This window comes from Pseudorca crassidens, chromosome 2 (assembly GCF_039906515.1).
Source record: "Pseudorca crassidens isolate mPseCra1 chromosome 2, mPseCra1.hap1, whole genome shotgun sequence".
In the NCBI taxonomy this organism is placed as follows: Eukaryota; Metazoa; Chordata; class Mammalia; order Artiodactyla; family Delphinidae; genus Pseudorca; species Pseudorca crassidens.
This window is the reverse complement of record NC_090297.1, coordinates 152,918,292-152,990,380: the sequence shown is the minus strand read 5'-3', so window position 1 is coordinate 152,990,380 and position 72,089 is coordinate 152,918,292. Positions and strand designations below refer to the sequence as shown.

General features: G+C 43.9%; 1 pseudogene; it reads right to left on the bottom strand.

Annotated features, from left to right (window-relative positions):
* Positions 1–46,053: 46,053 nt before the first annotated feature.
* LOC137219983 (high affinity cAMP-specific and IBMX-insensitive 3',5'-cyclic phosphodiesterase 8A pseudogene) lies at positions 46,054–47,076 on the bottom strand (annotated as a pseudogene).
* Positions 47,077–72,089: the final 25,013 nt, after the last annotated feature.

Here is a 72,089-nt window from a genome sequence, read left to right as displayed (position 1 = left end):
GTATGGTCATTAATTGTTTTTTTTTTGTTTTTGTGGTACACAGGCCTCTCACTGTTGTGGCCTCTCCCGTAGCGGAGCACAGGCTCCGGACGCTCAGTCTCAGCAGCCATGGCTCACGGGCCCAGCAGCTGCGCGGCATGTGTGATCTTCCCGGACCGGGGCACAAACTTACGTCCCCTGCATCGGCAGGCTGACTCTCAACAACTGCACCACCAGGGAAGCCCCCCATTCATTGTTTTTAATTGCAAACAGATAATAAGCAAAGTGAAAGGAACTTCTTCCAACAAAGTAAAGGCCAAAGTTCAAAAAGTCAAATTAATATGGGGTTTGTTACTATTCTAAATAGTAAAGAACAATGGCAAGAAATGTCACAGTGTTGGTTGCTATTAACATCTTTTCGTTTTCCATTACAGTTGTTTATATTATCTTCATGGGATATCACTGAAGTTATCAAGTTATCTTAATAGTCAAATTAAAAAACAAAATCCCTTGAAATGCCAATACAAAGAAAAATGAGTCAGAACATGAAAAAATGTTTTAGACAAGTTGACAGCATGTATTCTTTGTTCATATCTCTTTTTGAGAGAAGTTCCATCTTATTCACACCCACATGTACAATAGACTGAATAAAATAGAACCCCATCACTCAATGGTGATAAAAAAAGGAAAGTCAAGCTGGTTCCAGAAAATTCCTCTATTTATTCCTAGTATCTGGTTGCATCTGGCAAAAAAGAGCATTTTGAAATATTCTCTAAATTTTTGTATTTTATTTTATAATAATTTGCTTATTTATCTCAATGTAAATATTAAAAACGCATGAGAAATATTTTAACGTTTGGCATTTGACGATTCCTGTCTATTTCATTAATGTTTCCTTTGCGTCCTATGATGATCTTTTGGGATAGACAGCACACACCACTCTCATACTCCCCAGACTCTACAGCCGCATACATGTGCAAAATAGCTTGTGGGTCTGCGTTAACATACTCTTGGTTGAGGCAGGAAGGCTGTAGAGTACATAGTTTTTACACCTGAACATTTTAAGTGTTTTTGGAAAGTAACCCTAGTTTGAGTGCAAGTTCCATCGATTTATCAAATGCATCTCAGGTATACCTAGGTATGTCCAGTAAAATGGTAAGGCTATATTACTGGGAGACTATTTACATGAGCAAGCGGAAAGACATCCGTGAAAGAATATATTATAACCAAGAGTCACATATAATATGTCAATCAAATAGAATGTAGATCCCAGAAACATATCCACACATATAAGGACATCTGATTATTCAACAGAGCTGCAAAGCCAATTTCGAGGAGAAAGGATAGTCTTCTTGACCAATGGTGCCAGAAGCATATAGCACACGGATACTGTGCATAGATAGCCATATGCAAAAGTATGACCTTTGATCCCTACTTCACACCACATGAAGAATTAACTAAATGTAGATCAAAACATAAATCTCTAAAACGTGGACAAAATCCTTTTGACCTTGAGTTAAGCAAAGATTTCCTAGAGATGACACCAAAAACAAGATCCATAAAAGAAAAAAAGTGATAAATTGGGTTTCATCTTTGGAAGCCATTATTAATAAAAGAAAAGCCACAGGTTGGAAGAAAATATTTACAAATTATATACCTGAAAAGACTTGTGTCTCTAACACATATAGAACTCTCAAAACTCAGTAATTAGAAATTTTTTTTTAAATTAACAACATGGGTAAAAATATTTAAAAAGAGATCCTGCCAAGGAGATGTACAGATGCAAATAAGCACATGAAGTTGCTCAATGTAATCAATTATTAGCTAAATGAAAATGAAAGCCCCAGGAGATACCACTACACACATATTGAATGGCTAAAATTAGAAAAGTCCAGCCACACCAAGTATTGGTGAGGCAGTGTAGGAACTGCAAGTCTTTTACACTGCTAGTGGGAAGGAAAATGGTACAGTCACTTCAGTCAACAGTTTGGCTGTTTCCTTATAAGTCGAACATACACCTGCGGTATGATCCAGGCTTTCTGCACCTAGATATTTATGCAAGAAAAATCAAAGCATATGTTCATACAAAGACTTGTACATGGATCGTCACAGCATCTTTATTTTTAATAGAATTGTAACAACCTCGAGCCCCCATTAACAGGCAAATGAATAAATATACTGTGGTATACTCATACAGTGAAACACTACTCAGCAAAGTGATTGACTATTGATACCCACAAAAATATGAATTACTCTCAAAAACATTACATTGTGTGAAAGAAACTAGATAAAAGAGTTCTCACTGTGTGAATCCATTTATGTAAATTTCTAGAAGATTGGAAACACGTGTCTAACGATAGAGTGATATAGCATATCAGTGGTCACTTGGGGATGTGGAGGGGTGGAATGTGAGGGGAAAAAGGGGCTTTATGAATGAGGCATAAAAACACTTGCAAGTGATGGATATGTTCCTTCTCTTGATTGTGTTGGCAGGTCCATGGGTATATGCATATTTCAGAACTTAAATTGTGTTCTTTAAGTATGTGCAGTGTAGTGTGTGTCCATTCTATTTAACAGAGCCATTAAAAAAAGGCTAAGAACAGACGTTTGTCTCAACAAACAAATGTAGCAAAGAACAGAAAAGTCAAGTACAGTATGATCTCTGTCAGTTGAATTTTCCTACAGTTTATTTCCCTCAAAAAATATATCCCAGTTCTTAAAAGAGGTGGGACTCTTAATAAAAGGTTAAAAAAAAAAAAAAAAAAAAAAAAACCGGCAAAGCCATCAGCAGGGTGAGCTCCAGCTACTTTTCAATTGTGGGACACTAGGTGCACGGTGCAGACATGCTAGGATGTTTGTTCTTCCTGCCCAATATTTTAGAGAGGATATTAAACACCCCTGTTAAATGCCTGCAAGTGATGGCCAGAGTGGAGTTTGGAGAATGATGTCTGTGATCTTTAATACGGTGGTGCCTTTGTAAAGAGTCTCAGAATTTCCAGGGTAATTGTGGAGTCAACTTCTTTTTGTTTTTTGGATGATATATATGTCTAACTCACCTCAAGAATATATCCACGTAGACTTGAAGTTAGGGATCAGCTGGTATAAATTTCTGTGGTTATCTCCTGACCTAACCATTTAGCTTCTTCTTTTTCCTTGATTGTAGTTAAGCTTCATCTTGCCTCAGGGCCTTTGTATTTGCTATTCCCAAGTTTTGGAAATATTATTTCCAGAAAATTTTTCCATAAATGATTCCTTTCTATTCTTTGGCACTCATCTCTTAAAGATAGTTTTTCCTTGATTGTCCTACCAGCCTAACTTAGTCCCAATTTATCAGATTACTTTACTTCTTTCACAGAATAATAATAAAAACAAATATTATCTTTGGTGTCTCTTTGTATTTAGATGAACTTCTTCCCAAAGAACTCAAGCCCCACAGTGACAGAGGTTGTTACCTTTCTTATCCCTTATTCTGTGTCTTAGAACTGTGTCTGGCATGTAGTAATCACTCGAGGTCTGTTGACTGTGTAAAGAATATGTGAGTAGATGAACTGATTTGGAGTTATTTAAGGTCGCTCTTAATGATGGCTGGTGTTGGTGATTAAATTAACATTGTAGGTTTTAGAGTTGGAAGTGATCTTGCTGAGTCTCAGAGCTACGGCAAAACTCTCCCTACTGTAGCATCCCTGACAGATGATCAAGTCTGAGCTTGAATAACTGTATATGAAAGACCCTAACCAGGGCAACCTCGTAGCTGTCTTCAAGCAGATCACAGCCTTCCATGGGAGTTTGCTCCCTATTAGTCAGCTGTAATTAGGAGAAAACAGTTTGATTTACCCAGAATCATCTTCTCTCAGTCTCCTTGTTCTAGTTCCTAGAGAATAGACAGGACAGAGTTTCCTCTAAATTACATCCTTTGGGTTTGCACTCCTGCTTGTAATAAAATAAGCACCATGCTACGGCAAAATTCCCCTTGATTGTCTGCCACTTGTTGCTACATTCCTTGTTAGTGTTTAGAAATAATTTGTCTTAATGTTCCACATTATAATTGATGGAGTACAGAAATAAAAGAGATCTCGGGGTTATGTCAGAAGCAATCAGACAGATATTTTAACTTACCCTTTTAATGTATTTAATGCTGACACTGTGAGGAATTGAGCAGTATAGTCACCGCGTTATTGCCATTGCTGAAAAAATGTATTTATGGTGAAATTTATGGTCACTTTGAAAGGATTAGCTGATGGCGGAATTGTCAGCTACATCTTAGAGCTGTGAGCATTTCTCAAAAAGTTGTGATACGAAACACCTCTGCCTTTTCTTGTATTTCTGTTACATTCAACTACTTCACAAAAAGCATTCGTCATATTCCTGAAATAATGATGGGCTTAGTTGAGATTCTTTTGGGTCCTAAGGGACCAACATGTGTGCATAATAGTGTCGAGTAACACAGAGCCTGGATGTTTGGCTCCAGACTGAAAGCCCCATGGAGTCGTTTTTTCACATCTGTTCACCAATGTGTATGAATGGGAGAAAACCAAAGTTCTGGTTTGTTTGATCAAGGGGAGCCACACTCCTTTTACTTTTGCTGTGACAAACAAGTAAAGAGGTGTAAAATATCTGAAAAGAGCCTCTTAAGTTTTGGTAGAATGCTTAAGTGGGATGTAGAGAATATACAGCAAAAAGAAAAGCAAGTGAGTACTGCTGGCAAACTTTTTCAAGGACAGCTAACAAATTAATAATAGTAGTAACAACAATAGTAAGATTGATTTTAAAAGACTTAAGAGTGGCATGGATTCCGAACCACTCTACATGTATTAACTCCATGCCACAGCCCCGTAAAATGAGTGAGGTTATTAAGCCCTTGATTTTCAAAGAGGAAGTGAAACACAAAGAAGTACCACTCCTGAACTCCCACCACTAATAAGTGGTGGAGCTGGGGAAAAAAGATCCAGGCAAATTAATTTTAGAGTTAGTGCTCTTCACCCGTAGGTTATATCCCACAGGTAATATTTGCACATTTTGAAATCACTTTACAAATACTATTTTTACCCCTAAAGTACACAAGAAATACCCAGGGAAATTGGCATTCTAATTATTTTTATATCTTTGCCAATAATCTGTGAACTTTTGGCAGTTCAGTATCCTTCCCCAACTTCTTAAAAATTCAGCCTACAATCCAAAAAAATAAGGGCTAGTGAAAATAAATGTCTTGTAAATCCAGTTCAAGAGAGCAACTAAAAACTAAGGCCCCCAAGGATGTAAAAGAGAAAGCAAAGGAAAAGAAGAGACAAGAAGCCCAAACCCTATGATTAAGCTCCAGGTTGTTAGGTAAAGGGGCATTTAATTAATGCTTCTTTAATACCGTGTGCACAGAGGCATGGCTCTACAGAAGCCAAGGAGTCTCCCTTTCATCACTGATTCATGGTATGCACCTGGCAGGGTCACTTCCTTCTTTGAGCCTCAAAGCTTTTCATGAAGACACTGAGGGAAATGGAACAAGGTTAGCTCTCACAAGCCAGCTCTCATGTTCTCCCATGTTACCTGTGAGTCTAGGTAAGTGCCGAATGTCTTTAACATGACAGATTATATTTTTTCTTAACCATTTCTCTTCTCCTGATTTTTACGTAATTTCTAATACATAGTAGAATAGTAGAGAAGAAAACACCACACTGAAAAGTAACCGACACACTAACTTTCCATTCTCATTTCACTGCCAATTCAGCCAAACGCCTTCTGTAGAATTCTGATGCAGACCATGAAAACACACTGTAAGTGTTCCAAAGTCTTTTCCATATTTGGTAGTCCTGTGATTTCCATTGGCAGAATTATCTTGGACTGTCATCTGAAAAATCTATCAAAAAGAAATTAAGTAATAGGAATTCATATCAATGGTACTGGAGAAAGAAATCCTTGAACTTATCTTACTGTGTGAACCTTCATCCATGTACAAAATCAACAAGAAAGTTTAAACTTTAAAGGCAACATATTCTCATGAATATAAGGGAGAACATAACACAAATAATATACAATGCTAACATTATGTACATACACATATATACAAGTGGTCTTGAAATATATTCCCAGATATTAATTGGATTAAAGTTTGGGGCATTAAAGCATTTTTTCTCATAGAGAGCATTATTCTTTAAGGCACATAGAGACACACATATCTGCCCTGCTGGCCTCTCACAGTTTCAGTTGATTCCACTCATGTCCCCAGTTCATTTCCCCATATATTTATTCTCGGATTAGTGATTTTTGAACAGGTGTTCCTCTCTTTAGAAATACCTGTGCCATGACCGCAGAGTACTCAGATTTCTTTTTGGCATTTGGCGGCAGATGGTGGGGAAAGTGATGAGTTGTATGACAGGAGAGGTACAAGGTGAACCTTAGAGTAACTAAGACTTTATGCGTAGTTCTTAATCCCAAAGGGAAAAGAGAAGGATAAGAGCGAAAGTCATTGGAATAAAGGACCTCTGAGATGAATCAGCATTAGGATAATTCATTGGTTACTGACTGTCCAGTCGGTTTAGGTTATAAAGTATTCCTGAGTGACTGCATCACTTTATGAAAGGTTCTACCTAACTATAGCTTTCTTTTGCTGAAAATAGTTTATATGGCAATAATATGCATAGAGAATGGCAATTGTGAAATCATGTCTTCCCCAAATTGAAGACACTTGTTAAGGTACAAGTTTACCCAAGACTGCAAATGATCTATCCATACTATACTAACTGAGACTGTGTCTTACCATTCTTGTTTGTTAAAGGAGATAACAAGGCTAACTTTGAGTAATAGCAGGATACTTAGAAAATACTTCCAGGTTAAGTTTTGTAAACAAAGTTCAGTGTTTACCCACCAAAAGCAAATCAGCTCATTTAGTATTGCAGGAAATGCCTTCATACTTTTTCACTGCCACTAAAGGAATTTAAAACACCTGTTGGATATATTCCCTCCTAGAATGCCATTTGTACACTTATTCCTAATAGGGCCTGTTATTTTAAATGCAAACTCGTATTATAAGGCTCAGAATTGATACTCAGTATTTTTAGTGATCACATGGTTTAGGGTTCTCAGATTTGGGCTCAGACTTGCATTTCAAGCATTGCAGTGTGGGCCTGTTAAATGATTTCCATGCAACCAGGAAAAATTGTTTATCTGAATCTGAAGTCCAATTAAAAAAATGTGATAGTGGTGATAGTGGTTGATGAAGCCGACTAGCGTAGCAGCTAGGGCAATTATAGACAAGTTACATTTAACCTCTCTGTGTCTCAGTGTCTTCCTCTGAATCTGAGTTTCTTCTCAATGGGGATAGATACTGGTACCAATCTGACAGAGTTACTGTAAGAAATGAAGGAGTTCACAAATTTCTTAAAGGCTTAATGTTTGGCTTGTCGTTACTAAATGCTGGTAATTATTAGTAAAACAATATCCCTCTATTATTTATTATATCAAAATAATAATGATAAGAGCCTGTTATTTTAGTAGTTCGATTTTTTGGTCATGTAATTTAGACTAACTCATATTGTTTAAATGTGAAACCAAGAAGAAAAACAGTTTTGTTTTGTTTTTTTTAACCTGGTCAAGGAACCCAAATCACCTAATTCAGAAATGTTTCTAACTTGGCATCTGCTTTTAATCTGTCACAGCCAGAGAAAGTTTAATGTCTCAGAAAGTGACAGCCTTGTATTTGTGTAGCATAAAAAAGAAGATATATGCTAGATAACATATATACCCCTTATCTTAGTCATGTCACATATAATGCAACACTATTCCTGCTGGGTTCAAACATTGTGTTCCAGAGCCTACCATTGCCTATTATCAGGAGCAAGAAAGCGTAAGAACCGCATGTGTTTGCCCTTAAGTTGGTCTACAACACAGATACTGTCAATCAGCCTCTGATAGTACCCTCCCCGTGGACAACCTTCTGTGCCCTTTTGAGCATGCTCAGATGGAGTCTACCATCAGTGTGGTGGGACTTCACTTCGCTTCAAGTGTGTCCAAGTTGAAGGGTGAAATTAACAAATACTAACCAAATTTGTGGCTGTCCAAACTAGGAAAATAGTTAAAGAATCAGGACATGAAGAATCAAGCAAATACTCATTCGGCGTCAACCCAATAAAAAAGCTTGGTGAGAAAAAAGTTGCCAAAGATGAAAGCCCAGAATAGTGCTACTTTAGCCTAACCACAGTGTCAAAGCAAATGACACACATACACACAAACGCAAAAGGAAGCCCTCTTCACACTAATGCCCCCAAATCCTTTATGGGGCTTCAAATTGAGCAGATTAGGTAGGTTGATGGTTGTCATTTACGGACTGGGTCCACCTAACAAGACTGGTTACTAACAGAATATCTCTGTTTTGTCATTTAATAGACATCCCAAACTTAATATAGCTTGCAATCAAATACACACATAGTCACTCATGCTTTTCCTGTAGACTTTCCAAAACAGAAAAGCGCTGCTCCATTCTTCCTGGTGCTCAGTTACAAAATGTGATTCATGTTTGAAGTTTTTCTTTCTCTCTCCTTTCACATCCAATACACAAGCAAAATGTGTCAGCCCTATCTTTGAGATAGAACCAGAATTTGACAGTTTCTCGATTTTTCCACTGTTACCACTCAGGATTAAGATTTCGTTATCTGTCATCTTAATTATTATCCCTCTGAACTGTGTACTTAACACAGTGGCCGGAGAACCCTTTGAGAATCTAAGTCAGAAGAATTATGTGACTTCAGTGTCTTCCCCTTCATCATAGTTGAAGCTGAAGTTCTTAAAATGCTGGAAAGTTGCTACATGATTACCCTCCACATTATATATTTGATCTCATCTCCTCCACCTCTACTCCTTGCCCACTCTTTTCCAAACACCTTATACTCTTTAGTCCTTGATGTTCAACAAGTGTAGTAGGAAGGCATTTTCACTTGCTGTTCCCTTTACCTGAATTGCTGTTGTCTTTACTATCTACAGTACCCATCCACTTACTTTTTTAGGTCTTTTCTTAAATATCACCGTCTCCATTTTGAGGCCTTGCTTGCATTCCCTGTAATAACCTGCAGCCCCACTAATACACCCTACCTCCTTAGGAGCCTCCCTTCTGCTGTAGAATCTGTTGAATGAATGAATGGAGTGAGCTATGTCTAATTTCCAAAAAAATAAACATCAACCGTGAACACTTGTTGAGAGACGGATTCAGGGTATAAAGAATAAAAGAAGTGTAAATTCAGGCCTTACCATTCACCATCCATTCCTTCAGGGTTCTGTTATGGTGTATCTTTGAATAAAAAGCACAATTTGATAAGACCAATTAATAGCTTAAATTCGTTAGAATCCCAAACCTTTTATAGTAGAAATGTGATAAAAATTGTGTCAGAGATTCTCAACAAAATGTTAGCGAATTGAAGCAAAAAAGGATAAACACAATTGTATACCATGACCAAACGGGATTTGTGTCAGGTACGTAAGGCTCGTTCAACATTTGAAAATTAATTAATATAATCCAACCAAGACAAATAAAGGAAAAAAGACATATAAATACATGTGGAAGAAGCATTTGACAAAATCCAGCGTGCACTCATGAGAAAAACTCTCAGTGAACTAGGAATAGAGAGGGACTTTCTTAACTTGATAAATACGACCTACAAAAAAACCAATAGCTAACATCATACTTACTGGAGAGAAACTCAATGCTTTCCCACTAAGATTAAGCACAAGGCAAGGATGTCCTCCTTTATTATAACTTTTCAATATTGTGCTGCAAGTCCTTGCTAATGCAATAAGGCAAGTAAAGGAAATAAAAGGTGTACAGATTGAGAACGAAGACATAAACCTGTCTTTGTTCACAGGTGACATGATCATCTATGTAGAAAATCTTAAAGAGTTGACCCAAAACTCCTGTAACTAATAAGTGATTATAGCAAGGGTGCAGGATCTAAGGTTAATATACAAAAGGCAATTGCTTTCCTATATACCAATAATGAACAAGTGGAATAGGTTTAAAAATAAACCGACACTATTTACATTAGCATTGCCAAAAGTGTAATACTTCTGTATAAATCTAATAAAATATGTACAACCTCTATAGGAGGAAAACTACAAAACCGTGATGAATGAAGTCAAAGAATAACTAAATAAATGGAGAGATATTGCATGTTCATGCATAGGAAGACTCGGTATTCTCAAAATGTCAGTTCTTTCTAAGTTAATCTATAGAAATTCAGTGTGATCCCAATCAAAATCCCAGCAAGTTATTTTATGGATATTGGCAAACTGATCCTAAAGTCCATATGAAGAGGCAAGAGACCCAGAATAGCTATCACCTCATTGAAGGACACAGTTGAAGGAATGACACTACCCAGCTTGAAGACTTATTATGAAGGTGCAGTAATCAAGACAGGGTGGTATTGGTGAAACAACAAGTAGATCAATGGAACAGAATAAAGAGCCCCAAAATAGACCCACATAAATACAATCAACTGGTCTTTGGCAAAAGAACAAAGACAATGCAATGGAGCAAAGATAGTCTTTTCATCAAATAGTGCTGAAACAACTGGATGTCCATAGTTAAAAAAAAAAAAAATCGAGACACACATATATATAAATATACACTGTATACATACATACATACAGTGTACATATACTGTATATATACACACCCATATATCAATATATATATACAGCATGTTCACATTTATAATATGTATACTATATATACACATACATACATGTATACAATATGTACACACAAATATATAGGCTTCTATGTATATTGTATATAGTACTTACACATATACTACAAACGCACGCACATATAAACATGTGTATACATATATATATAATATGTATACACACATATAGAAAGTAACAGGCTTGTATATATTCAGTATTTTTACATATATAGTTTTGTTTTAAGAAGTTGACTCGTGACCATGAGGCGGGCAAGTCAGGGCAGGACTCTGGGCAGGAGACACAGGGAAGAGCTGATGTCCCAAGGCCATTGGAGGAACAGTTCCCTCTTTCTAGGGAACCTCATTTTTCTCTCCAGTCCTTCAAGTGATGGACGAGGCCCACCCACGCCGCGGCATTGACAATCTCCTTTACGCAAAGTGGACCAATTTCAGTGTTAATCTCTTCTGAAAAATACCTTCCTGGCCACATCTGGAATAATGTTTGTGGTTGCCGGGGCCCCACGCAGTGCGCACATGAGATTAACCATCCCCGTGGCGATGATGACACTTTATTTTCTCCCTTGACCATTGTCACTACTATTCCAATTAAAATGGCAGTGCTATGAGGGCAGGGCATTTCCTTTTTTGCCAGTACTGAGCGTCCGCGGTCTGGTGCCTAGCATAGGCTAAATACACGGGAACAGAAGCCGGGATTCCGGCTGTCGTATTTAATGAGGAATTACAGTCTTATTATTGGCGGGGGGGGGGGGGGGCGGGGGCGGGTGGTGGCGGTGGCGGTGGCGGTGGCGGCGGTGTGTGTCACGGTATGTCAAGGGCGGGAGTCGAACCCGCCACCCCAGGCCCCGAGGGGTCTCGCCGGGTCCCCAGTTCGGGCTGGTGGGGGTGGCCGTGGGCAGTGGAAGACGCGCGTGCGTGCGTGAGAGCGGGCGAGTCCACGGGGTGGGCTGCGCGCGCCGGGACTGTTTCAGCCCGGCCCCCGGCTAGTTGCTCGCCTCACGCCGGCCCGAGTTGGCGGCAGCGCTGGAGGCCCCGGGCCTGTGACCCCAAAGAGGGAGCCGGGGGCCGGACGGGAGTGCGTCGGCGGCGGCTTAGACCCAGGCCAGGCCCTCTCCCATCAGCCTCCCAGCCGGCGGCGCCGCGCCCCTCCGCCAACCGCCAGACTGGTACGTTGCGGGGGCCGTGCGCGAAGACATCCGGGAGAAGCTGGAGTTGAGGCTGGAGTCGCCCGTGGGGACCGAGCCCGCCGTCTACCCGTGGCCGCTGACGGTCTACGTGAGTGCCGCCCGTCTCCTCCTCCCGGACCCCCGCCTCTCTTCCCCCACGGCGCGTGCTGAGCCCACCGAGAAACGGAGCTCGAGTCGCCAGACCCTGTTTGGAGCCCCCCTTCCCGCCCCGCCGTGATTCTCCGCGGCAGTTTCCAGCCCCCGCCCGCAGGGTGGGCAGAGGGGAGCCAGCGCCGGCCGGGGCCCGAACTCGGCCGCGCGAGGGGCGCCCGAGCCGGTCTGCGGTTGGCTCTGCAGGGCTGGGGACCCCGGTCACCCCGGGCCTGGACTGCCGGCGTGCTTGCCCGTACTTTAGGATCTGACATGTAGGGTTCCTTTTTTTTTCGGTACTCGGGCCTCTCACTGTTGTGGCCTCTCCCACTGCGGAGCACAGGCTCTGGACGCGCAGACTCAGTGGCCATGGCTCACTGGCCCAGCCGCTCCGCGGCATGTGGGATCTTCCCGGACCGGGGCACGAACCCGAGTCCCATGTATGGGCAGGCGGACTCTCAACCACTGCGCCACCAGGGAAGCCCATGTAGGGTTTCTTTTTCCTGGTAGTTTATTCTTAGTGCTGTCTACGTGCTTAGTTTTTTTTATTTTTGAGGACACCCTTTCCTCCCACTCTCCAGTTTTTTGTGTTTTTGTTTTGTTTTAGTTAGGCATTTTGTCCCTCTGATCTTGAGTGGGTGGGCTGGCAGGACACTTGGAGAGGAGGCATTCTGTCCCCTGATCTTGAGTGGCCTTTGGAAAATGACACGCCAGACGGAAATTTACACAGGCGTCCGGTGATAACAGAAATGCAGGGTGTCCGGCTAGGTGGGCGCCCGGCCTCTCGTCCCCCGTGGCGGCGTGGTGCGCGTGTTCCTTGTCTCAGGGTTTACGCTTGGGCCCCGCAGCCCACCTTCTGGAGGGAAAGCGCAGCGGGCGCCTTGTGCTGGCGCCTTTGGGGCGCCCTTCCGTGCGCTCGGCTTGCGGGGGGACTGGCCTCCACGGGACCCAGCAGGGAAGCCCGCGCGACCCGCCCTCCTCGCGGGCTCCGTGTGTGTCCGTTTGTGGAAACTGTCGCGGCCGGGGACGGAGTCGGAAAGCTGGGACCGCCCGGGTGCCTAAGTTGGCTCTGGATCCCGGTTCTCCGCAGTTATCTGAGGTCCGAGGGTTTCCAGCCCGCCACTGGGCACTGGCGCTTTCTATTTTTGCTCTTCCTGTGCTCGGAGGCGCGGCAGAGCCTGGGCTCTGGCTTTTCCGGTTGGGTAACTCCGGGTGGCCGGGGTGGGCGGCCTGAGCAGTGGGCAGGGCGGGGAGACAGCCCAGGGGAGGGAAACTGAAAGTGGGGAGAACTCCAGGTGATACATTTCCCTTGCCTCCCCGCCCCTCTTACTGCACTTGTCCTGTACGGGTTGGCTGGCCCTGGCCAGCGCATTTTTCAAAATGTAATAATTGGTTTATCCTTAGTAGCCGTGAAACATAGTTCACCCCTCCCCTCTCCCCTCATCACCTTGCTTTACTCTTCTCCCGTGGGGTTTGGTGTGACCTTTGGGTTTGGGCCACTATTCCCTCTGTGAGCCTGCCCCGTGCTGTGCAGAGGAGGCAGGGTGCCTGGGAGGCTCACCTGGGTGAGATCCGGGAGGAGGACCGCCTGCTGTGTTCTAGCGGGCTGTCTCCTCACGTGGGACCTGAGGGTCTGCGACGGCCTCCAGAGTGCCCTCGGGGGCCCATGCGCAGAATCCTGCGAGCGCTCTTGGCTTTAGAATGTTCCACGTGTGTGACCGTGGCCCTGGCATCTCGCTGCATTGTGCCTTAAAATCCTTAGCTGTGTAGCCACTGCCTGGGCCACACGCCATTATATCTGCTTGGACCTGGGGCGGCCGGGCTGGCAGCAGCACAAAAGGCTGTTTGATACATAGGGGTGGTGCTCCCCGCTCTCCGTCCTGTCCTTCCTGCGAGAGGCGAGCATGTATCATTTTCTTCTGTATTGTTTCAGATTATATGTATGTATATATTACTGTAGTGTATTAGTATAAAATCTATCGTAGGGTTCTACAGAGAAACAGACCCAGTGATGTCTGTGTATATGAGATTAATTTAAGCAGCTGAGTCACACGACTTCAGGCTGGCAAGTCTGAAATATGCAGGACAGGCCAAGAGAGGCAGACCCAGGGAAGAGTTGATGTTGTAGCTCAAGTCTAAAGGCAGTCTGGAGGCAGAATTTTATATATACACATACAGATTAACTCCATATAATATAGTACAGAGGGGTCCTGTGTAGTTTACCCAACTTTCTCCAATGGTGACATCGCACGTAACTGTAATAGGAAAACCAGAAAATGGACATCGGCATAATCTACAGACTTTATTCACTGTGAATGTATGGTCACGTGTATGGACGCATGCATTCTTGTAACCTCCACCTCAGACAAGACATAGATCGGTTTCATCACGACAATATTTTTATCCCTCTTAAATACATAAATACAGATATCCTGGAGATGGCAAGTGTTGTGAACTTAGGGAAGTAGTGTACTAAGGTATTCATCAGAGAAGAGCTGGTGTCCCGTCTAGGTTGTCATCATCACTTCCTGATGTGAATCCCAATTACTACTTTGGTTTTTTTTCTAGTATTAACAAATTCCTGACATGAGGTGGATCTTTGACTTACTCTAGTGCACAGACATGTGCCGGGCCAGCTCCTGGGTCTCTCTTTGTTTTGAGGTTGGTGGGACATCAACACCAGACTGAAGGTTGCCCAGATCTCCCCCAAACCGAGATTACCCCCCAACCCCTGTTTTGAACCACATCAAATGTATTTATTTAATACTTTGACTCATGCTTTTGGTTTTGATCTTCTTTTGAAAGATTGTTTTTCTCTTTTTCCCTTCTCTTCACATAGGAGGAAAAGACACGTAGAGTTACATCCAGAGAACAGTAAGAATAATAAACCTTTTTGTTCTGTGCAATATGTAATCTTGATGACTGAAATTACTTTTCTGAAATCTTTTAAAAAGAAGAACTTTAGGGCTTCCCTGGTGGCGCAGTGGTTGAGAGTCCACCTGCCGATGCAGGGGACACGGGTTCGTGCCCCGGTCCGGGAAGATCCCACATGCCGCGGAGCGGCTAGGCCCGTGAGCCATGGCCGCTGGGCCTGCGCGTCCGGAGCCTGTGCTCCGCAGTGGGAGAGGCCACAGCAGTGAGAGGCCCGGGTACCACAAACACACACACACACACACACACACAAAAGAACTTTATAGTGAGTTGTCAGCGTGACCATAGATAGCTTAAGGATGCTGGGTTTGCAGTCAGGTTATTAACCTTGTGATTCAGGTAGAATTGTCTTACAAAGAGTGAATTGGGGGCAACTGGCAGTTATCAGAACTAGATCTAAAGGTTGTATTAAATATTAAATGTTGAGGTAATATGTGCCTTTCAGGGCTCCTGAGATGAAGATTGATTTTTTGGGGGGGAGGGGGTGGGTAGGAAGGAAGACCTTTTGAAAACTGCCTGTATGGGAGGAGTCTATGAAAGTCATCCTTAGGGTGTGTGATTTTGCTTGACAGAGTTGCTGGACTGCTCCCTGCAGAAGAACCGGGAAGAGTAAGACCAGGAACACACGTGGAAGAAGAAGAAAGAGATGATAAAGTAAAGCCTGGTCACCTCCAGGTTTGTCACTTCCACCTTAATCTCAGAACCCATTTGGTTTTAGGAAGGGGGGTCAGGGTGTGGGCAGCATGTAGGAACAGAATGACTTTCACTAATGATCAGAATGACCTTGGATTTAGCTAAAATGCTCTTCAAACTCATTTTTCTGCTGGTTCTCTATGTGGAAGGTGTGTTATGTGGCTCTGGTGATAGTAAATCAGCGGTAGGCCTGGAAGCCAGCTGGAGCTCTGCTACTTGATCAGTCAGTCACAGAGCTTCAGTCTGTCCCATCTCCTGCCTGTCTCCTGCCCATGAGGTCTTTGTGAAGATCTCTTTTCAAACACATGAGGTGCTAAAGTGCTCTAGTATCGTCCAGGTATAAAGTTGCATTCTTAACTGAGATCAGACCAGTTCTTTCTCCAGACCTCCAGCTCCTTTGTAAAATCAGAGTTTCAGGTTCTATGAAATACAGATGTACCCACTGAACCCCCATGGGAGGAGGTAGGAGAAGGGATTGGGAATCTGATGCTGGAAGATTTACCATTAGACAGCACTGCCCCATATGACAAAGGGCTAACATTGGTCGGGCACAGGTGGTAGAACAGTATCACGTCCCTTTTGGTTTTATTAAAACGTTGATTAGAAGTTTCAGCTCAGCAGAGGGGCAGCACCCTGGGCGGGCACTGGGCCTTCACCATCTATGGCTCCTCCCCTCCAGCACCCAGGCTAGGTACTCAGTTCCCAGCAGCCCAGAGGGCAGGAACAGAGCTCTGCCAGGCTGGCCTTCCCAGAGGGCAAGTGTAAGCAGCACAGCCAGGAATATGAGCGACAGGCTTTGCTGGGTTGTCGAGAAGGAGGGCGACATCTGGCTCGGCATGGCTGGAGTCAGCTCTGGCCTCCTCCCCTCGAAAACGGGCACTGGGCCCCTGGTCTCAGGCTCACACAGGCCTCCAAAGCCCTTACCTCAGGATGGCCCTCAGACCCTACATCCAGCCATCCTGCCGCCCCAAACACCAGCAGGTCGAGCACCACTCAGAGAAGGGGGCCTTTAAAGGGCTTTAGGAAATCTTAGAATCCAGATATGGAAGCTACTGTGTTTCACTTGTAGCTGAGAACTCTGCTCCCAGAGCACAGGATGGCCGAGGGGGGCGAGATGGGAGGGTCTCGCTGTGACCCCCAGGCACTGCTGGCCTTTTCAGCCACATGCCTGCATTCCTTAGAAATACATTTCATTAACAGCGAAACGGAACACCCTGAGAAACAGGAGGAATTATTGGTTCATTTCAACCCTTAGCAACACGGAGTTTTCACCACCGTGTGTGTATTTCCTCTGCTCTCTGCCATGCGCTGGAACTTACCTTTGGGCGAAACGTTCCTCAGCTGTCCACGGCACCCGACACACTTGGCGACTCCTCCTGACCCGGGAGCGCCCTGGGCCCCAGGGACAGGGTCCCTCCTTCCTAACCACCCCCTTGTGCTCAGGCGGGTCAGCCCCCAGCCCTGGGGACTCAGCGTCCCGTCGGAAGTGACTGCGAGTCAGGCTCCCCACCGACCCCTCCCCCTTGGTCTCCCTTCCGCCAGGGCCGCTTCGTTCGCGGTGCCAGTCGGCCCCTCGTCAGGGGGGAGGAGACCCGGGCAGACTCTGCTCCACTGACCTGCAGGTGCCTGTCCGGGACGTGGTCGGAACAGCCGGTAGGTGTCAGGGAAGACCCTAGGGCGGCGCCATCCCGCACCCTCACGACGCCCTGCTGCTCCGTGTGGAGCCCGCGGCCCGGGGGGCAAGAGGCGCGACGGAGGTGGGAAAGAGACGGGGCCACGGGAAGCCCACCCCGGGCCGGGGCGCAGAGGCAGGAGGCAGCGAGGAGGGCCGGCCCAGCCGCGAAGCCCGTGCCTCCGTCCCACCCGTGCCCGAGGGTCCCTCAGACCTCCCTGCTGGCCCCTGGGCTCGGGGTGGGTGACGGGTGCGCGGAAGAAGCTGTCCCGCTCGAGCCGGTCGGAGAGGCCAGCCAAGGGGTTGTGCCTGTTCCCGGCGTGGGATGAGCACCAGGGCGTGAGGGTGTGGAGCCGTCCGGCCGCAGGTCACAGGTTTTGCCTGTTGGAAGGGAGGGCTGCGATGGGACTGTGCCGACGGAAGGGGAGGATGGAGCCGCCAACAGTCCCCGTTTGCCAGGCAGAGCTTCATTGCGGACCTTGTTCTCAGCAGCTGTGCGCAACAGGGACACCCAGGCCTGGCGAGTCTGCGCCCCACCCAGGGCCTCTGGGTTCCTGCGCCGCAGCCCTGGCATCTCCTGCTGAGAAACCCCAGAGACCGTGCGCCTTCCCCCGAGCCCACCGCCCCGATGTAGAGCCCAAGGGGGTTGGGGGCTTCACCCCAAACTTGAGAAAGCCACACCTGGGGGCCGGGGCACAAGCGGGGGTCCCACCTTCCCCGCAGGAGCAGACCCCGCGGGGGGTCTATCTTTTGGAAATAAATTTAGACTAACAGGTTTTACACACAGAATCTTAGAGCTGGGAAAAGTCCTTTGTGTCATTCATGTAGCTCCTTAAGATTTTTTTTTAATGAGAGGATGGATTTCCTTGAGCACGAATGAATTTCTAGAAATGGGTCCCTGGATCCCAAGGACTGTTTTGGGGAAGAAAGATGAATCTATTCTGTGAACGCCTTATAGAACTTATTCTATATTGTAGTTGTCTCTGGAAACACATGTACCGTTGATCTTTGTAGCAGCCCTTAACATCCTCAAGAGAAGCTCTCATTTCCCCATTAGTACTTGTTATAGGCTGAATATTTGGGTCCCCCAAGCATTCACATGTTGACACCCTACCTCCAATGTGAAGGTATTAGAAGGTGGGTCTTTTGGGAGATGATTAGGATTTGATGAGGTCATCGGGATGGAGCCCTCGTGATGAGATTCTTAGCCTTGTGAGAATCATGAGAGAGCTGGATTTTTCTCTCTGCTCTCTGCCCTGTGAGCACACAATGAAAAGTGGACAGTCTGCCACCCGGAAGAGAGTCCTCACCAGAAGGCGATGATCCCGGCACCTAGATCTCAGACTTCCAGCCTCCAGGACTGAGAATTACATTTTTGTTGTTTATAAGCCCCCACCCCGCCCCATTTATGGAACTTTGTGACAAGAGCCCAAACTGACTTAGCACTCTTTTCTTCAGATAAATGGAAGAATTTGTGCAGCCATTGATTTTATGATACAATTTCCCAAATAACCAATATTCTCTCTATACACTCTGATTTCTCAACTTTTTTATTTATCAAAATTGTTATTAAAAAAGCTTCCATATTTTTTCCTAATAAATTGTTTCCAGTCCAAGTTATCACTATAATGGTTCTATGATATTAATAATTTGAGCCCTAATACCCTGCTTAAAATAATCATTCATTTGTCTTATGAATAAGTTCAGGGTTCAAATGCAAAAGTTTTAAAAGGATATACTGTGTAAAACATCTATGTCATCCCTCTGAAGGCAAGAAGGAGGGAAGAAAGGAAGGAGGGAAGAAGGAAGGAAGGAAGGTAGGAAGGAAGGAAAAAACAATGAAATTGCCCTCAGTTTAGCTGCCACTTCCTAAGGGAAGCCCTTTCCAACTCCAGACCCCCAGGCATCACAAATAAGCTCTCATGGGACACTGTCCATACTGTTTGTTGCACGTCATGTTTCCTGAAAAGCTGATTCTGAGACAAGGAGAGACTTTCAGGAAGTTTCTTGGGGTGTGTTTTTTGGGATAAAACGTAGAATTACCGTATGACTCAGCAATTTCACTCCTAAATCATTAAAAACAAACACTCAAACAAATCTGCGTACACACGTGTTTATAGCAGCACTATTCACAATAGAAGAATCATGGAAATAACCCAAATGTCCATCATTGGATGAATGAATAAACAAATTGTGGCATATACCTACAGTGCAATAGTAATTCAGTCATAAAAAGGAATGGAGCAATTAAATATCAAACATGACCAAAAACATTTTTTTAAGGAATGGAATACTAATACATATTACAGTGTGGATGACTCTCAGAAACATCATGCTAAAGTGAAAGATGGGAGACACAAAGATCATACGTTGTATGATTCCATTTATCTAAAATATCCAGAATAAGTAAATCCATAGAGAAAGAAAGCAGATTGGTGGTCTCCAGGGCCTGGTAGAGAGAGCAAAGTAGTATCTTCTCAATGGGTACAGAGTTTCCTTTTTGGGGTGATAAAAATGTCTGGGGGGGAAAAGTTTTTAATTGGAAAATGATTGATTAAAAACAAGTCTGTGCGGTATTTCTTGGTACTGCCTTTCCCAGTTTTGACAGTAAATGGTCAAGTACACAGTAAATGGTCAAGTACAACAGCCATGGTTTGAGAAAGAAATGATGACCAGGGCTCAGAACACTCATTCGGGGACGAGCGTGAGGGTCACCCCACGAAGTAAGCCATCCATTTTCGCAGAGATATTATCCAAGGATGAGGGAATTGAGAATGGATAGCACAGGAGGGAGACAATGACTATCAGTTTTGGCCTTGAGGCCACCTACAGTAACACAGGCTATAGTTCGACCCATTGACCCTCCTTTCACTAGTAGTTCATCTCAATTCACCCTCTCCCCTAAAAACGATCCATGGAAACTGTGAAAGAGTTGTTTCCAGAACTTATGCAAAGACGTTGATCCAAGTAAAGGCAATAAAAGCAAAAATAAACAAGGGGGCTACATCCAACTAAAAAGCACAACAAAGGAAACCAACAACAAAATGAAAAGGCAGCCTACCAAATGGGAGAAAATTTTTATAAATCATATATCCTATAAGGGGTTAGTATTCAAATTATATGAAGAACTCATAGAAAAAATATCCAACTAAGAAATGGACAGAGGTTCTGAATAGACATTTTTACCGAGAAGATACAGAGATGGCCAGCAGATAGTTAAAAAGGCACCCAAAATCACTAATCAGCAGAGAAATCAAACCACAAAGAGATGTCACCTCATACCTGTTAGACTGGCTAATATCAAAAAGACATGACTAACAAGTGTTGGCAAGGGTTTGGAGAAAAGGGAAGCCTTGTGCACTGTTGGTAGGAATGTGAATTGTTGCAGCCACTATGGAAAACAGTATGGAGGTCCTCAAAAAATTAAAAATAGAACTATCATATGATCCAGCAATTCCACTACTTGGTATTTGTATGAAGGAAAGAGAAACTCTTAATTCAAAATGAAATCTGTACTCCCATATTCACTGCAGAATTATTTACAGTAGCCAAGACTTGGAAACCCCTGTGTTCATCGATGTATAAATGGATAAAGGACATTAGGCATAATATGCCAAATTATTTATATATATATATAATTCAGCCATGAGAAAGAAGCAAATCATGCCATTTGTGGCAACATGAATGGACCATGAGGGCGTTATGCTAGGTAAAATATGTCAGACAGAGAAAGAAAAAACCTGTAAGATCTCACTTTATATGGAATTTTAAAAAAAGCTCATAGATACATAGACTGGTGTTTACCATAGGCAGGGGGTGGAGGGTGGGTGAAATGGGTAAAGGTGGTCAATATGTACAAACTGCCAGTGATAAAATAAATAAGTCCTGGGGATGTGACTATAGTTAATAAGACCGTATTGCATATTTAAAAGTTATTATAAAACACTGGCTATCCTTATAGCTTATTTATTTTATTCATAGTAGTTTGTGCCTCTTAATTCCCTCCCCTACCCCTATCTTGCCCCTCCCCCCTTTCCTCTGCCCACTGGTAACCACTGCTTTGATGTCTATATCTGTGAGTTCATTTCCTTTCTGTTACATTTATTTATTTTTTAGATTCCACATATGAATGATAACATACTGTATTTGTCTTTCTCTGTTTGACTTATTTCACTAAGCATAATAGTGTTGCAGCAAAAATAGAAATGAAGTTTTTCCTCTCCTGAAAATAAGGAAAGTAAAGGGGACAGTGAACAGGCTAGAGAAGACACATAAACTGGCCTGAAAGGGTTAATCGATCCTAGTTTTATTTAAACTGTTACTAATCTGTAGTGTCTGTAACTAGATTTATCTTTCATAAAGCTAAATTACATTCTGTTCCTATCACTCCCTAGCTGTCTATGTAAATTACATCCTGAATCTGGTGCTTAAGCTCCCTGCACTCTCTTGTAGCAAATCACCCTGTGTAGCTGTTTGCATTTCAGGAAGCAGATGGCAGGCAGGTAACACAGAGGCAAATGAGCCCAATTACTGTTCCCCCGGACCCAATTACCGGAGTGCCTGACGCCAGCGATGCCGGTTTTGATATAATTCAAGAAGAAGAAGAATGCAGGACCTTTACCACTTTGATCCTTATTACCACTCCCTGGACTGCGGTGGCCGCCCGAGGGGCCCGGAGGCCAGCGGGGGCCTCCAGGCGTGTGTGGGCATCTTGTCTACAGCCAGCGTCCCCAAGGCCTCGCTCGGCCCATAATCACTCAGTGAAGCTGCGCCGCGACAGCGTGGCCGACTTCTTCTGGCACTGTGAGGACCTCTGTGCGCTGCAGGACTCGGTGCCTCTGCCCGCCCGTTCGCGCCTCCCTGCGGGAGGGCCTGCTGGACTTCAATGCTGACCGCCTCCGCGGGGTGGACTGGGTGCCGCCCCTGAGCACCCTCTGTCCCCGATCTGTATCTGGAGCTTCTTCCAGCCATGGCTTGGCAAGATGGGTTTGTACTTCCCGCTTCCAGAGGCCCTCGTGTCGGCGCTGTGAATCAGGGTTTTAGATGGTGCAAGGTGGAGGGTGGGCACTAGAACTGGTGCCCAGTGCCCGGGTGTGCGTGTGCTAGACGGGCATGTTCTAGGTCTCAGTGTTTTCATCTGTAGAATGGGCTGAACAGGACTCACTCTCTGTGGCCGTTACAGGGTTGCACCGTGTTAATGCTTGTAGACTCTACAATGTAGAACACTTAGCACAGTTTGGAGCATCGTTAATTGTTGCACAGATGTTACATGGTCTGTTGAACGACTTTGCCTGATACACGCCAAAGCGATTAGGAAACTGGTGTATCCCAGCTTCATTTCCTTTCCATTAAAACAGGGCTCAGCAAAAAAAAATCTTTTTTTCAATAGTCGTATCATATAGCAAAAAGAGCACCGGTGTGAAGGCAGCTTAGGGTTTGAATTCCAGGGCTTATGCTCTCTGTGGCCTGGGCAGGTTACTTTTGAACTGCAATCCCCACACTTGTAAAATGACTTTAAAAACCACTCTTTCTGTGGGTTCTTAGAATTAATTAAGCAGGTTATGTGTGTAAAGTATCCTGGCACTTGAATGAGTTGTCAGAACGAAGGGCTCCTGGAGACGATGCTTCTGCCCTAGGTAAGCTCCCCTTCTACTGGGCGACAGGTAAACACAAGCACAGTAGTCAGTGCTCTAGAAGAAGTGAGTTCTGGTGCTACAGAGCACAGAATCTTTTTTTTTAATTTAATTATTATTTTATATTGGAGGATAGTTGATTTACAATATTGTGTTAGTTTCAGGTGTACAGCAAAGTGATTCAGTTTTACATATATCCATTCTTTTTCAGATTCTTTTCCCATACAGGTTGTTATAGGATATGGAGTAGAGTTCCCTGTGCTATGCAGTAGGTCCTTGTTGATTGATTACCTATTTTATATATAGTCGTGTGTATATGTTAATGCCAAACTCGTAATGTATCCCTCCCCGCCATCTTTCCCCTTTGCAGAGCACAGAAACTTGGAAGGGAAAGTTCAGGGTAGGATTCTAGGGGAAGTGCCATCCTTTCTAAGGATATGTAGAATCTCCTGGGGTGGCAGGAGAAAGCAGTGTGTGTTGAAGTTTGAGAAATGTAAGAAAATATGGCAAAACTAATGTACAGGACTGGAACTCAGGATTTGGGAAAGAAATGAGAGTTGATACTGAAAACTTAGTGGGGCCCAACAGAAAGGCGCCTTGTTTGTCCTGTCAGAAGTTTGGATGTTTATCCTGAAGGCTGCGGGAAACACCAAAGAACAGTGAAATGGAATTCTGGTTTAGAGGCTCACTTGGACCTCCATGTGGAAGGCAGTTGATTGGGTGCAGGGTGAATTGGAATCTAAGGGTCCCCCTTAAGTTATAAAAGGTGGGACCGGGTTTTGCAGATCTGAGAATGGGTGGGGCCTGGTGACCAGTTAGAAAAGGCAGGGCAGCAAGCGTGGGTGACAGTTTACAGCTGCATCTTTTTGTGAGATACAGAGCACAGTAGAAAGGGATTTGGGGTGGCGAGAGGATCTTACTTTATCTTCAGTGCTTTAGAGGGGCCTGGTAGACAGGTCTGGGCCCAAGGTTCAGATCTGTGCTCTTTGGGAGGACAGGTGTTTGAAGGCATGGTAGAGACTTAGGTTATCCACAAGAATATCCAAAGAATCATAGGTCTGAGGGTTTTTTAAGTGGGTATATTGAGGATGTTTATAAGCTGAAAGAAAGTAGCTAGCAGAGGAAGGGTGTGAAGATCTAGGAGAGGAAATGATTGTTCATTTGTTTTCAAAAAGCTGAATACTTATCGTGTGCCTGGCCGTTTTCTAGCGTCTGTGGTTCTCACCATGTGTTACCTCTCCTGCAAGGACAGTTCAACTCATCCCCTGGTGAAGAGAAGTCAGATTATTCTTTGCATCCCATTCAGGTGTAGGAACTCTTCTGTACCTCTGAATGGACTTTATTTAACCAGTGTAATAAGTTAGAAATCAAAAGGGGACCTTAAAGGCCACAGTACTTAATTTTGCCTAATATTTTACATTGATTGTAAGAAAAATTTATTGTAGAGCCCATTCTCTTCAGAGTTCCTTCACTGAACTTTCTTTATGTCTTGCATCCAGTGGGTCTAGCTTGTAGATTTTGGCCTCCTCCTAAATTTGCTTCTTCATCCATATTACATTTTGCCCGGACTATGGCAGAAGCTCCTGGGTGGTTTCGCAGCCTCTGGACTCAGTTCCTCTAAGGTCATCTGCCTACTCGGGTTGAGTGATCTTCTAATATGAAAAGCTATGGGTAAAATAATGCTGCTAATGGCTTGCCCACACAGAGTTAGTGCATACTAGCCGCCCAGCGTGTGCTCTGCACAGAGGCGTGTAGTCTGAACTGTGCTTTGCCAAGCCTCCTGGGGCTCTTTGGCCCTGAGGAAGGGGAGCTTTTTGGGGTCACTCCCTTTACCTAATCGGTCCTTCAGCCTCGAGGCACCTTTTTCTAGTCAGCGGAGGCACCGTTACTCAGCCAGTGGTAGTCCCAGGCCTCATCACCTGTGGGATACAAGCCTTGCTCTCTCCCAGGCTTGATTCGACCAACATCTCTATTTTCTCTCCCTTCTCACACTTGGACCCCTGGCGTTTAGTTATCCCCACCTGCAGTATTTACAGTGCCCAGCAGGTGTCAGGCTTGAGTGTCTTTGCACAGGTGCTCCCCGTGCAGTTAATGCACCTCCTACTCCAACTCTGCATAGCCTCATTTTTCTTGATTTTACTTCAGGGTTATCATGAAGCCCTCACTTAGATATAAGTTTTGGCCTCCATAGGAAACTCTGTGCATAAAGGTTATGGTTCTTTATCTCATGTGATTGAAATTTTGAATTTATATATCTTCCTCCTTAATGAGGCTTTAAGGGCAGGAGTCATTTCTAATCAGCACAGAATAGATGCTTTTTTTTTCTTTTTAGATGCTTTTTACGGTGATAAAATGTATGGTTTAAATGACTCATTTTACAATAATTTTGCTTTAGGTTCTGATAGAAATAAAGTTTCCAGAAGTTGTGTTCCTGCAATAAGAAATAAAGATGTGACCTTCCAGTTGTGTAAAGCTCTTAAATGCTGTGTAAGTGCATCGGGTGCCTACGGAACCTGGAGCTAAATGGGCTAGTTGTGAGAGAGACTTAACTACGTTAACAAAGGTAAGCCTTCATTGTGTCCTGCCAACATTTGATAGCTGCTTTTGGGCAAACTAAACGGGTAAAATTTTAAACTGTTCCTCCCCATTAAAGGGATTGAATAAATCGGCCACTTTGGGGCACCTGTGTCTTGCAAATTGTCCAATTGGAGATGGAGGTTTAGAAAGTGAGTTTCAGTCTTGTTTAAGTCTCTTCCCCTCAGACTGGTCTCGTGATTTCCTACACACCATGTCTGTCTACATTTTCCTGTCTGCCTTTTCTTGGTGTTGTTCATGCCTGGATTGTCTCTTGTACCTGCTCAAACCTTGGTCCATTCTCATTTGTACCATGGAATTTTGTCATGCTGGATACTGTCAGAACTAATTCTACTTAAGTTTGTGTTAAGGTGCAAAGCACACATTTTATATATTTTCTGTTTTTTGTGTTTGTTTATATTTTTATGGTTTCTCTTCAAAAATATTATGAGAAGGGAAATAACAAGATGTAAAGAGCAAAAAAGTCATCATTCTCTTTAAGTTGTTAGAACATCTATCTGCAATCATAATGCACTGTGGTATGTGTTAAAATAGGAAATATATGTCATGTCCCGTAGGAGCAGCAAATTCAGTGGTATTAGTGGGGGTGTGTCATGGAAGTAATCACAAAGCAGGTGACTGTTGGTTGGGGTCCTGAAACATTAGTGTGTGTTCCCTGTGTCCAGTAGTGGTCTGGAGGGGTCAGGAAGCCTGCCTTTCAATTTGAGGGAACAGAGGGTTTGAGGTCCTCTCTGTTCTGTTGCTCTAGTATACTGCATAGCAGCTAATAAAATACTGGATTTATAGTTGACATTTACATCGCTGATTGATCATCAAGATTGGTATGTATCATTGGAAATGAAAATAGGAAGAGTCTTATGCTTTTTAGGTTTTTCCTTTTTTTCCTATGTCTCAGAATGCTCTTTGACGGGGAACTTTTTATTCTCCCATACAATTCCATAAATACTTATACCCTGGCACTTATTTTAATGGCATTTTCAATTTATAAATGTCTTTGAAACACATACTGTAAACTATTTGAGGGTAATGACCATGGCCATTGATGGCACACCTTAAATGTGCATCGTGTTAATTTTTGAGTGTCATCTGGTCTACCATCAGTGCTTCCCTCTTTCACCCAGTTTTATTCCTCATTTCCTTCTCCAAATTTGTCTCATTTTTCTACTTTCCCTTTTGCTTCTCTATTCTTGCTTTCTCTTTCCCATTGCATGTGTCATTCTTCTTTTTCTCCTTCTGACTTCATTATTATGGACAACCAAAACCTTTTCTAGGATTGTCTCTATCTTCCTTTCCTCTTCATTGCCATCCACAAACTCTTACAGAATATTCTTGGTTGACTCCCTTACTTCCTAGCATACCCATGTACTTCATGATCACTTTAGAACATTGAAAAGGGTTGGAATTTTTAAAAATAGGTGATTATAATCAGTCTTCTTTCACCTCTGGCATAAGACTCTTCTTCCTCAATCTGACCATTCTTAAATCTAGAAGTACTCCAGCTCATTGGTCTCCCTTACCCCCATGTTTAGGCCAAAGAACTTGTGAAACCTTAGCCCTGTTTAATACTTGAATTTCTCAAAACATAAGACAGCTAATTCTGCCTGAGGGCACCAAAGAAGAATAAAGATGCCACAAATAAACGTTTAGTCCAGATTTATAATGGTCTCTTAGGTGCCTAGTTGAGTGCTAACCATTAACTCACTTGAACAACAGGGAGCTCATGACACAAACTAACATGTTAATTGTATAGACACTTCACTTCACCATTCCTCAATGTAGCTGGTAAACTGCATCCAGTTAGCTTAAATAACATGAATGATGAATTTCCCTGTGTATATAAATTGGGAGTTTCTAAAGTTTTCTTTTTCCCTTTGTACAACTAGTGACTGCCACCTCGCTTGGTCACTGCAATAGAAAATGATGACGAAGAAACACATTGTCTCAACATCAGTGGACATAATGTCCTAGTATTCTATAAAAATCTCAAAATTCTTAATCTAAAAGGTAGATCTGCCAATATCTTATATCCTTTACCTTTTTTAACATAAATATCCAATCTATGAAGGTCTCAGTTTCCTTACTTAGAATATGAGGTGGATAGATTTGCTAATATCTAGGGACCGTTCCAATTTTAATATTCCCTACTTATAAGGAAAATAACTAGGGAATTTAGTAAATTAGTAATTTAGCCAAATACAATGGCTCCCTTAATCATTAACCTCGCTCATGATGAAAGTTATCTGCAAGTTCTACTTGTAAGAGATCAAACATTCGTATCCATATATATTGTAGCACATTGACTTTTACAGAACTCAAAGTAACACAGCATAGTTACATTCATAGACTTAAGGTCACTGTGGTATACTTTACAAATTTTCTTTTCCCTAGGAAGGAAATGTAGATCCCTAGGAAGGGATTTCTTTCTCTGCCTTTCAGTAATGTAAGCCTTTTATTATCTCTTGGATCCTAAAAATGCGTAGGGTTTTGGCAGGTGGAACTTAGGACAGACATTCCAGGTGGCAGGGACAACGTGAGAAAGGGCAGAAGTAAGAATGGATTTTCAGAAGGACTTGGATATCTTACATGATGAGAGCAGCGTTTCACCATCTCTGTCCTGCAGAACACTGGTTTTAGATGATGTTAATGTAGTTACAAGACAGAAGCATTTTGGAAGAGCCGTACTCTACATACTGACATGAAATTCAAGTTTCACTTTGTTACATTACATACTCTGAAAAGTTTTGGAGGAAGGAATTGATTTATTTTTGTTTAATTCAGTCTTACAGTTACTTGAGAAACCTATATTCAGCTGATGAGACTGTATTTTGTGAAAGGCCAATCGGAGAAATGGTGAGATGGGGCTTAGGATATTTCTCTGTTGGGACAGGCATGTGATTATTTTTCCTATAATTCTTTACTGTTTGTCCTAACAGTTGTTACTTTGCAGGATTGTTTTTTTTTACATCTTTATTGGAGTATAATTGCTTTACAGTGTTGTGTTAGTTTCTGCTGTATAACAAAGTGAATCAGCTATATGTATACATATATCCCCAGGATTCAGTTTTAAGCCTTCTGTTTTTACCTGAGTCATTGGGACGCTTAGAAAGCTCAACAGTTCTGGGGTCTTCATCTCTTAAGTAGTTTCCAGAAGCTCCTGGCACTTACCACTATTTCCTCTTGATTCTTTTCCTCCGACTTCAGACTTCTTACGATTATTAGCTGATTGTTTTCTCAGCCTCTAGTGTCAAAACCAGCTACCTCACTCATCTTCATTGTCTCAGTTACAAGGTGCAATATTTCCCATGTTTATATGTGTCAAAATATAAGTCAGGGGTTGATACGTAGCATATGCGTAATAAAAATTGTATTTCCTTGTTTTCTTTGTTCAAAGGTATCCAAACACTGGCCAAGTTCTTAAATTGAAAGTAGAGGGATCTAATTTATTCAGCTCATCCAACCATCAGTATTGAATATTTGTCTTTTTTCTTACACATATTTCTTATATTCCAGTTGTGACATTCTAGAGCACATTGAGCACATTTATAACTTATTACTACATTACTACCTTGGCTGTTCCTTGACCAAAATTTACTTCATACAACTGACAGCCTACTGAACCTACTAGAGTTTTTTTTAATGTACGCATACAATAAAAAATACTCTAGTAGGTTAACTGCATTGCTAATAACCGAATTTTTACATTTCTATGCACCCATGTATCCAACACCAGATCAAGATATTATAAAATATTTCTAACACCCTACAAGGTTCTCTGTTACTTCTTTCTGTTCCATACTCCCCCAGGGCAACACCTAAGATGACCTCTATCACCATATATGACATACATGGAAACACACAGTGTGTATTCTTTGGTATCTGGCCTCTGGTTACATATCATTATATCAGCAGTTTATTCTTTTATTGTGTTTTCCTGATTTTTTAAACCTAGACATTCATAGAGTGTCAAAGTACCACTGAGTTTTTAATATTATTATGCTGACCTCCATCTTCAGGGGCTTTCTACAGTCATCCATGTGTCCTTCCACCTACTTTCTCTTCCATCTAATTATGTTTCATTTAACCAACCTCAGTCAGCCTTCCCCCCATATTCCCCAACACGTAACACTCCTGTGTTCAGCCAGTTTTGTTCCCTATTCCATAAGCCCTTTGTGCCATTCCTGACACTGTGCCTGTTCCCTACCCTCTATATACTTGTTCAAGACTCAGTTTAAATGCTACCTGTTCTAAGAAGTCTTCTCAGAAGAAGCCAGTACTTTTTTGAATCCTTCTTTAATGAAATCCCATAACAAGTGTAATCTGTCCTCCCTGATCTGTAATTAATTATCCATTGTTCCTATCATATAGTGTTTGTTTTTCTTATGTGCTGTTATTATTTATTGAAGCAGATTATAGTGACTTGAACCAGGAACTGGGTCATTTTCCTCTCCTTTTTAGTGCCAGTTTCTGTGATATGAAGTTAAACTCTTTTTCCCTCACTTCCCATTCACCCTCAGCAGTTGTTAAACATAAAGTACAAGTGAAACCTATTGGTTAACAGGTTTTTGTGGTCCTTGGTTCTGGTCCCTGGGTCTAAGCTGCACTTCTGTATTGCTAATTTGACTGATTTCTTATTGTCACATAACTCAGGAATTAACTAAATCATTACAAATTTAGATACATATAAGATATTATAAAAAAAAACCCAGTGGATATCAAAAGTTTTGGCCTGGAGGAGAGTGTTGTATGAGTCCTAGTTTGGTGGGGCTCACACTTAATGGTCGAGCCTTCCAATATTCCATTGTAAGTAAGAAAGAGGTATACAAATATATGGTTAATATTTAACAGTGTTGATAAAAAAGAGAAGAGAGAAAGGGACGACAGGTACTTTGAGGGCTTTTGGAATTCATGAACAATTATGATTGGATGGGAAAAAAGAAAAACCGAGGGCTAGCCTCCCACAAGTGAGCTCAGGACAGAGAAGGGCTCATCTGGTATGCAGGTAGAGAGGTTTGACCTACAGAAACTTAGAAAACCTCAACAATCTAAGCAGTGTTGGCAAGAGGCAAACTAAAGGGCTAACAGAAGTCTGCAAAAGTCTCACACAAAGAACTTTGGCATGGTGTTCGTCATCTAGCTAATCCTAACATGCAGACATTTATGAGAGTAAAGTCAGGTCTTTGCCAGAGTCGGTTTCCTGTTTGGGCAACTGGGTCAAATGAAGAAAGGCAGATGTAGGCTGCCAGAGTAAATAAGGAGAGAAAAAAAAAAAAAATGAGACCTGTCATTCATCAGTGATTTCCCCCCAGTATTCTTAGCTTCCACCTTATCTCCATCTTACTGGTAACACAGGAACTAGACTGAAGAATCAGGTAAAAGGTCTCTACAGAAACTGAGGTAATATAGAAAATAAAATAATAAAACATAAAATTGTAAATTTTCTTCCTAGGGGTAATTGAGATGATAGTTCAATAATAACATAAGATCAGGTGAAGTCTAAAGAAATTTTAGAAAACCTGGGTAAAGTAATAAAACATCTGTTTGCTGGCATCTGAATGTTAGAGAGACACCGAGACATGTGGGCCAAGTTCTGGAGAGAAGGGAAACACAGAGGCAAGCTTGACATTTGGTGCAGCCTTTCTCCTTGGGGCATTTGCTGATTCAAATCTTACAGCCTAGGAGCTGAAAAGCCAAGGAGTTCAAAAGACTCTAACCACAGAAGCCAAATGGCAAGAGCGCAAGCTAAAGGCAACAACTAATGGAATGACAAGCTAAGTGTATCTTTAGTCTCACAGGGCTGGGGGAACCATTACATTTAAAGCCTAACAAATACAAGGGTAGTTGGGAATAGGGAGAATCCAAACGTTCACATGGTAATCCCAAAGGGCAACACCCGTAGAGGAAGGACAAGACAGAAATAGAGCAACCTTCACACAGACTGAAAAACGGCTTTGAATGAGCTCAAACTGAGAATGGACTAAGGTTACCAGTCCCTATAGTAACTGTCTGCCATGGGCAAAAGTAAATCTTTTTAAGAGAACGATAACAATATCCAGAATGTGGAGGTATCTTTATAGTTTCCTAAAATAAGTTAAGCCCAATTTTAATATAAAAAATAATTGGACATACCAGGAAAAAGACTACATGATCAAAAGCTAAAAAAAAAAAAAAAAAGGAAGAAAGAAAGAAAAAAGACAATATGAATAGACACAGGAGGACAAGAGTTAGCAGGCCTTGGTTAAAAAAAAAACAACAAAACTACTATGATTAAACAAAGAAAATATACACATGGCAAATAAGTGTATGAAAAGATGCTACACATTCCATGTCATCAGTGAATTTTAAATTAGAACAATAATGAGATACAACTACACACCTGTTCAAATGGCTAAAATCCCAAAACTGAAATACCGAAGTTGGTGATGATGCAGAGCAATTGGAGTTCTCTTTTGTGGCTAGCGGGATACTTGGCAGTTTCTTACAAAATAAACGTACTTTTACCATACAGTGATCTAGTAATCATGCTCTTTCGTATTTACCCATAGGAACTGAAAAGTTATGTCCACATAAAAACCTGCACATGGATGTTTATACCAGTTTCTTTCATAATTGCCAAAACCTGAAATCAACCAAGATGTTTTTCAATAGGTGATTGGATAAACAAACTATGGTATATCCGTACAAAGGAATAGCATTCAGCAATAAAAAGAAAAGGCTATGAAGCCATGAAAAGACATGGAAGAAGCTTAAATGCATATTGCTAAGTGAAAAAAAGCCAATCTGCAAAGGCTACATGCATATTATATGATTGCAGCTATATGAAATTTAGGAAAAGGCAAAAGTGTGGAGACAGTCAAAAGATCAGTGGTTGCCAGAGGTTGTGGGGAGGGAGGAAAGGATGGGTGAAGCTCGGAATTTTAATGGCAGAGAAACTCCTGTGTATGGTTCTGTAATGGTGGATACAGGTTATTGCACATTTGTCAAAAATCATATAATGTACAAAACAAAGAGTGAAGTCTCAAGTAAAGCATGGACATTAGTTAGTAATAATGTATCAATATTGGTTCATTAACTATAACAAATGTATTACGCTAATGTAAGATGTTAATAATAAGAGAAACTGGGTTGAGAGGTAAGGAAGTATGAGAACTATGTCCTTTCTGCTTAATTTTTCTGTAAACCAGAAACAGCTCCAAGATAGTCTGTTAATTTAAAAAACAAATCTAGACCTGCATACAAAACTTGCACATAAATCAGTGAAGTCTCAAGTAAAGCATGGACATTAGTTAGTAATAATGTATCAATATTGGTTCATTAACTATAACAAATGTATTACGCTAATGTAAGATGTTAATAATAAGAGAAACTGGGTTGAGAGGTAAGGAAGTATGAGAACTATGTCCTTTCTGCTTAATTTTTCTGTAAACCAGAAACAGCTCCAAGATAGTCTGTTAATCTAAAAAACAAATCTAGACCTGCATACAAAACTTGCACATAAATCCAACCACAGCAGCATTATTCATAAGAGCCCCAAAGTGGAAATACCCCAAATGGCCATTTACTGTGAATGATCAATGAAACACAGTAATATCCACACCACAGAATATTATTCAGCCATAAAAACAAATCAAATACTGATACATGCTACAACATGGATGAACCTTGAAAACATGCTAAGTAATTGTAGGATTCCATTTGTATGCAATGTCCAGACTAGGCAAATCTGTAGAGACAAAGTATATTAGTGGCTGCCTAGGGTTTGGAGAAGTGGGGGAGTGAGTGACTTATAATAGATTATTTTACTTTAGGGGGTGGATGAAAGTTTTACAACTGATTGTGGGGGTAGATGCGTAACACATTAAATTGTACACTATAAATAATATGGAAAGTAAATTATATCAATGAAAGTATTTAAAATTATGATTAATGTATTAAAAAAGGACAACCTATACAATTTAAGCAAAAATTATCTGTGAAATGCAACCAAAGGAAAACTCTAGAATTAAAAATGCTGAAATTAAGCACTCAGAAGATCAGTTTAAGAGTACCTTAGTCAAACAAAAGAAAGTATTACAAATGTCAATTAAAAAATAACTACACTGAAATTTTGAGGGAAAAGGATGGAAAACAGAGACAAATACATAAAACATATGGAGTATATGTAAAGCACTGTGTCTAGCCAGGCCCAAGTCACACAGCCTAGGGAGCAGACACACAGCCTACCTGAATCACAAGGACTTCTCCAAAGGAAAAATGAAGTTCTGATGCCAGAAGTGGAAGGAATGAATTATGAAGAAAACGAACAATTGTGCACTATAATCAAGATATACATCCATAAATACATAGGTTCCCTGAGGTTGTGATATGGTACAAACAATAAAAAAAATATGAGACTCATAGTAGAGGCTGCTAGATTCTGCTGAGGAAAATGTCCAGGGAAGGAAGAGTTGATTTATTTAGTTATTTTTTTAGACTCCACATATAAGTGACATCATGCACTGTTTGTCTTTGTCTTATTTCAGTTATCATAGTGTCCTCCAGTTTTATCCATGTTGACTTAAATGATAGGATTTTCTTCTTTTTTCAGGTTGAATAATATTCCATTGTATATATATACCATATTTCCTTTATCCATTAATCTACTATGGACACTTAGGTTGTTTCCATACCTTGGCTCTTGTGAATAATGCTACAGTGAACATGGGAGTACAGATATCTCTTCAAATAATGATGATGTTTCCTTTGGATATATACTCAGAAGTGGGAGGGAGGAAGAACTTATGACACAAATTGACCATGTGTAAAAGATGTTGTAGGAATGAAAAACTCTGAACACCTAGGAAGAAAGAGGGACCATGGAGTATTTGGAAAGGTCATTGTTCATGGTCATACATAGTTTAAAATTATGACATTTCAGTGAGACTGTATACATGCAGGCTTGCTTATATTTTGGGATTTGAATACAGTGCAAAGAAGTGTTGCTAAATTTTCGATCAACATCAAAAAAAGGGTGGAGGGATTCCCTGGTGGTGCAGTGGTTGAGAGTCCGCCTGCCGATGGGTTCGTGCCCCGGTCTGGAGAGATCCCACATGCAGCGGAGCGGCTGGGCCCATGAGCCATGGCCGCTGAGCCTGCACGTCCGGAGCCTGGGCTCCGCAATGGGAGAGGCCACAGCAGTGAGAGGCCCGCGTACCGCAAAAAAAAAAAAAAGTAAAAAAAAAAAAAAAAACACTTATGAGACTTCTAGTTTTGAGTCCAGCATGGAAGGAGCTTGGAAGTTGCCACTCTGTCCTAACAGGTAAATATCTGAACACACTGAAAAATCAAAAATTCTTCTTAGATTCATTAGAGAAGTGAGGTCACAGGAAAAATCACCGTGCCCCAAATTGGAGAGGCAAATAGCAGATACAGAGAATAACAGCTTACCGGAACAGAAATGCAAGATCAGAAATCTCTGTGGAAAGCAATAGTGAGGTAGGAAAACCTGAACTGTATTTGACAGATTGCTGGAGGCTTGTATGGAAAAGTCTGTGAGGTAAAAACTCCAGGGAAGCCCCCATCCTTTTGTGAGTTTTGTCTCTTGAGCTCTACCAGGTTGTGACCACCAGGTGAAGGTGAAAGGAAAATCCCCTTGGAATTCCTGGCAGGGGGAGGGTGAAAGGAGCAATTTTGAAATACACCAGAGCATTCTGCTATGCTTCATAAGGCCTGCCCTCAGGAGAAACTGTTTTACCAGAGGCCTAACCTATGGGGATTTGTCAGAGGCTAACTGACCTGGGGGAAGGGAAATATCCTACCCTGACCCCTGCCAGCCTTTGTGTTTCACCTAAGGTGAGCGAAAATACTGAGAGGCACTTGTGACATTCACAGCTAAGGAGCACATGCTCATTACAAGATGGAGACCTAATCATAAGACTGTGCAATGCTTCTATAACAGCACATCAATAAAGGACAGTGTACTGCAGTGAATTTCACCAGTACATTGTGTCTGGATTTTCAAGGAAGAGAAAAGTGAGTCATATAAAATGCTTGATTAAAACCAGAAATGGCAGAAAAAGAGTGGAATGTAAAAAAGGAACAAAGAACAATGGCAATAAATATGAAAGAGTAACAAATATGATAGATATTAAGTCAATGATATCAAGAATCATTTTAAATACCAATGGTGTAAATACACCAATTAAAAGACAGAGATTGTCACAGAGCATTGATAAACAACATCCAAATATAAGAAATCTACTTTAAATATGAAGGAACATATAGCTTAAAAGTAAAGGGTTGGGGAGAGCTGCATCATGCTAACACTAATTAAAAGAAAGTTTGAGAAGCTGTATCAATTTCAGACAAAGCAGAGTTAAGAGCAAAGGAGATTATCAGGCACAAAGAGGGCATTATCATTCCATAGTGATAAAGGGGTCAATTCTCCAAGAAGACATAAGAGTTCTTCATGTTTATGTGCCTGGCACCGAAGCATCAAAATTCGTGACACAACGGTGAATAGAACCGCAAGGAGAAAGAGATAAATCCACTATCATAGTTAGAGATTTTTATACCCCTCTATCATAAATGGACAGATCTATCAGGCAGAAAATCAGTACAGACAAAGCTGAATTCAACAACACCATCGACCAAATGGATATAATAAACATCTACAGACTACTTCATCCAACAACAGCAGAATACACATTGTCTCAAGCTCACATGAAGTATACACGAAGACAGACCACATTCTCGGCCGTAAAACACACTCTAATAAATTTGAAACATCAGAAATCATATAAAGTCTGTTCACAGACTGCAGTGAGGTCAAACTGGAAATCAATAACAAAAACAAAGCTGGAAAATTCCAAAATACTTGAAGAATAAATGGTTCTATTTGAAGCAGTACATGTATCCTGCTGTCTGTATGAGAACTGAATAACATGCTCAGTGGCCAAGCACCTACAGAGTTTGAAAGAAGGGACCTGATTGTTCATTGATCATGATACACATCTGTTATATCCCAGGTGATTTGTGGAGTTAAGAACTAGCTGTGAAGTTTGTACTTTATGCCCTTCCTCACAGTTAATATGGCAGTAACTGAAATTTGATGGTTTTGTTGGGGTCCTGGGATTATTTAACTAAATCATGGTAACTGAAATTCATGCATGGGCAAACTGTTCAGAGCGAGGACTGTATGTGCTGCATACATTTGGTAATATTCCATTGCAAGAAACAAATAGGATGAGATGTAAGATAGGATGAGAAATCAAATTCTTGTTATGAGAAAGTCTGTCCCTAAGCAGAACATGAAACAGATATCATAAAGTAAAGGCGAGTTGATTTGACTTCATAAAAATTAAAGAATTCTGCACGGCAAAAGGCAACCCAAACATAAAGATAACTGACAAACTGGGAAACATAATATAAATATTTGACCATGGATTTGGCCAACAATTCCTTTTCTTCACAATAGTATGAGGAGGGGAAATCTCAGTGAGCCAAACTTCATGAATCAATAGAGGAGAAGTTAGACTAAAGTTCTCATATGGTGTGGATTTAATTTTATGGAATGCATAGTACCTTCCAACAGAAAATGTGGAGTATTACCAGTCTTATCCAGATCCTTGGCAATGCAAGTAGAGAAACCTTGAGTAACTATATGATAGATGAATCTCTTTTCTGTTCTATAAGAGGAGGAGAACAATGAACAGAATGTCTGTTTCTCCAGGGCAGAAATCCAATATTGTCTCTGTAGCACTGAGCTTTGCAAAACATGGAAATGCACAGTCTTTAACAAATCACTCTTAAACAATCAAGGGGGGAAGAAGTGGAAAGGCTAATGAACGTGCCAATTACCTTTGTAGCCCTGACTGTTGAAAATAGCGGTGATAGGAAATACGTGATGCCACGTGTGTGAAACTTAAAGAGCACAGAGATTCAAATGGAGTAGAGTAGGGAAGAATGCCTCTGATAACCCACCCAAGTTGAATTATTTATAGTCTCAACTGGGAAATGTTGATTAAGAAATGAGAGGATACAGGCAAGAGCAGCTCCTGAAATTGTGCCTAAATACCTCCAATATTCCTAAGGAATCCCACAGGCAACTGTGTCACAGTGGAGCTGACAAAGGGAGTATAGTAAGCGCATAGATCATGCCCTTATCAGCCAGCATACGGAGAGCATTAGTGATTTTCAGCAAATCATTACTGATCCTCAGAAAAATGCACTGTGACTGGGTCTAAAACTTGACTGGAATTTTCCATAGATGTGTGATATTGGATTTGGGTTTGCAGCTGCACTTGCCAAATCACCTTTGCAAAGCACAGTTGTAGGTCACAGCCAGAGGAGCAAAGGCTGCTCTGCTCTTTCTCAAGCAGAAAAGGATTTTAGACATGCCCAGTTCTGTCCCACAAAGGATGGGGATAGCAGATTATGAATTAGTGATTAGTACAATATCTGTGATCCCTGGGCTAATTTCCATCTTGAAGCTGGGATATAAAGACTCATGTGTTGGGTGATGAGCCACAAGCCCTCTCAACAGGTGCATAATCAGGACTGGATAGGATGAATTCAGGCCTGGGTATCTGGCATCTGGCACCAGCCCTTTTCTGGCAGGTTGCCTTTAGACATGTCCCTGACACCTTTGCGTCTGTAGCTTTTTGTTCTTGCTGTCTGGTTGTTTAAATACTTAAAATGGTGATGACACTACTTGGTGGCATATTCTATTTTAAAAAAGCTTCCATTACTCCGTGCACATCAAACAGTAAATGCTTTCTCTTAGTAAACCTACATAACAATTTTCTGAACTGTTCTGCTCTGGGCAGGAGAGTCACAAATGCACCAGGCAAATAAAGTGAAAGATGAGACAGTACATAGTGTTTTATTCAATTGGGTCTTGATACCTAAGTGTGACTCTTAACCAAGGATTATGCAGTAGTTAAGGACACAGATGAAAGTTGTTTAGAGTGTGTCCTAAAGTCTCACTGGTAGAATTTAAATCTCTACGCTGGAAGTTGTAGACCCGAGACAGATTACTTCCCTAAACTTCATTTCCTGCATCTGAGAAAGATAATAGTATCTACTTTGTAGTAGACTGAATAATACCATTGCCCCCAAATGTCCACATTCTAATCCCCAGAACCTGTGAATGTCACCGTAAGTGGCAGAAGGGATTTTGCCAATGGGATGAAAGTAAGGGTCTTGGGATGGGGAGATTCTTCTGGACTACCTGGATGGACCCAGATGTAACCACTGGTGTTCTCGTAAGAGAGAGGCAGAGGGAGTTTTTACTCCAAAGAGAATGTGATGATGAAGTGGGGGTTGGATTGATGTGGCCAGAAGTCAAGGAATGCTGGCAAGGAAACAGATTCTCCCTTAGAGCCTCTGGAAGGAGGATGGACGGCCTTGTCAACTCCTGGTTTCAGCCTAAGGAAACTGGTTTTGGACCTCTGTCTTCCAGAACCATAAGAAAATAAGTGTGTTTTGTTTTACGCAAGCTTATTTGTAGTAATTTGTTACAGCAGCCATAGGGAACTAATGCGTACCTCATAGGAACTATTTCTCCAATTAAAATGTGTGACTGGAAACACACTTGGTGGCATGTCTGACACACGGTAGGTATGCTATCTTAGGTAGTTCTTGGAAACTGAAGCCGTGGTTTTGAGGGATCATCAAAACCAGTACAATGGTTGCCATGTTTCTCCTTGTTCATCCTGGTGACAAACCTTTAGAGAGAGCTCCATCCTTTCCCACAGGACCCCACCCCTAGTACTTAGAGGGAAGCAGTTATGTCTCACTTAAGGCACCTTCTTCTTTTCCTTTCTACGTTTTTTTTTTCATTAATCTTCATCCAAGTGGCCTTTCTAAATTTTAAAGAAAACAAAACCATTTCTCAATGGATTCAGATACTACCCCACATTAATATACCAACCAAGTTCTTGTTCTTCCGGGTCACATCACTAGAAATTTCTGAGCCTAAATCCTCTCTAGTTTCTAGGATGATTCATTTTCTCATTTCTCCCTTCTCCTTTTAGTTCAGAGTCTTGTCAATTTAGTCCCTTCCCTAAACACAACTTAAAATAAGGTGACGCAGCAAAGTGATGAAAGTCTAGATGGTCTGGTTTCAATCCTAGGTTTTTGCCACCTACTTACTGTGTGACATTATAAAAGCTATTCAACCTCTCTGGGCCTCAGTTTCCTCCAAAAAAGTGAATATTATGAATATTCCCTACCTATAGGGTTGCCATTATGAAGATTAAGTGAGTTAATATTTGCAAAGCACTTAGAATAGTACTTGTTATAGTCTAAGCACTACAGCTGTGCTTGTTAATAATAAATGCAATTCCAAGCATATAACTTACTCAACTTTCTGTCATAACTTTGAGATATTTATTTGGTGTAATCAATAAAATCGTGTTTCAGGGGAAACAGAAAAGTAGTTTTGAGCGATTGTCCACGTGGCTAGCTTAGATATTTCACCACAGTCAGCGTTTCCAAGCATCTGTACAACAGCCTGGGCGAGTCCTGTAGCAAACTAGAAATTGATGGTGCTCGTGTTTTGAACCCTTTATCTCAATGTCCCCCCAACCCCAACGAATCCTCATATCTTTAGACATAAACTTTCATTTGTCCTCCGTCTTGTGAAAACCTACTTCTAAGAAAGTCTCTGATCTCCAACTTGGTGTGAATTCAAGACAAAAGTACTATTTACCTCAGAGAGACAACTTTTCAAGAGTGGTTTTGTTTGGTTCGGTTTTTCTGTCTCTCCCAGTTCCTCAGCATTGGACAAATCCAGGAGATACGTATTATGGCTCTACCACTTAGCACCTGTGGGATTCTCCAAGCCTCGGTTTTCTTACCTGGGAGGGGCATCTGAAAACCATCTGGATTTCAGCCAGTACTCCAGGTAATTCTGAGGCAGGTAGTCCTTATTCCATATTGAGCCAAATACTGGTTTAGGCCATCAGTGAGATCTCACCAAGGGCCTCATGTATCTTGTAAGATTAAAAATTTTGTATGGCTACTTCATGCTAAAACTCTGGTTAGTAATAAGCAGGGTATTTTCCCTGCATGTGTCTCTCAATAATTAGAGAAAGTTCCTGTCCTGGGACTGCTGAAAGGACCATGCCCAGGTCTGTCTCAGGTAAAGTATGAACTGCTGGTTAGGCAGCCTCACTACATCACATCAACCTGGGTTCACAGCAGTGACTGGGTCAGGGAGGGCCTGGGCAGTCTCATAACAGTCAAGGGCTGTTTCTAGATCTCTAAAAGGAAAATATTTAGGACAAGAAAGACATGCATCCGTGAGTCTGAAATTCTCAAATCTTCCCCAAGCCACCTTCTAATTCTTGAGAGACATATTCAGGGAAAATACCCTGCTTATTACTAATCAGAGTTTTAGCCTGAAGTGCCTTACAAAATTTTTAATCTTACAAGATACATGAGACCCCCTTGGTGAGATCTCACTGATGGCCTAGAGCAGTATTTGGCTCAGTATGGAATAAGGACTACCTGCCTCATAATAACCTCGTTGAAATCCAGATGGTTAGCTCTCCCACAAAGCAAGGAAATTAGGATGATAGGGCCAGAATTATGCATTTTCCATAATTAGTAATTAGTCATTATTTCTGGCCTAGCCTAAAAGCAAGTTGGTCCCCTTTCTTTTAAGATCTTATCCTTACTTTGGTCTTACAGCTTCCAAACTGAGTAAGGGAGGGACAAGCGTTCTGGCAAAGGATGGGACCCAGCCAAGGAAACAATATTGAATTTGAAAATTTAAAAATTAATTTATTATGGGCAAATAGTGCAGGGAGAAAAAAAGAAGAAGGTGGGTGAAATTTTAGGAGAAGTAATGAAATCTTGTGAGAAGATAATAGTTGAAGTAAAAAGCAAACTAAAATATAGCATGAGTTTAAATAATTGATAATGACAGAAGTAGGGGCGCCATACCTAGAGAGAAGAAAATACAGTCCTACCATTCTCTTGTCCCCAGGACTGAGCAAAACTTAAGTAGTTAATATAACTTCTTGGTTTTCAACTCTTGTTGTCAACCTGTAGATAAAACACAGGACCCTTTGCTGTGATTGCGTAAGAAAATGTAAATGTGATCAGCACAGACAAATGAAACAAACATGGTATTGACAGAAGGTGAGTTGTACAGGGGAGAGGAAAGACAGAGAGCTGTGGGTGCACAAATAGTCTCATGCAGAAAGAAAATGATGAGATTAGGGGGAAAGTTGATACCATAAGAAAGTTGATAGTATAGCTATATACTAGAGCTAATATTTCTGGAGAGCTTCTGCGTGTTGGATACTAAAGGCTGCAAATGCCTTATTATTATTTGCATTGTCATGAGAAACTCCGTGCAATGGGTATCATCCATTTCCTCGGTTTACAGGTGAGGAAACAGAGGCCCAGGAAGGTTATATAAATTACTCAGGATTGCAGAGCTAATTAACTGAGGAAGAAAGCTTCCAAGCCAGGTAGGTGGTCCATGTCCAGATCCAGTGCTTTTAGCTACTATGCTACCACTTCTCCCATCAGTAAAGCTAGGAAAACTACATGAAGTTACAAAAGAGAAGCAGTATGAGTAATGACATGAATATGATGTATTAGAAAAGAAGAGTGATGAGTAGTAGTGGGGGTAGGAGTTTCTCTTCCTCCTTCATGTTAGGGTGTTAAAATTGATCTAAAATGGATATAGCAGGATAAACATAATGTTTAGAATTATGGGGGTGACATTGAAGTAGCAAAAACCTGTCTCTGGAGAGGGGAACTGGGGTTAGATGGGTTGAATTTCAGTATCATTTGAGTTGCTATCATGTTCATGTATTATTTTCATTAAAAAATACTTTTATTTATTTAGAAATAGCTTCAACTGTGTAAATGCATCAAAACATGAAATTCAAAATTATCTTTAAATCTCTCATACATTTGTTAAATGCTTGCCTTATCAGGATCATTCTTTTCAGCTTTGAAGTCCATTTTTTAAAAAATAAAAAGTCAAGAAGTATGAATTTTTAAAATTAAAAATTGTCCCTGGTTATATTGCCAGGCACCACAGATGGAAGGTGTGGAACTATTAGAAGTAACCTGGATGTCAACCCTGCTTCTGGGAGGCATTTCTGACTACAAGGGCAGGAGATTCTCTGAAGCCAGGTAGCAGGAGTTTTTTGTTTTTTGTTTTAACATCTTTATTGGAGTATAGTTGCTTTACAATGGTGTGTTAGTTTCTGCTTTATAACAAAGTGAATCAGCTATACATATACATATATCCCCATATCCCCTCCCTCTTGCGTCTCCTTCCCACCCTTCCTATCCCACCCCTCTAGGTGGTCAGAAAGCCCTGAGCTGATCTCCCTGTGCTATGCGGCTGCTTCCCACTAGCTATCTCTTTTACATTTGGTAGCATATATATGTCCATGCCACTCTCTCACTTTGTCCCAGCTTTCCCTTCCCCCTCCCCGTGTCCTCAAGTCCATTCTCTACATCTGCATCTTTATTCCTGTCCTGCCCCAGCAATCCCACTACTGAGCATATACCCTGAGAAAACCATAATTCAAAAAGAGTCATGTACCAATATGTTCATTGCAGCTCTATTTATGATAGCCAGGACATGGAAGCAACCTATGGACAGTTGCTTCCATGGACAACTGTCCATGGAAGTGTCCATGGACAGATGAATGGATAAAGAAGATGTGGCACATATATACAATGGAATATTACTGAACCTTAAAAAGAAATGAAATTGAGTTATTTGTAGTGAGGTGGATGGACCTAGAGTCTGTCATACAGAGTGAAGTAAGTCAGAAAGAGAGAAACAAATACTGTATGCTAACACGCATGTATGGAATCTAAAAAAACAAACAAAAAGGGTTCGGGAGCAGGAGTTTTGATCCTCTGGAACCATAACAAACAACTCAGAGTAAATGAATCAGGCGCCTGGGTGCCTGGAGGGGTCTTGAAGCCTCTCTGTGATGGTGTTCTTTGTTTTTACATGTCTAATCTCATAAATGTTGCACTAGGCTCAGTGCTGTGCATTTTTAGGCTGAGTTATATTTTCCATGTGTGTACTTCATAAAAGTAAGCACTTTTATGCTCCCTTTAAAAAGGGGATCTCCCAGTTGAATTGCCAAGTGAAAGCTTTCTAAGGAGTTCATTAAGCATACGTATATGTGCAGTATCTCCATCTGTCATTGAAGTGAGTATGAATGTATGTATGTATATCTATCTATCTATTTATCTTTCTATTTATCTATCATCTATCAATCATTATCTCCCTGTTTACCCATCTGTATCAGTATGCCTAGGCTGCTATAACAAAATATTATAGACTGAGTGGCTTAAACAACAGACGTTTCACACAGTTCTAGAGTCTGGGAAGTCCAAGATCAAGGCAAATCTAGTTCTGGTGAGTCCTCCTTTTTTGGCTTGTAGAGGGCCACGTTCTTGCTGTCTCTTCACATGGTGGAGAGGGAAAACTCTGGTGTGTCTTCCTCTTCTTATAAGAGCTAATTGCATCATGGCAGCTTCATCCTCATGACCTCTTCTAAACCTAATTACCTCCTAAAGGCCCCACCTCCTAATTGCATCATACATAAGGGGATAGGGTTTCAACATATGAATTTGGTGGGTGGGTGGGCACAGAAATTCAGTCCTTAACTCTATTAATCTATCTATCTATCTTATCTATGTATGTATCTATCTGTGTATCTATGTATCTATGTATCTATCTGTGTATCTATCTATCTATGTATCTATCTATCTATATCTACCTGTCTATCCATCTATCCTTATGTAAAGAAGAGTAACAATGGCTTATAAGTCACTTCCCTACATTATTTTATCCTTCCAAAACTCTTGAGAGGTCAGTAGGCCATAGGAAAAGCACTGAAGCACTTGAAGGTTGAATTAACTGTTTGTGATTACTTAATCAGTAAATGGTGTGCATGGAACTCCACACACATCTTCTCTGTCCTCCTTTCCTCCTTCCCTCCCTACTACTTGCTGACTCTATTCCAGCCACATTATTTACTAACTCTTCCCTGAGGACACTGGCATCCTTCCTCTGGGCCTTGCAGAGGTTATTCCCATGACCTGGAATGCTTTTCCCTCAGATGTCTGACTCATCTGAATCCCTCTAGACTGTTCAAATTCCACCTTCCCAGTAAGACTTATCCTGTCTACCATTTAAGTTGAAAGCCTTGCTTCTCCCTGCCCACAATCTCACCTCACCATATACTGCTTAATCTCCATAGCATTTATTACTGGCGAACCTACCAGATAATATACATGAGTTTCTGTTCTCCCCTCCAAGTGGAAGATAGGCTGCACAGACTCAGGAATTTTGCCATTATGAAACCTAGTGAAGGCCCAGCAGAACTCTAGGGTCAGCCATAACTGGGCACAATTATAACTCTTGTGATTTGATATTTTAGTGAGTTAGCTCAGAGCCAAGCCAGTTATTAAAGAGGATCTTTTCTGCTATTTTAAGCAGCATGGGACATTTGAGGTCAACTTAAATTTTCAATAATTACAGAGCAGGTATGAACTCTTCCTTTGTTTCTCCAGATACATGAACCTGGATGCCAAATCCATCCTCTCTGAGTGTAGTGGGAATGTATGAAGATGACTGGCCTAAGTCTCAATTGAATAAAAAGATGCCCCAAAAGACATTTTAACATTTTTGAAAAGTAGTTATAAAGTGTGGTTCCTTATCACACATCAGGGATTATCTAGCCTCCAGTGTGGTTTTTTGTTTTGTTTTGTTTTGTTTTTGCAAAAGACATTTCAACATTTTCGAAAAGTACAATCATAAAGTGTGGTTCCTTATCACACATCAGGGATTATATAGCCTCCAGTGTGGTTTTTTTTTTTTTTTTTTTTGCAGTAAAATTGTGTCATTTTATATTTGAAATTTGCATTATGAAAATAAGTCTGTACACGAAGTAATGCATATTTAATTAATATGAATCATATAAATTTGGTCATGGCATTTAAAGTTGGCTTTGACTTTGAATTATTTTTAAATTCATAGAAAATATTGAACTTCTAATAAAATAAAACATTTTAATAATTGATGTTAATAATCAACTTCAAAATTTCTTTGTCTGCATTTTCTGTTCAATTTTGAAAGAGAAGTCACTTTCAGTAGTGTTCCAAAGTGAGTGATTGCACCTTCTATGATGTGAAAAAAGATCCGATTGCCATTAGCTGTTCTTAAGTGCTGAACATAACTGAGAAATTTTAACGAGATACTCTCTGTCACTGGCAGGAAATCCATCTCCGTCCTTTGCGGGGGCAGTCCTGAGCTCGTGTTTTAATGGACGCGAAGGCAAACCATGGTTCTCACGTGATTTTCTGAAGCACCCCCGCAGCAGGCCCAGGTACCTTGAGTGGACTAAGTCTCACTTTATGGCAGTGGCATCAGATGGTGGCTACAGAAGGTTGCCGACATCCCTGTGTGCTCTTACAGGCTCTGCAGACCGGGGGACGAAAGGACCAAGGAACTCTGCCCTCAGGAATCCCAAGTGACTAGAGGGACACAGCATCAGGGCCCCAGGCAGTGTCGCCCACTATTCAGGAGGTGGGTGGAGGCTCCGCAGCTTCATTTCGTCCAGTCCCTTCCAGTATTTAAAATTGTTGTCAAGACGCTGCATTAACTCAGGCAGGTCTGCAAAGGCGTCCCAAGCAGCAAACATGTCTGTGATGAAATAGTCAATGAAAGAGATTTGGGATTTGGGGATGCTGCAGGTATTTCTGTCAAAAACTGACATCACTACAGGCAAGTCCTGTCGCTTCTCTTCATCAGTCTGAGAAAAACATTCTTCTGAGATACGTGCACCAGATTCTGAGATACTGCACTTTCTCAGGGGTCAGCAGGGATTTGACACATCAGCACACTTAATCAGCATTCGTTTGATCAGACTGCGGTTGTCTGGAGTTCTGAGCATAGTGATTATGGCTTCTTGATTTTTACCAGTTTCTCCATCTTCCTCTGATGCTGCCAAGGGCTTGTTGATGCTATTGACAAATTTGTTGACGTGCTCAAAGTGCTTTGTCATTTCTGTGGCTAAGACCATGTCGATAATACTCTGGTGCAGCGTCCGGTAGTCATCCCTCTCCATGTTTTTAAAGATGTTGCATTTATCATCACGAGTGGTCAGTTGGAAGGCCAAGGCCGTGAGGTGGCTCTCGAGCACAGCAGTGTCGTTATACAGAATGGCCAGCTCGCTCCCAGCATTGCACAGGAAGGAGTTGGTTCTCCCGGGGTGGTCCAGGTCACGGACAGTGGCTGCAATGAGGGCAGCGATCTCATCAAGTGGATCTAAAGTTTGCTTTATCCTCTCTTTGCAGAGAAAATAGGCAGTGGCGTGAAGCACATCGGCAGAATGTGTAGAATTGTGGTAGGGGTTAGAAGCATGATAATTGGCTTTGATAATTTGCAACCATGATCTCAGCGTTGTCTCAGAGCATTTTAAGACTTCACAGACTCCAAAGCGAGCGAATATTTTGAGACCAAGATAAATCAAAGGCCTTTTATGAGTGGCAGCCTCCAGTTCAAAACTATCAAAGTCCCAGAATTCCTCATTTTCCATGGCCCGAGTTATCTGTGATTGGATGTTGTGAAGGAAGGTGGAGGTGATTACACTGCTGGAAACCTGTTGAAGGTTTTTTGTTGAAAGAACATACTCATTCCTGGATGGTCTTCACAAAACATCAGACATTAAGTCCCCAACAAGGTCAATGGCATGAGGATCATTGTCCTTAGCATCAAATTGTGGTGAATATAATTCAGTGGTTCTTAGAATTTCCAGCACACGATCTAAGGCTTCTGTCACAGGCATGGGACTGCTTTCCTGGGCAGCACTGATGATATCGATTGCCTTGGTGATGGGCGCCTCAATCTACATGGAATGTATCCGGTCCATGGAGGAGCGTCGTCTCTGGCTGGAAACTTTTCTTGTTCGAGAGGCAGCAGTTCTGACATCTAGTGAGTTTTTTCTCCCGTCGTTATGTTTGCCTGACTGATTATCTGTATGAGTGTCAGACTGAACACACTCAGCTATTTTCTCAGCCTTATTGTTGCCATTGCACACTCTGACAATGGACACATAGTGTCTAATTGTTCCTCCCTGTCCAATGACAGGTATCATCTTCACATTTTGTTGTTGAGAGACATACAGAGAAGCCAGGGTGAGTCACCCCATCTATCCCTCCTCTGGACCTTAGTTCCTCCTGATTGTCACTCGTTACACTGAGAACAGATTTCAGGACTCAGCACATGCAGCCATAATGTGTGCCTAATTCCACATCCCAGTTACTGGGACACAAAATTTTGGTGTCTTCAAGTCTGGCTCCCACGTCACCACTCACATATGTCAGTTCTTCCTCTACAGCTGAGTCAGTGAGTAAAGACACATAAACAGAAGCAGATTAATATGAACAAGGTTTTATTGACATATATATATATGTACATAAAGCTGGGAAAGAGAAGGGCCCATTGAGGCAAATGCATAGGGGGAGAGGAAGCATCTGAAAACAGCAGTGGGCATCCTGCCAGTTCCAAGTCTAGGGAAACTGGCTGGGGGCTTGGGTCCACCAAGTTAACAGTCAAGCCAGGGATGGCACAGTGGATGATACAGGCAGCTCTCTTCCATTCTCCTAACTGGAACTTCTCAAGTCTGGTGTAGTTCTGAAGTGGGCTCATATGCCACATGCACACACACACTCACTCTTGCACAGCCCTGAGGTGTGGTCCTCCGGCTTGCTGTAGGAAGAGAGGAGGTTAAGTTTCACTTAAACGGGCTGAGCCACTTTCCAGTGAGGCAAAGTCCATTCATGGTTACACACAGTTTGCAGAATAAGATCTGCTCTTCATTTGTAGAGTTTCTTCGTAGAAGAAAGGAATTAGCTGATGGCTCCTATGAAGCCCTGGGCAAGTTATGAGGCTGCCAGGCTCCTATGAGCACAGGCACAGCTGCCCTGACCAGAAGCCTCCAAACACAATGCTGGCTCGTCTAAGTCAGAGGGGTGTCCTGACTTGGGTGCCCCAGTGTTCTTCCTGAGAGTAGAGGTTCCTCTCTAAATATGGATGGTGCTGTCCCCCGTGGCGCCACCTGGGTTTTGGCTGGGGGGGGGGGGGCCAGGTGCCTTGTATTAATGCGGCCCCCGAAGTGTATGCAGTCACAGCAGGTGTGGTGCTGTCCCCCATGGCGCCCCCACCCCGTTCTCTGCACAGATGGGTTCCAAGTCTGATGGCAGTTAATACACAGGGCCTCCCAGCACCCATGAGATGTTGTGCCCTCCATCCGCACCACCTGTGTATTGGCCAGGTGGGTCCCAGTTGTAAGCGGGAATACCAGGTCCTCCAATCATGGGCATGATGTTGTTCCCTCCGAGACGACCACCACCTAGTGGGCAGGTGGGCCCCTTGTGCTCGGAAATAAGGTAGAACTAGAAGTGTGTTGAAACCCACGGGTGGTAACCACACTTGCAACTCCAGCAGATGTGGTGTGCTCTGTTGGAAGGTGGAAACTGACATGTCCCTTGACACAGATTTCATCTCCTTGGTGATGGAACTTTTAAACGTAGATTTTCTACGTCCAGATGGGCCCTGTGTGCAGTGGTGGAAAGTGGAAAGAAACACTAGGGCCTCCCATCGTGGGGATGGTGTTGTCCCCTGCCATCACCGTACCACCTGTATTGAGCGCAGGTAGGCCCCAGGTATTTGGATTTAAGGTGGAATCAGGTATGTTCCCAAATGCTGGGATGGTGCCTGCCCCTCCTACTGCAGCAGCCTTGCCGTGGTAGGTAGATGGCAGGTTGTCTGTCCCAAAGTAGGAACAGAAGTGGTGCTGGGTGCCCCACTTAGACCTCTCCTAAAGTTAAGTGGTCTGGATGCCTCTGAATGAGTGAGGCCTGGGGCTGACACACCAACTCCAAGGCTCCCACCGCCCGTAGGGGTTGCAGGTCACATGAACAGTGGGCCCGGTGTGGTGTCGGCAAAGAGCGAGCTACCGTCTCCAGTACTGGGCATCCTGGTGGCAACTCCAAACACAGTAGCAATGGACACAGACCTAGGGAGAATGCCTGGGTTGTCGCCAAAGGCTGGCTGCATGTTGCTGGTGGTGGCAAATATGGAAGAGGGCAAAGCTGACTGCATGATGCTGACTCGCGGTGGCTAGGCTGCAGGAGCGGCTAGGACTTTAACTTGTGCTGAGGCTACTGGGTTTCCCAATAGAAAACACTTGTTAGGCCTCGGCACATCGTTGGCCCCCAGTTTGGCCTGAGACGGGAGACCTGGGACTGAGGAAGCTTGAAGTGTTTGTCTATCTGTTGCCCGTGTCGCAGGTAAATGCGTGGAGGAATGGGCTGAGGCATTGTTACCACTGGGTGGTGTGTTCCCAGAACTAAGAACAGCCCTGTGAAATAGCTATTAGTTCTGCCTGGAGACAGGGGCAGACTGGAACATGACAGCCTGGGAAGGAGGTGTGGTGTCCATAGGTTCAGAGTCAGAGCTGCTACCTGCTGAAGTACCCTTGATGGCTGAAGTTGCAAATGGGGGGCTGAGAAAAACAGGAGCCGAAGGGAAAATGACAGCATGGGAAGCAGCTGTGGTGTCCATAGGTTCAGTGTCAGAGCTTCTGCCTGCTGAAACTGTAATGTGGGGCTGGGGAAAACAGGAACCGAATGGAAAATGACAGCCTGGGAAGGAGGTGTGTTGTCTGTCCATAGGTTGAGTGTCAGAGATTCTGCCTGCTGAAGCCGTAAATGGGAGACTGGGGAAAACAGGAGCAGAATGGAAAATGACAGCCTGGGAAGGAGGTGTGTTGTCTGTCCATAGGTTGAGTGTCAGAGATTCTGCCTGCTGAAGCCGTAAATGGGAGACTGGGGAAAACAGGAGCAGAATGGAAAATGACAGCCTGGGAAGAAGGTGTGGTGTCCATAGGTTCAGTGTCAGAGCTTCTGCCTGCTGAAGCCATAAGTGTGAGACTTGGGAAACCAGGTTTAAAATAAAAAAAAGCACACTGGGAAGGAGGTGTGGTGTCCATAGGTTCAGTGTCACAACTTCTGCCTGCTGAGGCCGTAAATTGGGGGGCTGGGGAAAACAGGAGCCGAATGGAAGATAACAGCCTGGGATGGAGGTGTTGTGTCCATAGGTTCAGAGTCAGAGCTGCTACGTGCTGAAATACCGATGACGGCTGAAGCCCTAAATGGGGGCTCAGGAACACAGGACCCGAATGGAAACTGACAGCCTGGGATGGAGGTGTTTTGTCCATAGATTCAGTGTCAGAGCTTCTGCCTGCTGAAGCCGTAAATGGGGGCTGGGGAAAACAGGAACCGAATGGAAAAAGACAGCCTGGGAACGAGGTGTGGTTTCCATTGATTCAGTGTCAGAGCTTCTGCCTGCTGAAGCCATAAGTGTGAGCCTGGGGAAACCAGGTGTCAAATGAAAAATAACACCCTGGGAAGGAGGTGTGTGTCTATAGGTTCAGTGTTGAGTTGCTACTTGCTGTAGTACCCATGGCGGCTGGAGCCCTAAATGGGGGTTGAGGAAAACAGGAACCGAATGGAAAATGAAAGCCTGGAAGGAGGTGTGGTGTCCATACGTTCGTTGTCACAGCTTCTGCCTGCTGAGGACGTAAATTGGGGTTCGGGAAAACAGGAACCAAATGGAGAATGTCAGCCTGGGAATGAAGTGTGTTGTCCACAGTTTCAGTGTCAGAGCTTCTGCTTCTGGAGGCTTTAAATGGGGGCCTGGAAAAAACAACAGCCGAATGGAAAATGACAGCCTGGGAAGGCGGTGTGATGTTCATAGGTTCAGTGTCAGAGCTTCTGCCGGCTGCAGCCCTAAATGGGGGGCTGGGGAAAACAGGAGCTGAATGGAAAGTGACAACCTGGGAAGGAGGTATTGTGTCCATAGGTTCAGTGTCAGAGCTGCTACCTTCTGAATTACCGATGACGGCTGAAGCCCTAAATGGGGGGCTCAGGAAAACAGGAGCCGAAAGTAAAATGACAACCTAGGAAAGAAGTGTGGTGTCCTTAGGTTCAGTGTCAGAGCTTCTAACTGCTGAAGCCGTAAATGGGGTCTGGGGAAAACAGGAGCCGAATGGAAAGTGACAGCCTGGGAAGGAGGTGTTTCGTCCATAGGTTCATTGTCAGAGCTTCAACATGTTGAAGTACCCATGATGGCTGAATCCGTAAAAGGGGGGCTGAGGAAAACAGGAGCAGAATGGAAAATGACAACCTGCGAAGGAGGTGTGGTGTCCTTAGGTTCAGCGTCAGACATTCTGCCTCTGAAGCCGTAAATGGGCGGCTGGGGAAAACAGGAGCCAAATGGAAAATGACAGCCTGGGAAGGAAGTGTGTTGTCCATAGTTTCAGTCTCAGAGCTTCTGCCACTTGAGGCCGTAAATGAGGGCCTGGAAAAAACAGGAGCCCAATGGAAAATGACAGACTGGGAACGAGGTGTGGTGTCCATAGATTCAGTGTCATAGCTTCTGCCTGCTGAAGCCGTAAGTGTGAGTCTCGTGAAACCGGGTGTCAAATGAAAAATAACACCCTGGGAAGGAGGTGTGTTGTCCATAGGTTCCGTGACAGACCTTTTGCCTGCTGAAGCCATAAATGGGGGTTGGGCAAACAGGAGCCAAATCGAATATGACTGTCTGACATGGAGGTGTGGTGTTCATATGTACAGTGTCAGAGTTGCTACCTGCTGTAGTACCCATGACGGCTGCAGCCCTAAATGGGGGTTGAGGAAAACAGGAACCGAATGGAAAATGACAGCCTGGGAAGGAGTTGTGTTGTCCACAGGTTCTGTGTCACACTTCTGCCTCTTTTGATGTAAAAGGTGGGCTGGGGAAAACAGGAGCCAAATGGAAACTGACAGCCTGGAAAGGAGGTGTGTTCTCTATAGCTTCATTTTCAGACCTTCTGCCTGCTGAAGCCATAAATGGGGTCTGGGGAAAACAAGCGCCGAATGGAAAGTGACAGACTGGGAAGGAGGTTGGTTGTCCATAGGTTCAGTGTCAGAGCATCTGCCTGCTGAAGCCGTAAATTTGGGGCTGGGGCAAACAGGAGCCGAATGGAAAATGACAGTCTGGGAAGGTGGTGTGTTGCCCATAGGTTCAGTGTCAATGCTTCTGCCTGCTGAAGCCGTAAGTATGGGGCTGGGGAAAACAGGCGTCAATTTGAAAATGAGACGTTGGGAACAAGGTGTGTTGTCCACAGGTTCAGTGTCAGAGCTTCTGCCTGTTGCAGCCGACAATGGGGGGATGGGGAAAACAGGCGCCGAATGGAAAGTGATAGCCTGAGAAAGAGATGTTTTGTCCATAGGTTCTGTGTCAGAGCTTCTGCCTGCTTACGCCATAAATGGGGGCCTGGGAAAAAAACAGGAGTGAATGGAAAGTGACAGCCTGGGTAAGAGGTGTTTTGTCCATAGTTTCAGTGTCATAGCTTCTGCCTGCTGAAGCCATAAATGGGGGACTGGGGAAAACAGCAGCCGAATGGAAAATGACAGCTTGGGAAGTTGGTGTGTTCTCCATAGGTTCATTGTCAGATCTTCTGCCTGCTGAAGCCGTAAATATGGCGCTGGGGAAAACAGGAGCCGAATGGAAACTGACAGCCTTGGAAAGAGGTGTTTTGTCCATAGATTCAATGTCAGAGCTTCTGCCTGCTGAAGCTGTAAATGGGGGCTCGGGAAAATAGGAACCGAATGGAAAATGACAGCCTGGGAACGAGGTGTGGTTTCCATTGATTCAGTGTCAGAGTTCTGCCTGCTGAAGCCGTAAGTGTGAGCCTGGGGAAACCAGGTGTCAAATGAAAAATAACACCCTGGGAAGGAGGTGTGTTGTCTATACGTTCAGTGTTGAGTTGCTACTTGCTGTAGTACCCATGGCAGCTGAAACCCTAAATGCGGGTTGAGGAAAACAGGAGCTGAATGGAAAATGAAAGCCTGGGAAGGAGGTGTGCTGTCCATAGGTTCGGTGTCAGAGCTTCTGCCTGCTGAAGCCGTAAATGGGGGGAAGGGGAATACAGGAGCCGAGTGGCAAATTACAGCTTGGGAAGGAGGTGTTGTGTCCATAGGTTCAGTGTCAGAGCTTCTGCATGCTGGAGCCGTAATTGGGGGTTTCGGGGAAAACAGGAGCCAAATGGAAAATGACAGCCTGGGATGGAGATGTGTTGTCCAAAGGTTCAGTGTCAGAGCTTCTGCCTGTTGAAGCCGACAATGGGGGGATGGAGAAAGCAGGAGCCGAATGGAAAATGACATCCAGAGGAGGAGGTGTGTTGTCCATAGGTTCAGTGTCAGAGTTTCAACCTGTTGAAGTACCCATGACGGCTGAATCCGTAAAAGGGGGGCTGAGTAAACCAGGAGCAGAATGGAAAATGACAGCCTGGGAATGAGGTGTGGTGTCCATAGGTTCAGCGTCAGAGCTTCTGCCTGCTGAAGCCGTAAATTGGGGTTCGGGAAAACAGGAACCGAATGGAAAATGTCAGCCTGGGAATGAACTGTGTTGTCCACAGTTTCAGTGTCAGAGCTCCTGCCTCTGGAGGCCAAAAATGGGGGCCTGGAAAAAAAAACAGCCGAATAGAAAATGACAGCCTGGGAAGGCGGTGTGATGTTCATAGGTTCAGTGTCAGAGCTTCTGCAAGCTGAAGCCGTAAATGGGGTCTGGGGAAAACAGGAGCCGAATGGAAAGTGACAGCCTGGGAAGGAGGTGTTGTGTCCATAGGTTCAGTGTCAGAGCTGCTACCTGCTGAAGTACTGATAACGGCTGAAGCCCTAAATGGGGGGCTCAGGAAAACAGGAGCCAAATGGAAAATGACAACCTGCGAAAGAAGTGTGGTGTCCATCGGTTCAGTATCAGAACTTCTACCTGCTGAAGCTATAAACGGGTGGCTGTGGAAAACAGGAGCCAAATGGAAAATGACAGCCTGGGTAGGAGGTGTGGTGTCCATAGGTTCGGTGTCAGAGCTTCTGCCTGCTGAAGCCGTAAATTGGGAGCTGGGGAAAACAGGAGCCGAATGGATAATGACTGCCTGGAAAGGAGGTGTGTTGTCTATAGCTTCATTGTCAGATCTTCTGCCTGCTGACGCCGTAAAAGGGGTCTGGGGAAAACAGAAGCCGAATGGAAAGTGACAGCCTGGGAAGGAGGTGTTTTGTCCATAGCTTCAGTGTCAGAGTTTCTGCCTGCTGAATCCGTAAAGAGTGGCTGGGGAAAACAGGAACTGAATGGAAAATGAAATCCTGGGAAGGAGGTGTGGTGTCCATAGGTTCGGTGTCAGAGCTTCTGCCTGCTGAAGCCGTAAATTGGGAGCTGGGGATTACAGGAGCCGAGTAGATAATGACAGCTTGGGAAGGAGGTGTGGTGGTGTCCATAGGTTCAGTGTCATTGCTTCTGCATGCTGAAGCCGTAAATGGGGGTTTCGGGGAAAACAGGAGGTAAATGGAAAATGACAGCCTGGGATGGAGTTGTGTTGTCCAACGGTTCAGTGTCAGACCTTCTGCCTGTTGAAGCCTACATTGGGGGGATGGGGAAAACAGGAGCCGAATGGAAAATGACAGCCTGAGAAGGAGGTGTGTTGTCCATAGCTTCAGTGTCAGAGCTTCAACCTGTTGAAGTACCTATGACGGCTGAATCCGTAAAAGTGGGACTGAGGAAACAGGAGCAGAATGAAAAATGACAGCCTGGGAAGGAGGTGTGGTGTCCATAGGTTCAGTGTCACAACTTCTGCCTGCTGAGGCCGTAAATTGGGGGGCTGGGGAAAACAGGAGCCGAATGGAAGATAACAGCCTGGGATGGAGGTGTTGTGTCCATAGGTTCAGAGTCAGAGCTGCTACGTGCTGAAATACCGATGACGGCTGAAGCCCTAAATGGGGGCTCAGGAACACAGGACCCGAATGGAAACTGACAGCCTGGGATGGAGATGTTTTGTCCATAGATTCAGTGTCAGAGCTTCTGCCTGCTGAAGCCGTAAATGGGGGCTGGGGAAAACAGGAACCGAATGGAAAAAGACAGCCTGGGAACGAGGTGTGGTTTCCATTGATTCAGTGTCAGAGCTTCTGCCTGCTGAAGCCGTAAGTGTGAGCCTGGGGAAACCAGGTGTCAAATGAAAAATAACACCCTGGGAAGGAGGTGTGTTGTCTATAGGTTCAGTGTTGAGTTGCTACTTGCTGTAGTACCCATGGCGGCTGGAGCCCTAAATGGGGGTTGAGGAAAACAGGAGCCGAATGGAAAATGAAAGCCTGGAAGGAGGTGTGGTGTCCATAGGTTCGGTGTCACAGCTTCTGCCTGCTGAGGACGTAAATTGGGGTTCGGGAAAACAGGAATCGAATGGAGAATGTCAGCCTGGGAATGAAGTGTGTTGTCCACAGTTTCAGTGTCAGAGCTTCTGCCTCTGGAGGCCATAAATGGGGGGCCTGGAAAAAACAACAGCCGAATGGAAAATGACAGCCTGGGAAGGCGGTGTGATGTTCATAGGTTCAGTGTCAGAGCTTCTGCCGGCTGCAGCCCTAAATGGGGGGCTGGGGAAAACAGGAGCCGAATGGAAAGTGACAGCCTGGGAAGGAGGTATTGTGTCCATAGGTTCAGCGTCAGAGCTGCTACCTTCTGAATTACCGATGACGGCTGAAGCCCTAAATGGGGGGCTCAGGAAAACAGGAGCCGAAAGTAAAATGACAACCTAGGAAAGAAGTGTGGTGTCCTTAGGTTCAGTGTCAGAGCTTCTAACTGCTGAAGCCGTAAATGGGGTCTGGGGCAAACAGGAGCCGAATGGAAAGTGACAGCCTGGGAAGGAGGTGTTGTGTCCATAGGTTCAGTGTCAGAGCTTCAACATGTTGAAGTACCCATGATGGCTGAATCCGTAAAAGGGGGGCTGAGGAAAACAGGAGCAGAATGGAAAATGACAGCCTGCGAAGGAGGTGTGGTGTCCATAGGTTCAGCGTCAGACATTCTGCCTCTGAAGCCGTAAATGGGCGGCTGGGGAAAACAGGAGCCAAATGGAAAATGACAGCCTGGGAAGGAAGTGTGTTGTCCATAGTTTCAGTCTCAGAGCTTCTGCCACTTGAGGCCGTAAATGGGGGCCTGGAAAAAACAGGAGCCCAATGGAAAATGACAGACTGGGAACGAGGTGTGGTGTCCATAGATTCAGTGTCATAGCTTCTGCCTGCTGAAGCCGTAAGTGTGAGTCTCGTGAAACCGGGTGTCAAATGAAAAATAACACCCTGGGAAGGAGGAGTGTTGTCCATAGGTTTCGTGACAGACCTTTTGCCTGCTGAAGCTATAAATGGGGGTTGGGAAAACAGGAGCCATATCGAAAATGACTGCCTGACATGGAGGTGTGGTGTTCATATGTACAGTGTCAGAGTTGCTACCTGCTGTAGTACCCATGATGGCTGCAGCCCTTAATGGGGGTCTGGGGAAAACAGGAGCGGAAGGGAAAGTGACAGCCTGGGAAGGAGGTGTTTTGTATATAGGTTCTGTGTCAGAGCTTCTTCCTGCTGAAGCCGTAAAGGGGGGCTGAGGAAAACAGGAACCGAATGGAAAATGTCAGCCTGGGAACGAGGTGTGGTGTCCATAGATTCAGTGTTAGAGCTTCTACCTGCTGAAGCCGTAAGTGTGAGGCTTGGGAAACCAGGTGTCAAATGAAAAATAACACCCTACGAAGGAGCTGTGTTGTTCATAGGTTCAGTGACACAGTTGCTACGTGCTGTATTACCCATGACGGCTGAAGCCCTAAATGGGGGTTGAGGCAAAGAGGAGTCGAATGGAAAATGACAGCCTGGGAAGGAGATTTGGTGTCCATAGGTTCAGTGGCACAGCTTCGACCTGTTGAAGCCGACAATGGGGGGATGGGGACAACAGCACCCGAATGGAAGATGACAGCCTTGGATTGAGGCGCTGTGTCCATAGGTTCAGTGTTAGAGCTGCTACCTGCTGAAGCAGTAAATGGGTGGCTGTGGAAAACAGGAGCTGAATGGAAAATGACAGCCTGGGAAGGAGGTGTTTTGTTCATAGGTTCAGTGTCAGAATTTCTGCCTGCTGAATCCGTAAAGAGGGGCTGGGGAAAACAGAAACCGAATGGAAAATGACAGCCTGGGAAGGAGGTTGGTTGTCCATAGGTTCAGTTTCAGACCTTCTTCTTGCTATAGCCGTAAATGGGGGGCTGGGGAAAACAGGGGCCCAATGGAAAGTGACAACCTGGGAAGGAGGTGTGTTGACCATAGGTTCATTAAGAGAGCTTCTGCCTGCTGAAGCTGTAAATGGGGAGCTGAGGAAAACAGGAGTCAAATCGAAAATGACAGCCTGCGAAAGAGGTGTGGTTTCCATAGATTCAGTATCAGAGCTTCTGCATTCTGAATTCGTAAGTGTGGGGCTGGGGAAAACAGGCGTCAAATGAAAAATGACACCGTGGGAATGAGGTGTGTTGTCCACAGGTTCAGTGTCAGAGCTTCAACCTGTTGAAGTACCCATGACGGCTGAATCCATAAAAGGAGGGCTGAGGAAAATAGGAGAAGAATGGGAAATGACAGCCTGGGATGGAGTCGTGGTGTCCATAGGTTCAGTGGCACCGCTTCTGCCTGCTGAGGCCGTAAATCATGGTTTGGCAAAACAGGACCCGAATGGAAAATGACAGCCTGGAAATGAAGTGTGGTGTCCATAGTTACAGTGTCAGAGTTTCTGCCTCTTGAGGCCATAAATGGAGCCCTGGAAAAAACAGATGAAACGAAAATGACAGCCTGGGAAGGCGGTGTGATGTTCATAAGTTCAGTGTCAGAGCTTCTGCCTGCTGAAGCCATAAATGGAGGGCTGGGAAAAACAGGAGCCGAATGGAAGATGACAGCCTGGGATGTAGGTGTTGTGTCCATAGGTACAGTGTCAGAGCTGCTACCTGCTGAAGTACCGAGGATGGCTGAAACCCTAAATGGGGGGCTCAGGAAAACAGGAGCTGAATGGAAAATGGCAACCTGGGAAAGAAGTGTGTTTTCCATAGGTTCAGTGTCAGAGCTTCTGCCTGCTGAAGCTGTAAATGGGTGGCTGTGGAAAACAGGAGCCGAATGGCAAATGACAGCCTGGGTCGGAAGTGTGTTGTCTATAGGTTCATTGTCAGAGCTTCGGCCTGCTGAAGTCGTACATTGGGGGCACAGGAAAACAGGAGGCGAATGGAAATTGACAGCCTGGGAAGAAGGTTGGTTGTCCATAGGTTCAGTGTCAGAGTTTCTGACTTATGAGGCCATAAATGGGGGCCTGGAAAAAACAGGAGCCGAATGGAAAGTGACAGCCTGGGAAGGAGTTGTTTTGTCCATAGGTTCAGTGTCAGAGCTTCTGCATTCTGAAGCCATAAATGGGGGCCTGGGGAAAACAGAAGCCGAATGGAAAATGACAGCCTGGGAAGGAGGTGTGTTGTCCATAGGTTCAATGTCACAGATTCTGCCTTCTTACGATGTAAATAGGGGGCAGGGAAATACAGGAGCCGAATGGAAGATGACAGCCTGAGATGTAGGTGTTGTGTCCATAGGTACAGTGTCAGGGCTGCTACCTGCTGAGGTACCGATGACAGCTGAAACCCTAAATGGGTGGCTGTGGAAAACAGGAGCCGAATGGCAAATGAGAGCCTGAGAAGGCGGTGTGTTGTCCATAGGTTCAGTGTCAGAGCTTCAACCTGTTGAAGTACCCATGACGGCTGAATCTGTAAAAGGGGGGCTGAGGAAAACAGGAGCAGAATGGAAAATGACAGCCTGGGAATGAAGTGTGTTGTCCATAGTTTCAGTGTCAGAGCTTCTGTCTCTTGAGGCCATACAAGGGGGCCTGGAAAAAACAACAGCCGAATGGCAAATGACAGCCTGGGAAGGTGGTGTGATGATCATCGGTTAAGTGCCAGACCTTCTGCCTGCTGAAGCCGTAAATGGGGTCTGGGGAAAACAGGAGCCGAATGGAAAGTGACAGTCTGGGAAGGAGGTGTTTTGTCCATAGCTTCAGTGTCAGAGTTTCTGCCTGTTGAAGCCGTACATTGGGGGCTGGGGATTGCAGGAGCCCAGTGGAAAATGACTGCGTGGGAACGAGGTGTGGTTTCCATTGATTCAGTGTCATTGCTTCTGCATGCTGAAGCCCTAAATGGGGGTTGAGGAAAACAGGAGCCGAATTGAAAATGAAAGCCTGGGAAGGAGGTGTGGTGTCCATAGGTTCAGTGTCAGACCTTTTGCCTGCTGAAGCCATAAATGGGGGTTGGGAAAACAGGAGCCAAATAGAAAATGACTGCCTGACATGGAGATGTGGTGTTCATATGTACAGTGTCAGAGTTGCTACCTGCTGTAGTACCCATGACGGCTGCAGCCCTAAAGGGGGTTGAGGAAAACAGGAACTCAATGGAAAATGACAGCCTGGGAAGGCGGTGTGTTGCCCATAGTTTCAGTGTCAATGCTTCTGCCTGCTGAAGCTGTAAATGGGGTGGTGGGGAAAACAGGAGCCTAATGGAAAATGACAGCCTGGGAAGGGGGTGTGGTGTCCATAGATTCAGTATCAGAGCTGCTGCCTACTGAAGCCATAAATGGGGGGCTGGGATAACAGGAGCCCAGTGGAACGTCACAACCTGGGAAGGAGGTGTGTTGTCAATAGATTCACTAAGAGAGCTTCTGCCTGCTGAAGCTGTAAATGGGGGGCTGAGGAAAACAGCAGTCGAATGGAAAATGACAGCCTGCGAAAGAGGTGTGGTGTCCATAGATTCAGTATCAGAGCTTCTGCCTGTTGAAGTGGAAAATGGGGGGATGGAAAATTCAGGAGACGAATGGAAAATGACAGCCTGGGAAGGAGTTGTACTGTCCACAGGTTCTGTGTCACACTTCTGCCTCTTTATGATGTAAAAGGCGGGCTGGGGAAAACAGGAGCCGAATGGAAAATGACAGCCTGGGAAGGAGGTGTCGTGTCCATAGGTTCAGTGTCAGAGCTTCTGCCTGCTTAGGCCATAAACGGGGGCCTGGAACAAACAGGAGCCCACTGGAAAATGACAGCCTGGGAAGGAGTTGTTTTGTCCATATTTTCAGTGTCAGAGCTTCTGCATTCTGAAGCCGTAAATGGGGAGCTGGGGAAAACAGGAGCCAAATGGAAAATGACAGCCTGGGAAGGACGTGTGTTGTCCATAGGTTCAGTGTCACAGATTCCGCCTTCTTACCATGTAAATGGGTGGCTCGGAAATACAGGAGCCGAATGGAAAAAGACAGCCTGGGAACGAGGTGTGGTTTCCATTGATTCAGTGTCAGAGCTTCTACCTGCTGAAGCCCTAAGTGTGAGGCTTGGGAAACCAGGTGTCAAATGAAAAATAACACCCTAGGAAGGAGCTGTGTTGTCCATAGGTTCAGTGACACAGTTGCTACGTGCTGTAGTACCCATGACGGCTGAAGCCCTAAATGGGGGTTGAGGCAAAGAGGAGTCCAATGGAAAATGACAGCCTGGGAAGGAGATGTGGTGTCCATAGGTTCGGTGTCAGAGCTGCTACCTGCTGAAGTAGAGATGACAGCTGAAGCCCTAAATGGGGGGGCTCAGGAAAACAGGGGCCGAATGGAAAATGACAGCCTGGTAAAGAATTGTGTTGTCCATAGGTTCAGTATCAGAGCTTCTACCTGCTGTAGCTGTAAATGGGTGGCTGTGGAAAACAGTAGCTGAATGGAAAATGACAGCCTGGAAAAGAGGGGTGTTGTCTATAGGTTCATTGTCAGAGCTTCTGCCTGCTGAACCCATAAATGGGGTCTGGGGAAAACAGGAGCCGAATGGAAAGTGACAGCCTGGGAAGGAGGTGTTTTGTTCATAGGTTCAGTGTCAGAATTTCTGCCTGCTGAATCCGTAAAGGGGGGCTGGGGAAAACAGAAACCGAATGGAAAATGACAGCCTGGGAAAGAGGTTGGTTGTCCATAGGTTCAGTTTCAGAACTTCTTCCTGCTGTAGCCATAAATGGGGGGCTGGGGAAAACAGGGGCCCAATGGAAAGTGACAACCTGGGGTGGAGGTGTGTTGACCATAGGTTCATTAAGAGTGCTTCTGCCTGCTGAAGCTGTAAATGGGGAGCTGAGGAAAACAGGAGTCAAATAGAAAATGACAGCCTGCGAAAGAGGTGTGGTTTCCATAGATTCAGTATCAGAGCTTCTGCGTTCTGAATCCGTAAGTGTGGGGCTGGGGAAAACAGGCGTCAAATGAAAAATGACACCGTGGGAATGAGGTGTGTTGTCCACAGGTTCAGTGTCAGAGCTTCTGCCTTTTGTAGCCAAAATTGGGGGGATGGGGAAAACAGGAGCCGAATTGAAAATGACAGCCTGTGAAGGAGGTGTATTGTCCATAGGTTCAGTGTCAGAGCTTCAACCTGTTGAAGTACCCATGACGGGTGAATCCATAAAAGGAGGGCTGAGGAAAACAGGAGCAGAATGGAAAATGACAGCCTTGTATGGAGTCGTGGTGTCCATAGGTTCAGTGGCACAGCTTCTGCCTGCTGAGGCTGTAAATCATGGTTCGGGAAAACAGGACCCGAATGGAAAATGACAGCCTGAATGAAGTGTGGTTTCCATAGTTACAGTGTCAGAGCTTCTGCCTCTTGAGGCCATAAATGGAGCCCTGGAAAAAACAACAGACCAAATGAAAATGACAGCCTGGGAAGGCGGTGTGATGTTCATAGGTTCAGTGTCAGAGCTTCTGCCTGCTGAAGCCGTAAATGGAGGGCTGGGAAAAACAGGAGCCGAATGGAAGATGACAGCCTGGGATGTAGGTGTTGTGTCCATAGGTACAGTGTCAGAGCTGCTACCTGCTGAAGTACCGATGATGGCTGAAACCCTAAATGGGGGGCTCAGGAAAACAGGAGCCGAATGGAAAATGACAACCTGGGAAAGAAGTGTGTTTTCCATAGGTTCAGTGTCAGAGCTTCTGCCTGCTGAAGCTGTAAATGGGTGACTGTGAAAAACAGGAGCCGAATGGCAAATGACAGCCTGGGTCGGAAGTGTGTTGTCTATAGGTTCATTGTCAGAGCTTCGGCCTGCTGAAGTCGTACATTGGGGGTGCAGGAAAACAGGAGGCGAATGGAAATTGACAGCCTGGGAAGAAGGTCGGTTGTCTATAGGTTCAGTGTCAGAGCTTCTGACTGATGAGGCCATAAATGGGGGCCTGGAAAAAACAGGAGCCGAATGGAAAGTGACAGCCTGGGAAGGAGTTGTTTTGTCCATAGGTTCAGTGTCAGAGATTCTGCATTCGGAGGCCGTAAATCGGGGGCTGGGGTAAACAGGAGCCGAATGGAAAATGACAGCCTGGGAAGGAGGTGTGTTGCCCATAGGTTCAGTGTCAGAGCTTCTCCCTGCTTACCACGTAAATGGGGGGTCTGGGGAAAACAGGAGCTGAATGGAGAATGACAGCCTGGGAAGGAGTTGTTTTGTCCATAGGTTCAGTGTCAGAGCTTCTGGCTGCTGAAGCCGTAAATGGGGGGCTGGGTAAAATAGGAACCGAATGTAAAATGCCAGACTGGGAAGGCAGTTTGTTGTCCATAGGTTCAGTGTCAGAGCTTCTGCCTGCTGACGATGTAAATTGGGGTCTGGGGAAAACAGGAGTCGAATTGATACTGACAGCTTGGGAAGGAGGTGTGTTGTCCATAGGATCATTGTTAGAGATTCTGCCTTCTGAAGGTGTAAATGGGGGGCTGGGGAAAACAGGAGCCAAGTGGAAAGTGAAAGCCTGGGAAAGAGGTGTTTTGTCTATAGGTTCAGTGTCAGAGCTTCTTCCTGCTGAAGCCGTAAAGTGGGGCTGGGGAAAACTGGAAGCGAATGGAAAATGACAGCCTGCGAACGAGGTGTGGTGTCCATAGATTCAGTGTCAGAGCTTCTGCCTGCTGAAGCCATAAGTGTGAGGCTTGGGAAACCAGGTTTAAAATAAAAAAAAGCACCCTGGGAAGGAGGTGTGTTGTCCATAGTTTCAATGTCAGAGCTTCTGCCTGCTGAAGCCATAAATGGAGTGGTGGGGAAAACAGGAGCCGAACGGAAAATGACAGCCTGGGAAGGAGGTGTGGTGTCCATAGGTTCAGTGTCAGAGCTTCTGACACTTGAGGCCATAAATACGGCCTGGGAAAAACAGGAGCCAATGAAAAATGACAGCTTGGGTAGGAGGTGTGTTGTCCATAGGTTCAGTGTCAGAGCTTCTACCTGCTGAAGCCTTAAATGGGGGGCTGGGAAACAGGAGCCAAATAGAAAATGACAGCCTGGGAAGGCGGTGTGTTGTCCATAGATTCTGTGTCAGAGCTTCTTCCTGCTGAAGCCGTAATGGAGGGCTGGGGAAAACAGGAGCCCAATGGAAGGTGACAACCAAGGAAGGAGGTGTTTTGTCCATAGGTTCACTATCAGAGCTTCTGCCTGCTGCAGCCGTAAAGGGGGCCTGGGGAAAACAGGAACCAAATGGAAAATGACAGGGAAGGAGGTGTGGTGTCCATAGGTTCATGTCAGAGCTTCTGCCTGCTGATGACGTAAATGGGGGTCTGGGGAAAACAGGAGTCGAATGGAAACTGACAGCCTCGGAAGGATGTGTGTTGCCCATAGGTTCAGTGTCAGAGCTTCTGCCTGCTGAAGCCGTAAAGTGGGCTGGGGCAAACAAGCGCCGAATGGAAAATGACAGCCTTGGAAGGAGGTTTGTTGTTCATAGGTTCATTGTCAGACCTTCTGCCTGCTGAAGCCATAAATTTGGGGCTGAGGAAAACAGAAGCCGAATGGAAAATGACACCTTGGGAAGGAGGTGTGTTGTCCATAGTTTCATTGTCAGAGCTTCTTCCTGCTGAAGCCGTAAATGGGGGGCTGGGGAAAACAGGAGCCCAATGGAAAGTGACAGCCTGGTAAGGCGGTATTTTGTCCATAGGTTCAGTATCAGAGCTTCTGCCTGCTGAAGCCATAAGTGTGAGACTTGGGAAACCAGGTTTAAAATTTAAAAAAGCACCCTGGGAAGGAGGTGTGTTGTCCATAGTTTCAGTGTCAGAGCTTCTGCCTGCTGAAGCCGTAAATGGGGTGGTGGGGAAAACAGGAGCCGAACGGAAAATGACAGCCTGGGAAGGAGGTGTGGTGTCCATAGGTTCAGTGTCAGAGCTTCTGCCTGCTGAAGCCGTAAATTAGGGTTCGGGAAAACAGGACCCGAATGGAAAATGACAGCCTGGGAAGGAAGTGTGTTGTCCATAGTTTCAGTGTCAGAGCTTCTGACACTTGAGGCCATAAATGGCGGCCTGGGAAAAACAGGAGCCGAATGAGAAATGACAGCTTGGGTAGGAGGTGTGTTGTCCATAGGTTCAGTGTCAGAGCTTCTACCTGCTGAAGCCTTAAATGGGGGGCTGGAAAACAGGAGCCAAATAGAAAATGACAGCCTGAGAAGGAGGTGTGCTGTTCATATGTTCAGTGTCAGAATTGCTACCTGCTGACGTACCCATGACGGCTGAAGCCCTAAATGGTGGTTGAGGAAAACAGGAGCCGAATGGAAAATGACAGCCTGGGAAGGCGATGTGTTGTCCATCGGTTCTGTGTCAGAGCTTCTGCCTGCTGAAGCCGTAAATTGGGGGCTGAGGAATACAGGAACCGAGTGGAAAATGACACCTTGAGAAGGAGGTGTGTTGTCCATAGGTTCAGTGTCAGAGCTTCAACCTGTTGACGTACCCATGACGGCTGAAGCCCTAAATGGGGTGCTCAGGAAAACAGGAGCCAAATGGAAAATGACATCCTAGGAAGGAGTTGTTTTTTCCATAGGTTCAGTGTCAGAGCTTCTTCCTGCTGAAGCCGTAAATTGGAGCTCGGGACAACAGGACCCGAATGGAAAGTGACAGCCTGGGATAGAGGTTTTCTGTCCATAGTTTCAGTTTTGGGGCTGCTACCTGCTGAAGTACCCATCACGGCTTAAGCCCTAAATGGTGAGCTCAGGAAAACAGGAGTCTAATGGAAAATAACACCCTGGGAAGGAAGTGTGTTGTTCATAGGTTCAGTGTCAGAGTTTCTGCCTGCTGAAGCTGTAAATGGGTGGCTGGGGAAAACATGAGCCGAGTGGAAAATGACATCCTTTGAAGGAGGTGTGTTGTCCATCAGTTCAGTGTCACAGCTTCTGCCTGATTAAGCCGTAAATGAGGGGCTGGAGAAAACAGGGGCCGAATGGAAAATGACAGCCTGGGTAGGAGGTGTGTTGTCCATAGGTTCAGTGTCAGAGCTGCTGCCTGCTGAAGCACTGATGACGGCGAAGCCATAAATGGTGTTCTGGGGAAAACAGGAGCTGAAACAGTAAATGCGCGGCTGGGGAAACAGGAGCAGTAGGGGGAGAGGCTCTCTGCTTCCCATCAGAGGTCCCACATATGGGCTGAAGGTTGGTTTGGAGTCCAAAGGGATAGTTAAAATTTGGGGTGTCGCAGGGGACCATCGGCACAGGTGGGGTGATAGACACTGGGACCTCCGCAGGGTGCCTCTTGTCCACCCTGAGACCTGGGGGAGACCTAAACATGGCAGCTTTGGAAGAGGCAGTAGTATCCATGTAGACGTCAGTGTGTGCAGTAGACTGGAAGGTGAAACTTCCAGATGCCGTGACCATTCTCGTGGAAGGGATTGCCATAGAAGTCATGGGCTGCCCAGTTAAAATAGGGGGATTGATGGTAGGGACTGGAAGAGGGGTAGGTAAGTATAAAGGAGGGGTAGGATCTGCAGAAATGCGTGTTGGGGGTTCCTTTTTGTGGGATGGTGGCTGGAAGGAGAAAGCTGGGATGCTAGGAGGTGGAGGGAGGTCAGAAATAAGAGGTGTGTGGTTGTGACTGAATGAAAAGGACCTTCATTCTTCTTTAGTGGAATTCCCCAAATGGGATCAGAAGCTGAAGCAGGAAGAGAATCAGCAGGACTGGCAACTTAGGGACTGTGTATCTTGTTTCCTGATCAATATTAGGTGTTGGGGAAGGAGGAGGGACAGACAGGATGGGGGACATGGAATATAGGTTGGCCAAGTCGGTGGTAGTAGCAGGGACCTGCAAAGTGTGAGCGGCCGGGGGCAGGGAGTCTGCAGTCTGTGAGGCAGGTGGGGAGAGAGAAGGGGCAGACTGAGGGGCACTGCAGTCTTCCTTGACCGTCCTTATATTATTCAGGATCTTGTTCCACTGACACTCAGTGTTCTTCTCCATGGTACCTGGGTTTTTGGCAGCAGCTAAGCACGGAAGCTTAGGAGGGAGCAGCTCACCTCGATCCCATGTCAGTGCCTCGATCCCCGACGGGGACGACCTCAGCCCTGGCAGCAGCAGAAAAAGTGGCAGGGGAATCTTCCTCTTGTAGGGCCTACTGCTGGTAGATACCAGGGAAGAGGAGCTTTTTGATTGGATGTGTGAAGACTTTTCACACTGCAGCTCCTTCCCAGACATCAGTGAGCCTGGTGATTTGGGCCGGTGGTCTTCACCCAGCACTTCTTTTGTTGGCCTCTCCAGCAGCAGGGAGAAGCATGCAGTTGGGGCAGAGAACACCATGGCACGGGATGGGACCTTCACCTCCCTCTACTTTGGGGAAGGAACTGGGAGGTGACTGGATGGTAGCGGCTTCCTAACTTTGACTACTTGCTCAGGGCAGAAGTAGTATTTGGAGTACTCTGATAGCTATCCTAATAGATAACATTTTGTTCATTTAAATAGTTTTAATGAGAGAGCTGGGAACTAGGGACACACAGCATCAAGAGTTTTATAATGCATTCTGTAGAGTTCTTTTTAAGTGTGTACAAATATAAAAAATATATGCATGCATATACACCTCTGTTACATAATTTAGTGCTTTACAAGAGTCCCTCAAGGAAGGGGTAGTAGCAACTATCAGTATCCTTCCTTTGCGAAGAGCTTAATTTATGCAAAATTACATCATAATTTATTTGTAACTGAGAAACTAGACTTAGTTATTGAGTAGACCCTCCCTAGAGACCTATGACATTAATAAAACCAACAAAAATTTGTTCAGTTTCCAATGATACACACACTACAGACTGAATTATGAGCCATCCTTTTTTTTTTTTTTCCACTACGTGGGCCTCTCACTGTTGTGGCCTCTCCCGTTGCGGAGCACAGGCTCCAGACACGCAGGCTCAGCGGCCATGGCTCACAGGCCCAGCCGCTCCGCGGCATGTGGGATCTTCCCGGACCGGGGCATGAACCCGTGTCCCCTGCATCGGCAGGCGGACTCTCAACCACTGCGCCACCAGGGAAGCCCTGAGCCATCCATTTTAATGAAGGGAGGAGGTGATTTAACAAATACAGAGCAAACAGAGTATTAAGTTTTGTCCTCCATTAATATTAGTAACCGATAAAGTGGGCTCCAATGCCTTCAAGATAGCTTGAGACCATCATCTCTGATTCATGGGCAGGGGGATGTTCAGCCAGGATGTCTTTCTCTGTCACTGAGAAAAATTTCCATAATATATAATGATACCTACTGAAACTGATATGGGGCATTTGGGTAATTAGGAATCTGTTAGCATATTTTTCTCTCTTCTCTTTTTCATATATGTCATCTTTTTCAGCAGAAATGTTTGGCTAATATTGGAAAGTAACACGAGTAAGAAAGGATATGATAAGATTCCTTGGACATTCTTGTTTCTTAAAAAACAACTGCTTTCTTTCTGTGTTAGAAGTAAGTTCAGATTCAAATGGAAAGCATGGCCTCCTGGAGCTGTTAACACCTTCACTTAGTCTTGGATGTGAGCAGTAGCACAGAATTCTGGTGGAACTCAGTAAGACTCCAAATGGGTACCAAATAAGTGTGTCATGGAAAGTACACCATAAGCAGGGTGAAAACTAGATGTGAATGGGGCAGCAGGAATGGTGGAGACACACATATTGCACATGTCTCCTCTGCTCATGTGTATATTTTATTGTCCTATAAATTTTACTTACAGAACGTAAGTTCAAAGATAAAATCATTAAGAATTTCAAGACAGCAATAGCACAGCATGAAACCAAGCAAGCGTGGGGCCCTTCTGAGCATGGTTCATGCGGGACTTGATCGACTGGTAAAAGAGCCAAGGCTCTGGGATACCCACACCATGTCAGTGACAGAAGTCCAAGCTACAGATATTGAAGCAGCCCTCACTGCCACTCAGGCACGGAAAGGCCTGTCACTGAGAATTAACCAAAATGTAAATTTAGGAGGATAATTTATGGACTTTTAGGACTTTGGATTTATAACCCACAATAACAAGAAAACTTCATTTCAAAAGAGAGTGTGAGGTCTTCATGTTTGCTTTGGTTGTTGAGGGTCCTTTGTGGTTACATATCAGTTTTGGAGTCGTTTCTTCTATTTCTGCAAAAATAGGGGATTTTGATAGGCATTGCATTAAATCTGTAGATAGCTTTGTATAATATGGACATTTTAACAATAGTTCATGAACATAGGATGTCTTTCCATTTATTTATGTCTTCCTTAATTTCTTTCAATAACGCTGTAGTTTTGTTTTGTTTCTGTGGTACACGGGCCTCTCACTGTTGTGGCCTCTCCCGTTGTGGAGCACAGACTCCATACGCGCAGACTCAGTGACCATGGCTCACGGGCCCAGCCGCTCCGCAGCATGTGGGATCTTCCTGGACCAGGGCACAAACCTGCGTCCCCTGCATCGGCAGGCGGACTCTCAACCATTGCACCACCAGGAAAGCCCAACGCTGCAGTTTTCAGTGTACAAGTCTTTCATGTCTTTGGTTAAGCTTATTCCTAAGTATTTTATTCTTTTTGATGCTATTGTAAATGGAATTGTTCTCCTAATTTCTTTTTCAGATTCTTCATTGTTAATGTGCAGAAATGCAAGTGATGTGTATATGTTGATTTCATATTCTGCAAACTTTGCTAAGTTGTTTTATCCTAATAAATTTTTTGTGAAATATTTAACATTTTCTGTATCTTTTTCAATAGTTTCCCTTTCAGCCTAAGTGTATCCTTAAATCTAGGGGACATTTTGACCACCATCTGAGGCTTTCATCTTAATTCTCAACTTATTCAGAGTCTTACTTGGTTAATGTTCTCCTCATTGTTTGCCAGTTTGGAGAATCCACCAAAATGTTCTACTCAAGGTGAGACCTCTTTTCTCTTCCACCTCTGAACCTGAATATCGCTTATTACTTACTTCATTCTCTTAGAACTTAGCATTCGAAGTTTAAATGGTGATCTTTCTTAAAGGAGGTCAATGTGCTCACCGAATTCAAGACCTCTGGTGAGTTGTGACAAGTGCGTAGGAATCATATTAACTTCTTGACTGTTACCCCCCTGGAAACATTCCTAAAGTGGCGTTTGAGCTTGATATTCAGGTTTATTGGACACCGCATTAAAGAGTTTAACAGAATAAGAGTAAGCTGGTCTTTCCTAAAGCAGACTTTATCCAAGGGTGACCTTGTAGCCACCTGCATCAGGCTCATCCTCGTTGAGTCATTGAGTGCCCTCAACCCCCCTAAACTGTAAACTCCTTATAGACAAGACTTACGTTTTATAGCTCTTGTTCCCCTTCCCTATACCTAAACATGCCTGGAATAGAAGGTGCCTCTACGAACAGGTGTTGCTTTATTTTAAACTACATTTAGTACATGTATATGTTCATTTCCCTCTGGGAAAGGAGGCTACATTCCACAGGACTCAAATATCAAGCCTTTAAACTTCCTTGAACCCATAGATATATAAATAGTTGCATAACTATCCTCCCTCTATACAACTCTAAGATGGTCATATAAAAGTATGGTCATTAATTTTTTTTGTCTTTTTTTGTTTTTGCGGTACGTGCGCCTCTCATCTTTGTGGCCTCTCCGTTGCGGAGCACAGGCTCCGGACACTCAGGTTCAGCGAACATGGCTCAGGGGCCCAGCCGCTCCGCGGCATGTGGGATCTTCCTGGACCAGGGCATGAACCCGTGTCCCCTGCATCGGCAGGCGGGCTCTCAACCACTGCGCCACCAGGGAAGCCCCCATTAATTGTTTTTAATTGCAAACAGATAATAAGCAAAGTGAAAGGAACTTCTTCCACCAAAGTAAATGCCAAAGTTCAAAAAGTCAAATTAATATGGGGTTTGTTACTATTCTAAATAGTAAAGAACACTGACAAGAAATATCACACTGCTGGTTGCTATTATCATCTTTTCATTTTCCATTACAGTTGTTTATATTATCTTCATGGGATATCACTGAAGTTATCAAGTTATCAAGTTATCTTAATAGTCAAATTAAAAAACAACATCTTCATGGGATATCACTGAAGTTATCAAGGTTTCTTAATAGTCAAATTAAAAAACAAAATCCCTTGAAATGCCAATACAAAGAAAAATGAGTCAGAACATGAAAAAATGTTTTAGGCAAGTTGACAACATATATTCTTTGCTCATTTCTCTTTTTGAGAGAAGTTCCATCTTATTCACACCCACATGTACAATAGACTGAATAAAATACAACCCCATCACTCAATCCCGATAAAAAAAAAGGAAAGACAAGCTGGTTCCAGAAAATTCCTCTATTTATTCCTAGTATCTGGTTGCATCTGGCAAGAAAGAGCATTTTGAAATATTCTCTAAATTTTTGTATTTTATTTTATAATAATTTGCTTATTTATCTCAATGTAAATATTAAAAACACATGAGAAATATTTTAACATTTGGCATTTGACGATTCCTATCTATTTCCTTAATGTTTCCTTTGCGTCCTATGATGATCTTTTGGGATAGACAGCACATACCACTCTCATACTCCCCAGAGTCTATAGCCCCATACATGTGCAAAATAGCTTGTGGGTCTGCGTTAACATACTCTTGGTTGAGGCAGGAAGGCTGTAGAGTACATAGTTTTTACACCTGAACATTTTAAGTGTTTTTGGAAAGTAACACTAGTGTGAGTGCAAGTTCCATCGATTTATCAAATGCATCTCAGGTATACCTAGGTATGTCCAGTAAAATGGTAAGGCTATATTACTGGGAGACTATTTACATGAGCAAGTGGAAAGACATCCGTGAAAGAATATATTATAACCAAGAGTCACATATAATATGTCAATCAAATAGAATGTAGATCCCAGAAACATATCCACACATATAAGGACATCTGATTATTCAACAGAGCTGCAAAGCCAATTTCGAGGAGAAAGGATAGTCTTCTTGACCAATGGTGCCAGAAGCATATAGCACACGGATACTGTGCATGGATAGCCATATGCAAAAGTATGACCTTTGATCCCTACTTCACACCACATGAAGAATTAACTAAATGTAGATCAAAACATAAATCTCTAAAACGTGGACAAAATCCTTTTGACCTTGAGTTAAGCAAAGATTTCCTAGAGATGACACCAAAAACAAGATCCATAAAAGAAAAAAAGTGATAAATTGGGTTTCATCTTTGGAAGCCATTATTAATAAAAGAAAAGCCACAGGTTGGAAGAAAATATTTACAAATTATATACCTGAAAAGACTTGTGTCTCTAACAGGTATAGAACTCTCAAAACTCAGTAATTAGAAAAATTTTTTTTAATTAACAACATGGGTAAAAATATTTAAAAAGAGATCCTGCCAAGGAGGTGTACGGATGCAAATAAGCACATGAAGTTGCTCAATGTAATCAATTATTAGCTAAATGAAAATGAAAGCCCCAGG